General features: G+C 38.6%; 3 protein-coding genes and 1 long non-coding RNA gene across 10 annotated transcripts in view; 1 reads left to right on the top strand and 3 right to left on the bottom strand.

Annotated features, from left to right (window-relative positions):
- The window catches only part of cdca7a (cell division cycle associated 7a), a 4,306-nt gene extending 1,023 nt beyond the window's left edge, over positions 1-3,283 (bottom strand). The window contains exons 1-10 of the mRNA XM_067603575.1: positions 3,167-3,283; positions 2,121-2,261; positions 1,894-2,013; positions 1,590-1,790; positions 1,432-1,503; positions 1,137-1,328; positions 893-1,021; positions 642-791; positions 417-553; positions 1-310 (exon numbers count right to left, since the gene is read on the bottom strand). The exon at positions 1-310 is cut by the window's left edge and continues 1,023 nt beyond it. Of these exons, the coding sequence (XP_067459676.1) occupies positions 274-310; positions 417-553; positions 642-791; positions 893-1,021; positions 1,137-1,328; positions 1,432-1,503; positions 1,590-1,790; positions 1,894-2,013; positions 2,121-2,261; positions 3,167-3,187 (1,200 nt within the window). The 5' untranslated portion in view covers positions 3,188-3,283 and the 3' untranslated portion in view covers positions 1-273. The remainder of the gene's footprint in view (positions 311-416; positions 554-641; positions 792-892; positions 1,022-1,136; positions 1,329-1,431; positions 1,504-1,589; positions 1,791-1,893; positions 2,014-2,120; positions 2,262-3,166) is intronic.
- On the top strand, positions 2,191-15,710 carry LOC137192693 (uncharacterized). The gene is made up of 3 exons (XR_010930616.1): positions 2,191-2,277; positions 9,109-9,237; positions 15,223-15,710. It is a non-coding gene; the product is annotated as an uncharacterized lncRNA (long non-coding RNA).
- map3k20a (mitogen-activated protein kinase kinase kinase 20a) lies at positions 5,259-30,541 on the bottom strand. Of its 2 annotated transcripts, XM_067603571.1 has the most exons (20): positions 30,311-30,541; positions 27,935-28,124; positions 27,197-27,284; positions 21,524-21,625; positions 20,170-20,235; positions 20,026-20,054; positions 19,053-19,190; positions 16,721-16,807; positions 15,928-16,002; positions 15,719-15,825; positions 13,448-13,583; positions 9,776-9,820; positions 9,655-9,685; positions 9,401-9,540; positions 9,205-9,267; positions 9,025-9,114; positions 6,968-7,084; positions 6,704-6,778; positions 6,388-6,538; positions 5,259-6,199 (listed from the first exon to the last, which is right to left on the bottom strand). In XM_067603571.1, the coding sequence occupies exons 2-20, from the start codon at positions 28,091-28,093 to the stop codon at positions 5,487-5,489; spliced, it is 2,412 nt and encodes an 803-aa protein (XP_067459672.1). In that variant the 5' UTR covers positions 28,094-28,124; positions 30,311-30,541; the 3' UTR covers positions 5,259-5,486. The 2 variants fall into 2 exon arrangements, with proteins under 2 accessions (XP_067459672.1, XP_067459673.1); XM_067603572.1 differs by lacking the exons at positions 5,259-6,199; positions 6,388-6,538; positions 6,704-6,778; ... (4 more) ...; positions 9,655-9,685; positions 9,776-9,820 and adding an exon at positions 10,939-12,524 and having other exon boundaries at positions 30,311-30,525.
- Positions 30,542-31,567: 1,026 nt separating this feature from the next.
- rapgef4a (Rap guanine nucleotide exchange factor 4a) lies at positions 31,568-71,321 on the bottom strand. 6 transcript variants are annotated; one of them, XR_010930615.1, is made up of 32 exons: positions 71,205-71,321; positions 66,502-66,644; positions 66,325-66,413; positions 65,509-65,655; positions 52,318-52,390; positions 47,168-47,232; positions 45,971-46,021; positions 45,753-45,859; positions 43,997-44,118; positions 43,713-43,896; positions 43,534-43,618; positions 43,020-43,080; positions 42,774-42,850; positions 42,519-42,665; positions 40,866-40,981; positions 39,213-39,298; positions 38,759-38,837; positions 38,517-38,667; positions 37,494-37,582; positions 37,301-37,331; positions 37,126-37,204; positions 35,777-35,923; positions 34,125-34,222; positions 33,796-33,921; positions 33,489-33,667; positions 33,284-33,374; positions 33,150-33,200; positions 32,822-32,909; positions 32,616-32,680; positions 32,463-32,517; positions 32,122-32,314; positions 31,568-32,011 (listed from the first exon to the last, which is right to left on the bottom strand). XR_010930615.1 is itself a non-coding variant. In XM_067603570.1 (31 exons), the coding sequence occupies exons 1-31, from the start codon at positions 71,270-71,272 to the stop codon at positions 32,187-32,189; spliced, it is 3,078 nt and encodes a 1,025-aa protein (XP_067459671.1). In that variant the 5' UTR covers positions 71,273-71,319; the 3' UTR covers positions 31,568-32,186. The 6 variants fall into 6 exon arrangements, 5 of the variants coding, with proteins under 5 accessions (XP_067459671.1, XP_067459667.1, XP_067459666.1 ...); XM_067603570.1 differs by having other exon boundaries at positions 31,568-32,314; positions 71,205-71,319; XM_067603566.1 differs by lacking the exons at positions 65,509-65,655; positions 66,325-66,413; positions 66,502-66,644; positions 71,205-71,321 and adding an exon at positions 63,894-64,018 and having other exon boundaries at positions 31,568-32,314.
- Between the last annotated feature and the right edge of the window lie 768 nt (positions 71,322-72,089).

Raw genomic sequence — 72,089 nt, 5'->3', positions numbered from 1 at the left:
CGTGTCTTTATGTAAAGGCTCAGCGCTTGGGGGGGAAAAAAAGTAGGAAAAAATACCAGAGAACAAATGCAATGCAAGCTTTAAGTGTGTGCACATCTCCTCCAGATATGCATCAATGTTTAAAAAAATATGAAATTTCACAAACAAGAACATTAACCGTTGTGTTCTAATGGCTGTAAAACTATGAATATGTTGTCTGTGTGAATGTAAAAGTGGTCACAGAGCATGTCAGTCAGGTCCAGGGTCAGTTAGAGCAGCTTCTTCCGTCACACTTCACTTGTTACTCTCTTGTTCCATCTCCTTCTTCAAGCTGCAGAGAAGAAAAGAAGCTCAGTGTTAAAAACAGACACTGAGACTGGAAGAAGAAAAAAAAAAAAGGGGGGGGAATGTATCACAACTTAAAATGCTCCGGTCACCTTTTCAAGTAGGCGTGCACATTGTCAAAGCCGTGATATTTCGCCAGGTAAACCAACACTCCAGTAGCACAGCGGCCTTCTCGGGCCCGACAGAAGCTGCAGTTACAGATCCCTCTGCATGGCGGGCACTGCCACTCCTATCGGGGGACGAAAAGAAACGAAGTCAGACCAACCCGACGCATTCACATCCAAATGTGAGTAACAATATCATGTGTCGGTACTCACCGGATTCAGCAGAGCATCTCGGACCTCCTCTCCGTATCTGTTACGGAGACACGGGCCGCAGAACTGACCCCTCACCCCCACACACTCTGGATTACGACAGTTGGTTTTGGTGTCGATTGTTTTCTGACGGCACTGGTGGCACGTGCTTCCCTAAGAGAAAGAAAACATTTTCTTAAATCTTCAGCAACAGAGCTCTACAAACAAATGCAGCTGCTCAAATGTTCAGAGTTTCCGGTGAGTGTGGGACCTACAGTGGAGCTGTTGTAGACTTTCTCCCGCACGTTCTCGCAGATGTGCTGCAGCTCTGCCTCTGTGATGTCCTCCACAGGCCGCACTACATGAGGGATGGCCTTGGAACCGTTGAAGGAACGGCGACGGGGCTGTGGAAATAAATGCACTTAATTAGAATGTGATTCATGTCTGTGTTTCAAGAGAGTTTTTTCTCTGATGTGAAAGCAGATAAAAGTGCAGCAGACAAGACAAAATGTGACTCACTGGCTCATCCTCCTCTTCATAGTAGCGGCTTTTGCGAACCAGGTTGAACTTATCCTCAGGCTCCTCCTCTGGAGTCGGGCTGGGGGGTCCATCCACCAGCGTGCGGGACCGCGTGTGGGGTCGGGACTGACGCTCTGGGTTTCTCCTACAAGCTGCTGGAGTTCCCATGGACCGCCGAGGTGCTTGCCGGGGCTGAAGAGGTTCAAGTTGCACCAATTAATACATGGTACTGATAAACTGCCATGTGTCAGATGTGAGACAGCAAATCCAATAATTTACTTCAAAGTTAGATTACCGTAGTGGATGCTGACATTCGTCTCGGCAAGAGTCCAGATACTTTGTTCAGCTCTGCCATGAGCTTTGCAAGCTAAAATAAATAAAAGAGGAGTGAATTAACAAATACAATTTGGGCAGTTTTGACCACATGGTGCACAAATGTGAAAGATATTGTACCATTTCTTTGTTCTCCTTTATGTTCAGAGCTCTCTTGTTCATGAAGTTCTCCTCTTCCTCAGAGTCGGAGTCCATTGCTTGAGGTTGAGGGAGTGGTTCAGATGCGGGCCTCTTCTTGCCCATCTTCCTGCTGGGGAACGTCATGGCAACCTTCAGGACGTTAGACTTGCGGCCACGTCTCAGAGGTTGAGAGTTTACTTTCTGTAAGAAGATGCATTTTATCGTTAGAGGAAACCGCAACAGTGTCTGATGAAGGTCTGAAACATTGTCACACTTGTACTTGTATTGTCCCCTTTTAACTCACCATGGCTTTCATCTGACTGTTGATCACATTCTCAAACCCGCTGCATGTATCTTCCTCTGATGTGGCCTCAAACACCTTTGATTTCTCTCCCATCCTCCTCGTCTGTCTTAAACTGCTCCTCTAAAAAAAAAAAAAAAAAAGTTGCAGATGGTGCTGCAAAGAGCCTACACATTCACCACAATTTGATAGGATTTAATTTATGGAGAGACTTAGTATTGTATTGTTACCGTATTTGCAAAGCCTCCATCGGAGCCAAAGCTGTCGCAGCTGTCATCAGAGGAAGAGGAGGAAGTCTCCATGGGAACCAGCGGGACGCTGCGGAAGCTCCTCAAACTCATCCTGGTGGATGGAGGCTGGACTACTTGTTTCTATGAAGGATAAGAGGTACATTTAGAAGGGAGTGTCTGTTTTGTTTATTTAAAAAGGGTGTTAGAGGGCAAATTCATCAGATATAAAGCTCTGCAGCACCTTAAACCATGAGGGTTGTATACTTTACTTAACACTTTAACCTGGAACGAGGGCAGTTTAAACTATATGGTCAACCTGCCACCTGAGATATTAAATTAACCATTTTGTCCATTAAAAAAAAAAAAAATCTGAAAATTCAAACTGCTTGTTATCTCAAACAGTCCAAAAAACCCCAAAGAAATTCAGTGCACTTCATAAAAACTTTAAATCAGAAAATATGCATACTTGAGAAGCTGGAATCAATTAATTTCTGGCATTTTCTTACAAAATAACTTAATCAGGTCAAATATGTTTGTGCCAGCCAGCTTCTGTTTCATGTCGATTGACTTTAAACGAGTAAGGTTAATGTTTCAGCTCAAGTTAAAGAGGACACACCCTTGTAGACAAACCCAGACAATGAACAAGGTAACCAGGTCATGCACACTTCAGTTTACTCAAAATACTCATTACTATAATTAACATTAATTTCAGTCATGCAAACTCATTAGTTACCCTTTTTTCTTAGTTACCAAAGAAAGACTACACAACATTAACACAAATACATTTTCTCATTGATTTTGCTAGTTTGACACAAAATTACATTATAGTTTATATTAAAACTTCTCATGTCTGTTTTGTGAGTGACGCTGCTCGACATTTTGTGTTTCGAGCCTGTAAACTTTTAAACGTTGAATCAACGTCGGTCAAGCGTTTAAAGGGAAAGATTTAAAAGTCCAGTTAACTGTTAGAAAACATAACGATATAACAAAACAAGATAAAGCTAATAACGACTCAGATTAATACACTTTCATGCTGTTTTTCTTACCTGGGAGCGGGTGGATGGCATGTTTTTCTTTTTACAAACTGTCTTACACACAGGAAACCACAGTCACACATGCAGCACTTCTGCAGTGAACAATGCAGCTCCTGCAGCTGCAGCCAGTCCCAACTCATTCATTTCCCGCGCCACCGGAAAGTCCTCAAAGCTGCATAAAACACAGACAGACATGTAAACTAAATAATAAATATTCTGTACAACACTTCAAGCCAAACTCATGACTGTAACTCGTTGTTAACATTTTTAATTATGTCTCGCATTCCTCTGAATTATACAACTTCAGAAACTAATTAACTTCTGAGGTATTTATGAAATTAAAGCTGCGTGTCTTCCATGTACTTTTCCGTGGCGCGAATTTTTTTATTTCCACTTTGCATACAAGGCGCGTAAAATCTGGAGTACTCTCCAAGTTTTTCACAGACACTATGCCAAATATACACATTGATCACTTTATTAGGAACACGTGTGCAATCTAATGCAATCCAATACAACAGCTCTGCCATAAATTCTACTTTTACGAAGCTTATACATTTTCAGTTTTTGTTGACATTGTCAGAAGGGTGATAATTCAACTTTATGTTTATTATTGAGGTGGTAGTGGGTGCTCCTGGTGTATTGGGGTGCATTATATTGAATGGTGTTCCTAATATTTTGCCCTCCTCATGTATGTTAATGGTATGGACAAAATATTAGGAGCACTTCTCAATATAATGCACCCCAGTACATCACTACCACCTCAATAATAAACATGAAGAAGAATTATCACCTTTCTGACAATGTCAACAAAAGCTGAAAATGTAAAAGTAATAGTAGAATTTATGGCAGAGCTGTTGTATTGGATTGCATTAGATTGCACAGGTATATCTAATAAAGTGGTCGGTGAGTGCAGGTAAACATAATACAGGCAGATGTGGATATTGTAGAGTATGTTATGCTACACTGTCAGAAATATGAGGCAGAGAGAAGCCCTCTGATTCAAAACCTCCAAAAGATAATACTATCTTATAATCTTTGATATTCTACAAAGGAAATCAGGACATGAGCTATCGAATCCTATGTCAGTATCTTTGACTAGCTAATTTTATTGAGAGGATATGAGGTTTTGTTTTGTTTTATGAATATTGTCAATAAGATAAGATAAGACTTTATTGATCTCCCAAGGGGGGAAATTTGTGGTGTCACAGCAGCCAAAATAGACAGCAAGATAAAAGTAACCATAGCCATAAACAAGAAAAAGTGCATGGCAGTATAGTAATAAAAACTGTACAAAACAATAGACATCCTGTTTCACACTCCAGACCAGCTGGTGGCAGTAAAGCACCAATTTGTTGTTTGCCAACCACCAATAAACCTCAAAGAAGAAGAAGAAAATCTTTTTCACAGGTCAAAGTTCATTTTGTGCACAGACACATGTTTATATCTGCTTAGTCATTTTCATCTTGTTGTATATATGAAACTTTGTTCAGACTTCAAAATCCATATTTCAGCTACATTTATGTGGGCTCAAGTTCAATTGAAATTGGAGATTTTTTTTGGCAAATGAGGCATAAAACAGGAAGAGTCCATGGAAATTGCATTTAGTAAAGGTGAATAAAAGAGAAGAATGTTACAGACTGGCAACAAAATTTGGACTAGACAACAGCTTGACATCTTTATATAAACAGCATGAAGTGGACATGACCGAAGCATCAAAGCCAGGAACATAATAACAAGGTTGGGGCTGGGAAACACAAGACTGATTAAAACAACAAGCATCCATCTGGGTTATGTGACCATTGTCTAACAGCTGAACCAGGAGATAATGAAAGTCAGTGCTAAAAATACTGTGCAGAAAGAGATAGTGACACTTAGCAAATCAGCAAGTATGGATGGCAAGAAGGGAGTCTGGAAAATGTATTTAATGTCGGGTCTGAGCTATGATTATTATATTTTATGTTTTATTTATTTATACTTGAGGGAACTTGGCTGATAAACATATTCTTATTTTGAAGATGTTGATTTGCCATTAGATGGAAGAAAGAAGAAGAAACATAGTGAATATGAATTGTTCATTTTTATCATAATCCAAAAACAACAACTCTTTGAGCATTTGGTAACTTTAATAAATACACACAGAGCATTTAGGCTCATTTATATTAACTTGACAGCAGCAAGTTTATAAAAAACATAACCGTATATACATCATATGCATCTGTGGGAATCTCTTGCATCAAGCAGTTCATTTTTGAGCGTGTAAATAGTAGAAGTAATTCATGTGTAAAACCTTTTCAGTGCATACAAAAAGCTGTTAATTCATGTGTGGTCTACATTAACTTCTTCCACCACCAGCACCACGCCCTCCCCTGCCACCTCTCCTCAGTCGACCTCTGACTTGTTTATTGTCCTGACGTGGTAATCTTTTCTGACGCTCCACTTTGATCCACCCGCCATCACTGGCTTTGGTCTCCTCTTTTTCCTCACTGGGGCTTCCTGTCACAGACAATATACCTGGTATCATGGTTGGGCGGTTCTGCGGTGTGACACTGTAACTGTTGGACCGTGGCCTCCCTGGCTGGCGTGAAGTTCTGCTGGTTTTATTATGAATATAACTACCTCTAGTATTGCCCCTACCCTGCGCCCCTCCCACAGTTAACATGTTGCCAAAGTAACCGTATCTGCGGTGGTCGTGCACTGCCCCGGCACTGAGTGGACGCTCTCGCTCTCTCTCTGAGGCGCTCTCTGACGTAGTGCTGGAGGGACTGCTGCCCTTTGACCCCAGATGGAGCGTTGAGAGCTTGGCCGACAGGCCGGGAGTTGGCGAAGAGCTGCGTGAATCATTCCAGTGAGACCCATGGATGCGGTTTGGAGAGCGACGCACAGCTGCAGCATAAGAAAACTCCTGGCTTTCATGTACAAACAGGAACTGAGGGAGTGTGCGGGCATCAGAAGTAGTAAGGGCAGTCAGAGCAGCAGTTGACGGCAGTGATTTCTGGGTCATCATCTGCTTCTGCCTTACGTTGTGCATCCATTTGGGATCTATATCTAAAACAGAGCACATGCGTTGATAAAAAAAAAGTTAAATATATTGAATATACTGGTAAATATATTGATCATATCTTAAATTCATAGGGAATTCAACAGCAACCATCTTCATTTAACCAGCAGAGAAAAAACCTGATTGCAACTCTTCATGTCAACCAAGACAAGAATACTATAAACAAGACAATTACCAGAGTTAGACCTGCTCCTGGGGTTCCACTCAATGTCAGCTGGTGCTGTTTCGGTGACCAGCTCCACAGTCTTGATGTCATCTTGTCCACCACTGAGACTCCACGTCACGGAGCAACTGTGTCTAGTAGACTTTGGTGATTTGACGTCATTCTATATTATGAAGTCAAAAGAAAACAAGATATAAGGCTATTTAGCCAAGAAAAATGCTTATTCTCAATGCACAGGGTTTTGTGACTGAAATGGACATAAATTTAAAATGGGTGATGTGTAGATTTGCTTTGTGAGCTGCCTCCCACACCTGCTGAGATGACTCACCTCATAATTGACTGTATAGTCCACCCTCTGGTTCTGTTGTATTCCAACGATCCATTTGTCCATCACAAAAGGTGGCTGCATTGCAATAACATTGGTGCATTAAAAAATCAGACTATGGCAACCACAACAGAATAATCCTATAGTTAAAATGCACCCATTAAAGTCAGACAGTGTTTAGCGTTGATTAAAACATGAAGGAAGAGTACAAATAAAACAATAGGATGCTCTTTGTAGCTTATTCAGGAAACGTGTTTCTGACGACACCTTAGTCATCCGCAGGACTTCCACATCCTGTCGGTTGGCATTAAAGATGACATCTTTGATGTAGGTGACTGCAACGTCATCTCCATCAAGTTCCAAGTACATTTTCCATTTGCAGTCCTTCAAAAAAAAAAAAGTTAATTGTGAGACACTGTAGGTTTTCTGGTAAAAAAAAGTTAGTAATTGCTCTGTTCTGTGTGGAGAACTTGGTTACTTTTGTATATAAACCAACAGCACAACCTAGAGGTAGTTTAATGGCAGTGGCAGGTTAGTGGCCACAAAGCATCATATTGTGGGAAAGGACAGAAATTCTAACATATAAATAGATATAAAAATATGATAAAAATAAATTACAAGGGGTCAAAAAAGGAGTAATAATATCAAATACAATTTGTATACATTATACAAGCAAAGTAAATGCATTGTGAGACACCTTATTTAAAAACAGATCTTAATGGAAATTAATTCTCCTCCTTACTATACAAATGTCCCCTACAGTGCAGTGAGAACTGTGACATTTTATAAAAAATTTTAGCAGAGAGAAAGAAACAAATTGCAGCAATAGCAATTATTTTTAAGCAGACACTCTAAAATTCCTTGTCAAACGTTTGATGTTTTTATTCTTAGCTGAATCCAAGATTAATTTCTTGGAACAGGAGATTGGTTGATTTTAGATGACAAGGTTGAAAACCTTTTTTTTTTCCTCATGCGTTGCTGCACGCGGCACACATCAAATCCTCACTAGGAGGCACAAATCGGAACAATTCCCCAGCCCTCTTCTCCTGCATACTGAATGCTGACGAAGCAGTAATGATTCTGCCAATCCCCAAAAGCCGGCCACGAAGCCACAGGTCACTGCTTAACCACACAGGGTTCATGGCACAGGCCAATCCATTGTGTGGTGATCACAGAGAAAGACATCAGAGGAGTGGCACTAACACACTCGTCTGAGGAGCCTTCGCCCTCTCCTACATCGTCCCCAGGGGCTGGAAACAGCTCAAAAGGGAAGCTCCAGCAAGCCTCTGGCTCAGAAACACACCAGTGGCCCCGCGCTGGCCCTGTGTCGGCCCTGGACGGTCGCACCGGGGCTCCCAGGTCCATGCTAGTCTAATCACTCCAGCAGAAACAATGTCTGGTAATGATGCCTAGGACCCGAGTGCATCTAATGACAACTCATACATAATTCAGCACCTTTCACTTGGCTGCACGGTGATATCCTCATTAGTAGGGAACCCTCAGTGGCTGTCAGATGGTGGCCGCACAATCGCAGGCCCTCATTTTGTCTTTGAGAAGTGCAGCTGCTTCCATGACATCGCCAGCAAAGAGGGGCGAAGAAAAAAAAAATGCAGTGCGGGTTTGTTTTATTTAGTGCAAAAAACCTTCCAGTTTGTAAAAACAAGGCTGACACGGAACCTGACACCAGGCAGGGGAAAATAATTAGCTCTCATTTTCTCAGCCTCCTGTTTCCTTCTCCCTGCTGTGTTTTCTACCCACTAAACCACCACATGTCAGAAGAAATGGGAGGCAATTAGCAGGCTCGTTTCAGCCCTGCCGAACACACTGAAAGAGGACTATTTATGATGGGACAATGAACAGCTGAAAGATTAAATAACGTTTGCCTTTTAAAAAGAAAATGACTTCTGGCTAAATGGGCTATTTTTGATTAAATTCAAACAGCAAGTGAAGAGCCACCCTTTCTCCACAGTTTGAGACCCTAACAAAGGGCTGTGAGCAAGTCGAGGTGGATGTGATACATGGCTGAGAATGAAATGTTTATTTGTCTGCTTTTGTAAATGTCTAGTGATGCCTGCAATGGTCAGTATAACAGCAGTCATCATGAATCCGCAGTACAAACAGCTTTAGTGCGAGAAGCAAAAACATGATTCTGTGCATCTAGAAAGTAATGGTTATTACCAAACCCATTCAAAATGTTAACCATTTATAATCACCCTGATTAAAGTAGATGCATTTATTGAATGATGAGTTATATGAGGTGCTCACAGATGTAGAATATGTTGTTGGAGTCAGTGTCTGTGTGTGTTGTTCAAGTACAAACTTACAGACTCTCCAGTCCCTGGTTTCCAGTGGTACCCAAACACTAGTTCCAGATTTACAGTTTTACTCCCTTCAACCTCTGTTTCCAGCTCATCCTGAGAAGAAAAGGCCCAAATCTGCATTGAAAACCAGAAACAACTCTTCCAAAGGATATAAAGGAAAAAGAAACTTTATAAGCAGTCTACCTTCAACAGCGGTGGGAAGTGGACGAGCCCGAGGTAATCATTAGTTAGCTTTTCAATTTCACTCTGTGAAAGAGGAAATGTAAGACTGACTGTTATTCCAAACATCAATGAGCACAGATTTTATACTATTAATGACAAAGAATTTGTGGATTGTTTATAAGTTGACAGTTGTGGTTAATGGTTAACAAAGCCTTGCCTTAAGGTGCATGATGTGACCTTTAGACCTGACTCCCATTTCCCGCATGTCGTTCTCTGTGAGTAATAACAGAGTCTTTCCGGTGATGTGATTTTCTCTAAACAGGTCGGCATACAGCTGCATGCCACATGCACTCTCCCCTAAGACAGAAAAGGAGAACAACAACATCAGTTCACAAATAAAGAGTCTGAATCTGATAAAGTCTGATTATAGATGATCTTGCATTGTGCTGCCTATAAAGTGAATGAACAAACCTGCACCGAATATTTGCTGCATCCAGAAATACTGAAGGAATAAAACGGTCACATATTAGTTTTTAATAGCAATGTTATTAAAATATGAGTCACTAGGGGCAGTAAATACACTGATACTGACCACATGCTCCTCTGTCCAGGTATAGATGTCAAGAGTGGGCAGCAACTGTATAGACACAAAAGACAAATAGAAGTAGCAGCAATAGAATATGGATGGACACTGATAGCATGTGTGTGTGTGTTCATGACGGACAGATATTAAAGTAAAAAAATCACAAAACTTAAGTAAATGTTATTAAAATGGAAAATAGCCATGTTTTCCATGTTTTTTAAGCCATCACTTTCTTCCAGTTATTGTGCTGTGCGATTAAGACGCCTTGCCTCTAATGGTCTACATCAAACCAAAATGTCCATCTGACTGATCTAACGGGATCTATTTGAATGAAAAATCATTTATAGCTCATTAAATGTAATCAGGCAGAAAGTTATCAGCCAAAATAAAGATTTCATCATTGTGATCGTGAGACTGGTGTGTAATGACAGAAATAATGCCATGTAAAATTGGAGGAATGATGACTAACTGAATGAGTAATCCCTATTCACTGTCTTCTTCCCACGACATCTGATAACAGCTCAGATTATGAACTGAATGCTGGCTTCAATAGACAGTCGCTGCCATACATTTCAGTGCAGCCTCATAAAGCCACTCAGCCCCGCGGCGTTTTCCGCCTCCTCCGGTGCCGCTGTTTGGAAGTAAACAGATTCAGATGCCAAAGTCTCACTGAAGTGACTAAACATCACTCTTCAAGCTGCATATTCTATTTCACAAATTAACTGCTTGCTTCTTTTATTAAAATACATGGCATGGTGTTGACAAAAGGTACCTAAATCTCATATTTTAAAACGGGGGCTGTGTTTTTGTGTTTGTGTGTGTGCTCAAGAAAGAAGCAAGATTTTGAGTTGGGTTTAGTTCACACAATCCTGCCCCCATGTGGACTAAGTGGATGATGGGTAACCAGGCCATGGATACTGGGAGTCACAAAGTGGCAAGAAGTTAATATCACAAAAAGCGGCAAAACAAAATCCCTTGTGAAGAAATATATATTTTACAATTGCATAAAAAATTGTATCAGCCACTTTTTGCTCTGTGTCCTATCAAAAACAGTTTGGTAATAATAATAATAATAATAATACCATATAATTCTCATGAAACATTTGTCCTTTCATCAATATTTGTTCATGTATGGAAAGTAATAAAAACAGTCTAAGATAGACAGAGAAGCAGAGAGTTGAACGATTTATTGACAAACAGTGAAAGATGCAGAAAAATAAGTCACATCATGAAGCTGCTACTTGTATGATTTTTCGATGGAAGCTCATGGAGACAACTAACAAGTGTGGAAGTTGAATGTTTCAGAATGCCCAAAGGGGCTGGATTTTTCACACAGGGAAATGTAAGTGTTGGTAAGAGTCTGCGGTAATTGTTATGTCTAGTCAAGTACGTCTAGGGTGATGACACAAGAGTACAGGCAATGTTTGAATAGGAGTATTAGCTCATGGCAGGAAGCTAACAAGCAACAACACAGCAGTACAGAGGATTACATCCTCATGAGACTGACTAATGATAACAAGCGAAGGGGACAATTTAATGGGCTATGCTCAAGGAAGCATATCCTTCCCCCAGATGAAGCATAATACCTAACTGAACACTCATGCTAATACGATTTTCTCTACTATAAAGTGCAGATCCTGAGGCTAATATTGGTTAGGATTTAAAATGCTGTTTCTATACTGTCTATAGAAAGGAAGTATTTACATTGAAATCTGTATTGTGAATTACTTGGTTAAGCCATGTGCAATTAAAGCCGATTAAAGTGCGACTTCTGATGAAGGCCGCTCGTGCAGAAACATTATTATTAATTATTATAATTATTATTATTTTGGCCTCAGTATTAAGTATTTCTTTTTCAGTAAAAACAAAAAAAACATAAAATGAGGGAATGAAGCTGACAGTCACACAGCAAAGTCCCTCTCCTGCTGTTTTGAACTGGGGTCAGTCAGAGGAAAAAACATGTACTTTCTCATTTCAGTAAGAGACTGCGTTCAACAACTGCACTCCACCACATCCAGTACAAATTGGCCAATCTTAATGTCAGCAAAATGTCACTTCATCATAAAAGCCTGGCCTTCTCCAAGCAACTGGCTCACGTGGCTCTTTCTTCACAGCATGGCACTATACACCCAGTACATTAGGCATACAGTAAATTACATCCATAATATCCATAGGTGGGGGGGTTTCAAATATATTCTGTAATCGTGACAACGTTTCTGTGCCACGTTGAGCTTTTTTCTGAATGGACATCATGGATAAAACTTGTCCAAAGCAGAGGAGATAGTGTGCCAAGATGTTTTCCAGAGACAAAGTAATGAATATTGAAATGACAAAATAATCAACATAACTTAACAAGTAATTCATTAAGAGATAGTTCTTCCACAACACCAATCATGCATTAGTTGAGATCACAGTGATTGACAGATGCACTGAACAGCGGAGCGGCTTATTCACTGTCGTCAGACCAAGTGAGGCGTCCCGTCCCCAGAGTCATGTTGATTTTGTGTCCCTCTCTCACACAGCTGGACTTGGAAGAGTTCTGCTTGGCCTGCATGTTGACCTGCATGCCCGAGTGCAGGACTGGCCTCCCAGAGTCCGGGGAAAACATGTCCTCAAAGCCTTTCATAAAGGATCGCAGATTCACGTCCTCGTTACCGGAGGCTGAGATCTGACATGACATCTGTGAACTGTTTGACTCCTCCGTCTTAGACTGATAGAATGACTTAGCGCTTATCTTTTTTGTCACGGGTAAGAAGAGCTGAGAGGCAGAGACAGGTGGAGAGAGGGGAAAAGAGGGGTAAATATAAAAGAAGAAAGGATAGAAAAGCAATCAGTTTCAAACACCACAGAATAAAGTGTAAAATAAGAAAAGTGGATCATTTTGAACCCAACCCGAGATGTATTTAGAAAGCTAGATGGTAAAGAGAGCTACCAGAACAGAACAGCAGAGGAAAGAGGATAAGAGAAGAAGGAAAATACAGGAAACGATTTCAGTGTACTTGATTCAACGGTTTTGTTAGATTAAAGAAATGGTGCGATGCTGTGACAGCTTCTACAATATCTATACTGCATACCGCTGTGGCAATCGGTCACACGTAATTCAACAAAACGACTGCATATCATTCACAGAAACACATGTGAAAACAACGGACAAAAGAACATAGACTACGTAGCTGTGTGTGATGTCAGGGATGGTGTACACTGGTGGCGTACACACAACCTTCTGTGCATGCAGAAAATAAAATTGGGAGAATTCAGAGCCGTGAACTGCAGGTCAGAAACCGGACGCGCACAATTCAATATGAATTCTCGTGAGGAATGCAGCATTCACTGTGCATCATGATGCAAATGATTTTGGCAAGCATGTACTACACTGCACATGAAAGTAGTGCTGCCAATAATATTTACTACACATAATTTTCTCATAATGTGCTTCCCCTTTCCTTCTCATTCCACGCTTTTTATTTCTATTTCACTGCTTTCCCATTTCCACTTCACCCCAGAAAAGGATAAGGGAGAATTCTGTCTTTCTCTTAACGGGAGTGAAGAAGAAACACACATAACGTGAATTAAAAAAAAAAAAAAAGTGAGGTGCTGCTGTGACCACTTGACAGCGGGGTGGCTGTTGTGCCCCGAGGGTGAAGGTGAACCAAAGTGAAGAGGGGATGATGAGGAACTCACCGGGCTGTCAGACTGTTCAATGAGTTTGCGCTCCCACATCTTTAGACGCCGCTCTCTCTCCTTCAGCTCCTGCTCTTTAGTGCTCAGGTCTCTCTCCAGCTTCTTAAGTCTCTCGAGTGTCGCTTCAATCTCACACCTACACGGCGACAGAACAATGTCAACAAGTCACCAAATATCTCCACATTACTGGGATACAGTACATGAGATACTCTTGTGAAAAGACCAAAACCAACAATGTGTTAGTCCGTCTCTCAACACTTTCTGACTTCTCTACCCTGTTTGTAATACTCAGCACCGAGCCGAATGTTTCTATTGAAGATGTAAAACTTTAAAATCAAGTCAGAAATATATATTGCAAATCTACAATGTAAAAGTGTGGCTCTCTGTTGTGTTTTTTTCATTTTTGAGCAACAATGGAGGCACAGAGGAATAAACTAAATCAGACTACACAGACAATACTTTTTTAGCAAGACCAATTCATTGTCTCTTTCCTCCAGTTAAAAAAATAGAATATTATCAGACTTAAAAACAAGTGGCACAGCTAGAGTGCTGAGACAGTAACCACTGACACACAATACAGCATAAAAAACTCTTCTGTAAACAACCCAGTGATGCCCTGCAGTTAGAAGGTGATTAGATGCTTTGGATGCTCAGAACTGGACAATGTCTCGCGTTCATGCTGCGGAAGTTTGTTTTGCCCAGCAGGTGGGGCTGCACAGTGTGTCGAGGAAATCCACGCTGAGCTTCAGGCTCAACAAAAACTTTGTTCTCACACTCTCTTTTCACAAACCCACGTAATCCAGGCAGGAAAGCCCATTCTTACTGCTCCCAGTTCTCCCGGTTTCCTCCACCCTGACGCTTCCCACCTCAATACAATTTCCACTCTTGTTCCATTTCCCTAATAATTTGTTCTCTTGCTTCCCAGTTTCCTGACAGACTTTCTCGGCATTTCGTACCTCCCTGCCTCCTGCAACTTTTTCATACGTCAGACACGTTTATACTTCTGCAAACACACTCGAAATAAATAAACAAATTCTCTTTTTTTTCAACTCATCTTTCAAGGCTGTGTCTAAACTAATTCAGAGTGTAACACGAGACTTCTGTTTAGTTTTACAGATTTGATACTCATCTAATAGGACTCAATTTACATTTACCATCTTTACCAAGTAATTAACTGACATAAAACAAGATATTAACAAAGAGGCATTTTTGAGTATTGTTCAATGTAAAGAGACTGGATTTGACATGAAACTATGACTATGAGGTTAAAGTTGTGACTCTCAGCTTTTTTTTGAGGGTGTTTATCTACATCAGATGAACTACGTAGGAAGTTTCCTTTTCATACCGTACATACCACATAAGGGTAACAAGGGCTAACGATTGCTTCACTGCACACCCAATATGGATGTGAAAACTCTAACAAACATTCTTAAAACTTAACTTCCAACTCTTTAACCTCATAGTTACTGGCCAATTACCGGTGGCTCAAGGTAAGCCAAAATCATGAATAACAGTGTCCTAACACCTACTGCCTGCGCTGTATTCTGTATCTATTCCTGGGTAATGCACATCAGCTAACTGAGCAAAATAATAACAAGCACAACAAATCTCTCTGCTCCAGTCAACATAACACCTTGTTGCCCTTTCTGGTGCTCCAAGCACCCACAAGCCTCTCCTCTTTCCACCATCAGCCAACTAAGATGATAGCATCCAACCTCTTGGGATAAAACAAACGTGCCTATCTGTGTCACACATTCTCCGTTTCTGTTTTCCAGCACTGAGATTCACTCCAACCTGCTTCACCTGCAGATGGCTGCCTGGACATGATGCCACCAGCTCAACTTCTGAGGAAAAACCTCAGAGCACAGACAAGCCCCGCCGAGAGGCAGACAGAGAATAAAGTAGCAGCTGAGACTCAGGCTGTGCTGAACATCACCAAACCTCCAGCTGCTCATACAGCCCAATTAAACACTTCTACTTGAAAAAGATGGTGATTATTTTTAGGGCCTTATGGGTAAAGAGAGGAAGTATATCCAGATGGATGATTCTTTGGAGGTTTTTATGCCTTTATGTAGCTATCAGTGTAATTATTAAAGATCTATATGCACGATCTCAACTCCTTTTTTGTATTTCACAGCCCCCATCAGCAACATTTCCACATCATTCTTTGAAAACAGTTGCACATTTCCTTAGGCTGAGGCAGTATATTGGTGGAAAAAAAGAGAGTTATAAGTACATTTACTTGGCCTGTAGAATGGCTGATCACATTACCTCCATTCAGCCTTGTTATGAAGAAAAGAGTTGCACTGTTCAGGAAGTTGGGTGTCATTAGACATGGACTCCAAAGTGGAGAGGATCTGCTTGAACATTGGCCTTTCCTAAATTGGCAGAAAAAAAAACATTTGCTCTGTATCTGATTCCAGTGAAAACATACATATGTTGTTCAGTTGCATGCTAATGTAACTTAGTGGATCACTCACTTTTGGTTCGGTTGCCCAACACTTTTTCATGAGCTCAGCAAAGCTGGCAGGACAGCCACTGGGGATGGTCAACCTCTGAAACAAACACAGAATCAGTTGTCAGGATGAAGGAGTGCTGATTTAATGGAATAGTTCGACATTTTGACTACACTTATTGACTTTCTTGTTGAGCGTTAGATCAGAGGATCGATATGAAGCTACAGCCAGCAGCCACTTAGCTTAGCTTAGCATTAAGAGTGAAAACAGGTGGAAACAGCTAGCCTGGCTCTGTCCTGGTGTCTCAGGTGCTTGCCTTGAAGTCACTACGCCTGGCCAGGAAATAGTCCCACACATGACTGTCCATAGAGCTGTAACTTACCATTTTTATACTTCAGTTTTTGTACGACATCAACAAACAAGAAGTAACTTGTCAAATACTGACCTTTATAGGTGCTTGTGGGCGTATTGTTATTGTTGGCGTTTTTGTTGCGTTTGGACAGAGCTAAGCTAGCTGCTTACCTCTGTTTCCAGTCTTTATGCTAAGCTAAGCTAACAGGCTGCTTACTGTAGCTTCATATTTATCCCATAAAAATTAAAGTGTTTCTCCTCTGCAAGAAAGTGAATAAGTGTATTTCCCAAAGTGTTGAACTATTTCTTTAACTTTCAACAAGATAATTCACACCTATGACCCCAACAGGGACATAGACTTGAATCAAGTACTTTAAGGTAAATTGCACAGTTAGGAACTGTTCCTGACAGTATATACGTCAAGGGTCAATACTGTAAATATACATGTAATCACACCGTAGAATACCTCATTTTTCTCCACTACAAGCCAGGCCACTTGTAAGCCTTCAAGGCCTTTGAAGGGTATCTCACGGGTGAGCATTTCCCAAAGCACCTGTAACAGAAGTCATGAGCTATGGGTAGTAAACAAACAACATTGAAATACTGTGAAATGTTATGCATACATGTATATGTATGCACTGCCAGCACACAAAACAGCCAGTAATCGGTTGTTTTGCTCGACTGTGTGGTAGGCTTTCACATAAAAAAAGTAGAAATACATAAATACCACTGAGCAGGTAAGTATGTTTTACCTGTTTATACAGTATGTGTATCCATATAAACATTAAAAACACTTGTCTGTCTCTCCCAGAAACCAAATGCAACATAAAAAATAGAGGAAATGATTCATTTTAGATTTCTAACACCCATTAAAAGACTGAAATGACGTACAATAACAGTACCCCCTTGATAAATTACGTTCTTTTCATTTGGCATTCAGCAGTGTCAGAAATAACAACCTGCGTTTACATCTCAAAAATATGAGATCATGAAAAGGTGGAGGAGAGACATTTTTTAAACACGCTAGACTCCTGCAGTATATGTGAACCATCTCTTTGTGTTTCTTCACTTGCCAGCTGCTTCTCATTACATGTATACACTTTACTGTAGAAATCAACTCCCCAGAAATGTGTTCGAGGGGGAAACTGCACACTTAAAATTGCAATCATTTTGCAGTACACCTGACATAAAAAGCACTTATGATTGCAATAACTTATATTGTATTGATTGCAATAACTTGTTGACTTGTAAAATCCCAGATAGATCTGAGGAAACGTAATCCAAAGGATTTTGTTAATACCTTAGAATTTCACATCAATACTTGAACTCTTGAATAACAGGGGCTGCAACATTAAAGTAAGCTAAAGGGGAACTGAAAATGGTTTCCATTTTGAAACAAATCTTCCAAATGTCTTGAGACAGAAAAAGACAGTTTCTAAGAAGCTGTACTCCTGCAAAGATCAAAATTCCTACTACGGTCCACTTTAGCAGAGAAAGAAATGCAGAAATGAAATTATCAGTGGGACTGCCAGATGTTTTTTTTTTTAGCCATGAGTGACTTTAGTGCAATTTCTTTAAATATATTTGATTCAGTTAAAGAAGAGTTGAGTTTTAAGACTGAAATAAAAAGCATTCTTGTCTGTCAGATATTTTCTTTAAAAGCAGAAAAGCATTTTACAAATGGGTTCAAACTCGGTCAACTCAGGCTGTGAGTCTCATTGTTCTTTATTTAATGACACTATTTGTCGAACAATTGAAGATGAATTGACAGAAATCAACCAGCATGTATAAAACTTAGACTTAAGAATAAGAAAATTATCAGAAAAAGAACTTTGCTGCAAAGTCTGTGTGTGATTCTTAACTAACTCCTAACTGCAGCGACTTCTACTGTAAGTGTTTTGAAGGACTACAATTATGCCTACCCACAATACCCTCTTTCATGCACTAAATCAGCCAGTAGCAGGACTCCAGATGTTAGAGGTCAGGGCTGCATCACATCAGTCTTCACAACTTCATGCACACGTCATGATTAACCACTCATCATTCACTGTATCCAACATTTTAAATGCTTCAGTATATTGCGAGAAGGAAGCTTATAAAAGATATGACCCTATGATAATTTTATATATTGACAATATCAGATATGCTACTAGGAATATTATTCATATATGTAAACTCTTCAATGAGTTAAAGAAGAGTATATTAACCATTTGAAAGACAAACTTGCAGTGTTTTATTGCCTTCTCTCACAGAAAGTTTTCAGTCTGTTTCACCTCTGATCAGCTGTGGTTAGAAGTGGGCTCTATTGCACTTGTAACCACATCCAGCAGTGAGTGCTAACAACACCCTGGATTACACCTCTACATCACTGCAGCAAGGTGAGACTTTCACAACCAGAGGTCAGAATAAAACTATAATAACAGGGAGTGTTTAGTTGCTCTTTAAGTGATAACCAAATATGTAATTTCTAGGTTTGTTTCTCTTTAAAAGACTTCAGATTTCTTGCATTTCACAGCCCGGCCAGTGTAAGTATTTCACTTTTTATAATTTATATCTGTGTATGTTTAATGTGTACATTGGGAAAAACTGATTTATTTATGCTGAACCATATGAATTGGAGGTTATTGTGGCTATTTGGGACAGACCTTAGGGTCATTGTTGGAAAGTCTGTGTCCTCTGCCTCTGTTCATCTAATGCAGCTGAAGATGAACACTTAGGAATGTTTATGCATTGCTCTTAAATGAAAAAAACCTGCATCAGATTTGCAACTATCCCTTCTTTTCTTTCTTGACACTCACCACACCATAGGAGAAGGTGTCACAGGTCTCAGACACAGGCAAGCTCTGGATCACCTCCGGAGCCATCCAGGGAAATGTGCCCACCAAGGACATGTGTGTTGTGTGGGTTAGAAACTTGGATGCTCCGAAATCACAGATCTGAAGTGATAAAAAACAGGGATGAGACAAATGTTGCAACTAAATAAAAATCCATAGCCACCTGTGATTGATGGACTTACTTATTATTGTATGTAATACATAAAAAAACTATGGAAGCTTGGATAATTTGCAAGTGTGCATGTAAATGCTACAGATGTGGGTGTTTACTGTATTATAATCACATAATTTCCATTTTTTGAGTTTTTCACAGGTAAATTCAAGTTGGCACACTTTGCTCTTGATTCATTTCAGAAAATGTTACTCTCCAGTAGCCTACTGGTTAAGATTATACCACATGACTGCAACGTCCGTGGCTCAATTCCAGCTGTGGACCTTTGTTGCATATGTTGCCTGTCTCCCTGCACTTTCAAATTGTCAAATAAATTAAAAAAAAAAAAATCTAAAAAAATGATAAAACATGCACCCTAGAGTTTGGATGTTCCTGAAGGGACTTCAAAAATCCTGCTTGATGTTTGGAGATTCTAAGGAGTTTTCCATAATATACCTCCTCTTTTTTAAACCTTTGATGTTGATAGTCCCATTTTGTCATGAGTTTTTGTTAAATCTCCTCTCTCTTGGCCTCATCCACCATCTAAGACACACCAGTAATGCTGTCAGGGGATTCTTGTACATGCTAAGTTAGTCACTGCCCTCTTGTGTCTATATCCTGTAGGTAGATAACATACCAGTATATTTCATGCACATATTCTTTTAAAGTTCTGAGTTGAAATTTTCAGCTAACACAGCTTTTTCAGCAACATTTTCAGCTTCACAGATCTGGTTCATCGTGCAGCATTATGAATCTGAGATAAAACTCTACACATTAAAAACCTACCTTGAGAACTTTGTCTGCAGCTAAAACAACTGGAAGAGAAAATAGTATTTCAAATGTCAGTAAAAGTTGGCATTCTGTTCAGTAATATGTAGCATTCATATAAAAACTAATTCGTATGTATTTTGGAAACAGTAAATTTGTCACCATTTCTGGACTTCAGGTCTCTGTGGATCACCTTAACTGGGGCCTCTGAATGTAAGTAGTGCATTCCTGAAGGGGGAATAAAAAGAAGTTATTCCAGTGGAAACATACACACATTTCTTATCTGTTTCATACACTTCAAACACTCATTAGGTTTTTAAGGGCTCTGATTATTCACAAGATATCAATATTGTAGATCACAATATGTTATGAGTCTTACAGAAACTGTCTTTGACAAGACTGCTTGTGATTACTTTAGATATTATCTTCAAAACTGAAATTCTTAACATCAATACAGTCGTTCCTCAGAGTTCAATCTTACGTCTTGTCCTGTTTACGGTCTGCATTAATACCTAGGGTTATGTCAGCTAATCATTCTCAACATATGCATGCAGTTCATAATGTACAAATGCAGACATAATTTAACTTAACTAACTTAAATTTTAATTTAAAATATGGTAAATGTAATTTTCTGTTACAATTAGACCCTGTCTAATACATCAGCCGGGTTGATATTATCGGCTGATTAGATTGGCGGGTTATTAAAGATATATACAACAAGAACTTGCAGTACAGAAATACATTAAAAGATATGTTTGAGGTGATTTATAAAAGGTGTCATAATTACATAGTTTGTCCACCAGAGAGCTCTGACAAGTTTATTTTTTTAACCTGTAAAGTGTCCTGCTCAGCACACATCTGGGTCACACTTCTTTTCTAACTATTTTAAAGGATCCTTAGTTAGATGAAAAGATCAGCACCACTCTTGCATCGATTTACAATTCAAAGCTGAAGTCAGGATGCGATTAGTTTAGCTTAGCTTAGTAAGGCTGGAAGCAGGTGGAAACCGCTAGCCTGGCTCTGTTCAGAGATAACAGAATCTGCCTTCCGACATCTCTAAAGCTCACGACAAAAATGTCAACTTGTGGTTTTATGTGGGGTTTTCTTGGGTGTGAACAGTAACTTCCTGAAGTCTATTCTGGTCACCTGACAATTATTATGACTGTAATGACTCGTTTACTTAGTTAGTAAGCTTTAGAGGTGCTGGTAAGTGGATTTTTTTTTTAGATATAAGAGTGGTACAGATCTTCATCTAACTCTCAACAAGAAAGCAAAAAATCTCAAACTATTTCTTTAAAAGAACAAATATTGGTCTATACATCATCAGCCTCGACAATCCAGTATCAGTCAGGCTATACTGTAGTTGCAAAAATGTTTTATCTTTGAACCAACTGTTACCTGTTGTACCATAAAAAGGTGAGCTTGCTCTCAGTGACTTACCTTTATACAAACAATGTTAATTTGATAAGATCTCTTCACTAATATAATCAAAGAGATAAACTAATGTCAATTTTACCTCGAGCAATCTCCGCAGCCCAGGTCATAATCTGCCCCATGTCCATTTCCTCACTCTCATTGCTGGACAGGTAATCATACAGTGATCCACCGCTTGCATACTCTGTGGAGAAACATGATTAAGTTGAATGACACTAAAATATAAAAAAAAATTGTGACTGTAAACTGCCTTACAGTCACAAAACTGTTCTCCTGAGGGTGTTGCATGAAACACATGAGTGCAGTATGTGGGAGCATTACGTGAAAACAATTGAAGACTGAAATTGTGCCAGACGACTCCTGGAGGCCAGTTGACAGTGTCTTGTTTACAGATTGCTGCTGTCACTGACCTGTCACTGTGGATGAGCTCAATTTATCATAATGTAACTGTGAACACACTGAGGCCCCCACTACTCCCTCAGAAACCCAAAAGACAAGTTGTCAAATCCCGCTTTGTTTTAAAAAGTATAAACCTGACATTAGTGAACCTTATGGACCTTGACAATCATGTATCTTTTAGTAAAATCCCCATCACGAGACTACCAAGACATAGAGATAAAGCTTTGATAAAGCCTTTCTGAATGAAAGACATACAGAGTAGGCAAACATTTCTATGTGTAGACTATCCTATAAAGTTAAATGATCGGATAAAAATAAAGCAGCACCAGCTAAAACAGCAGGAAACATCTGTTTGTGCATAATTACCCAATCAGGGTAATGTAAACATGCACAGACACCAGGATAGGAGTTTAATTAACACACACATTAACACTGTTATGAATGAGTCTATACTTTGTTTTTTTCAAGCTTGTTTTGTAGATACAATAAAGTTCAGCTCACTTCACACGTATGAGCAAGCGAAGACCTGTCTGTTTCTGTACTTTGGACCTGAATACGTTCACCCACATTCCATAGATAATATGACTACTGGGCTGGTCTGATGTAAAACTGCACTTTCATTTTAGTCTCAGAGTGAATAACTTCTAAAGTCACACAGGAGTTTTAATTGTCTTGTGTGAAACAGCCTTGCAGGGTGTGTCAGAGTTTAATGTACTTTTGTTCCAAATTAATAACTAACCTTCATTCATTAGGTTTATGAGGCTGCTGAGTGACAGCAGTAATTGTTGAGCTCTTGCTGGTCAACAGACAAAAAAAAAGGTCTCTAAAATAAGATGTAGGTGTTGGCTGTTAGAAAGAGGCGACTGCCCAGCTTGATGCTGTACTGTATGTCAACAAACAGAAAATTTATAACAGAGTAGATGAATGTTGGACATTGTCAGGATGGCCATAAACACTGTCCTGTATGTTCTGCTGTGATAAATATAGACACCAATTGGTTCCTTGACAACAAAAGCTTTCTGTTTCACAGCAGCAAAATACTGCAGCGGCTGCTAGGTTGTCATGTATTGTATTTATTTTTATCGGGACAGTGTACAGTTTTTAACATAAATGATGCACTGCACCAGAGTTAGCTCAAAGCTAATTTACATCTGCAGTCCCCCACAATCAAAGAATACAAACAGCACAACAACAAACAGTACAAAGCAAAAAACACACAGAACACATTATACAAAATACAAAGCTACACACAATAGCACATTACATACACCCGCAATGGCAACTAGAAATTAATAATGTCAACTAATAATATTAAAAGCAATACTACCTGCGTTATTGAGAAGAACATAGAAGAGACATGCTTTTTGCACAGTGTTCAGGTGCACTTCTGCTAGTGCTGCTCTAAAACTGCAACACAAGTGCAGACACTGAGTGCAGATTTGATCTGACAGTTTAATACTCTCGGTGTCGGTCCAAACGAAGAGAGATCTGCTCCTGTTGTGTCAGCTGATTCACAGCTCGAGAATATGCAGAGGTGCAAAAGTTTTGACCATAACCAGTAAGAAGTCTCACATAGTCTCATAAAGTTGTGTGAAGGTAAGATGATGACAACTATACACACACTGACAGAGCTTCTATAAATAAATCACCCAATCATACCAAATTAACTCTCTCTCACTCTTATGTTGTTGCAACTATTGAGTTGTTGTTGAATCTGTTAGCGTGGTGCTTTAAACGATATCAGCAATTTTTCAGCTTTTCTTAAAACAACAGTCAGGTGCCCAAATGAACATTGAAACAGGGTTTTCTTGCTGTAATCATTCCTCCTGTTCATACTAACTATTAAAAGATGCCTCCCTAATATGCTTTGAATGTAAGAGACAGGGGCCAAAATCCACTCATTCTTCTGTGCAAAAAATGTGTTCAAACATTTTTCTGAAGCTAATATGAGGCTTCAGCTGTCTACATCTGTCAAATCAAGTAGATATCTTCCAGTTGCAGTCCACTCCAAGTTGCAGCCTTTTCTGTACCAATATCCCTCTTTTTGTTACTTTTCCTCCACTGCAGCTCAACACGGAAACACTGTCCAAGGAGAAAGAATTCTGCACTAAAAAGGCTTCAACTTTCAAAGATTACCACTTGATTCAACTAATTTGGACATCTGAAGCATCATGTAAGCTTCAAATAAACTTTTAAATACATGTTTGCACAAAATGAGGATTGTACATTTTGTCCCTCATCATTTACATTGAAGGCGCTTTAGGGAAGAGATCTTCTGATGATCCGTATGAGCAGGAAAAATGATTACAGCATGTATAACCAAATTTTCCATCACGGGAAAATAAAGATTAACCTGACTTGAATTGACCTGACATGTTTTCCACTGCTGTCTTATTTACTGTAAGCTAATAATTTGAGCACTCCATTTAACTTGTTTGGGATCCATCACAGTGAAGATTATGCCCACTGCGAGTTTTGTTAGTTATATAACTGTTGTGTAGTAATGTGGTGCAAAAATCAGGCTGTGCATTCAACTGCAATACCATACAATGACAGCTTAACTTGATAACTGAACATAATCGTAGACATCATGTTCACTGTGATGGCTTTTTTTAAATACACTTCATGGTTCTCTATTTACAGTCAACAGCCTTATCCTCACTTTAGCCCCTCCTTCTCCACCCCCAGTCCCTCCTACATGACCCTCCAGGGCTCCCAGATCACAGGAGTTTAAGATGAACTGAAGAAAAACATAAATCCAGGTAAAAGCAGATACATGCAAATAAGTATATCAACTACATATATGAGTAAATGGGGTTTTTTTCAATCAATTTATCTTTTAAATTCTGGGAGAATTTGTACTCTACAGTATATGAATGTATGTAACAGAACAAACCATGAGCTTCTGCATAAATGTTTCCCAAACATACTGATATAGTAATATAAATTCAGTTTATACCATATTCTCTCAATACAATTCTGAGATTTGATAGTGTTGTTTTACTTATGTACATTGAGAACTTTAAGCAGTTGTATCGTAGTACTTTACACACCTTTAGTTGTTTGTCTAAGAGAGATGCTCTTCCAATTTCTGATTACATACAGTTCTTGTTCCTGTAGAGTTTGAATGCACTTTTTGCAAAGTTCTTTAGACAAAAGCGTCTGCACATGAATGTTATGTAAAATGTTATGTTTTATTGTTCAAGGACATTGGGTCTGCACATTAGAAAAACAGCAACACCCCTGATTATGGCAAAGGAACAAATCGCAGTTTTTTTCTATATTAGGTTACAAGTCATAAACATTTGACTTACTGAGGACAGATGTGACCTTGTGAGGCTTATATTTATTGTTTTCAGTGACCAAAGGAACAAAGAAGATCTTGTCAGCTGCACTATGAGACGCTTTGTATTGTCTACATGATGAAAGGAGGTGATACTCCCCTTTCAGGATGTGAGTCTGGGCTGTTACATTTTTACTGACTGTTTTCCTTTAAGAGAAGGCAATCTTTGTAGCGATGTAGACAAGACATTAAAAATATATGACCTGGGGGTAGTCACTAGGTTTGTCAAACATGCAGTAATCAATGTCCAAGATGTTTAATAATGTCGCAGTCAAACAGAAACTGTATTTCTTCATATATGACAAGAGGCTCAGAAGTTCAGCCTCTGATGTAGAGTAAATATATTAAGAGCCTTTAACGCAGCTCCACATCTAAATGTAGCTTTTTGTACTAAACTGCTGCTCTAGGGCCGCCTCGTGGACATATAGCTGGTGATGCTCTGTTTGTTGTTTCAATATAAACTGCTTCTTTTGTTTGGCTTTTCAGCAAGACCGTTTTAAGTTGTACTACTGCAAATAAAGTCTCAACAGCAAATAGTGTTGAAACAGTTGGTCAATTTTTTGATTAGTTGATCAGCAGAAATTTTATTTTGATAACTGATTAAATGTTTAATTCATTTATCAAACAAAAATGTCAAACATTTGATGTTTCTAGCTTCTCAAATGTCTTTTTGCTTCATATCAGTGTAAACTGAATATATTTGGGTTTGGACTGTCGGGGACACCCAGTATCTTGAGTTCCACCATTTACAGACATCATGTAGACGAAACTATTAGCAGATTATAACAGATTTATCGATAAAGTAATTGTTAATATATACAATTAATCAATTAATGAATTAGTCAATTGACAGAAAATTTACCGATTTTATCGATAACCCCTTACTAACCCCTTCCAAGCATGTAGGAGAACCTACAGTGGCTGCAAAACTCATGAAAAATGTGAAAGGCCCTCTCTAGAGCCAGTGTTCGGTTTGTCCATTATGGGCTACTGTAGAAACATGGCGGTGCAACATGGCAGCCTCCATGGAAGGGCACCCGCTCCCTATGTAGATATAAAGGGCTCAGATATAAAGATATAAAGGGCTGAATCTTATTTTCAGGTGATTATACACTAATTAAAACATACTTATGAATATTATATTCCATTTCTGCCGAGTCCGTTCCGCTAGACGCCACTAAATTCTACAAACTGCACCTTTAAAATTATTTCTTAAAATTATTGTAAATTTAATAATTTGGAGGTTTTGGACTGTTTGTTGAATAAAACAAGACATTGGATGATGTTACTTAGAGCTCCAGGATATTGTGATCATCATTTTACATTGTTTTACGATGTTTGATACCAAATGAGGAATCTATTAATCGAAAACAATTGTTAGTTGCAGCCCTAGTTATCTGTGTAGTAACGTAGCAATAACTTGTGATTTGGAGTACCATCTGGACAGCAGACAGTATGTCGGTACAAATTAAGATAAGCGTCAACATTCCTTTACTTCCAACACTTCCCAGTTCATCAACAAAAGGAAACAAACAACAAACGAACAAACAAACATTTTGACCAAATAATCCGGTTGATAGTCTAAAATCCAAATGCAGATGTTTATCATTACAGTATATAGCAGAGATCAACACTATTACAATGAGAAACTCATATTAAATCTCCACAGGACGACCTCTACTCTCCTGCATGATGAAAGTTTATCCAGAGGCATCAAGGCCTTCTTGTTTTCTGAAGTTTACTGCTGCTTTAGAGGCTGCTTTGCTCCTCTCAGCTTCTAACCTAGACACAAAAAAACAGGGGCACACAACTACGTACTGCATCAATGTGTGCACTTCCTGAACCTTCTGTCATTCACTAATGCTTCCATAGAAACCTCTGAACCATTCAGTGTTGAGCAAACCGTGCAACTGGCGCAAACAGATTTCAGCTGCTGCGTTTTCCAACATGATGTGATCCAGTAGATCTGCTTTATGCTGTTTAATAATGAGATATAATTTTTAAAAAACTTACCAGTGACAATCCCATAGTTGGGAGCCTCAACAATGGCGCCATAAAACTGGATGATGTTACGGTGGCTGAGGACGCTGAGGATTTCAGCCTGAGCAAGAAGACAACATAAAAGGTTTCTATACAAAAGTCTGCGAATCAGTGTATAAAGAAAAAACAGAGTGTACAGTATGTAAAGTAATTAAAGTAAGTACTGGCCGAGAAAGATCATTGTGAAACCAGAAAGAACAGAAACCCGACAAAACCAATTCATTTAACTGTAGCCAAACACTATAATTAAATGAACAATTGCTTCAAGTGTGAAAGGATTACATTATTATTTTCAGTGAACAATCATCTCTCCAACACTTGAGTGAAATTGAATGGATATCTGTGATCTTTTAGACTTTCATAGAAGAAACGATGAATAATTTTCTGAACATCCCATCACAAGGCCAACAAATGTAATACAATTTCCCTGAAAACATTTCAAAGATAATTATTTTTTTGTCTTTAAGATAATGAGCCCGTGCTTTGAAAGAAGTTTCAAGAACAGTGTGTGTTGTAACTGGGCCAAATACATCCTCTCATTTGGCAATAATGTTTCTTTTGCAGCACAATCCTCAGAGTGGGGGAGTATAATGACCATGAGTGATGAGTACAGAAGTCACCACATCCTGTTAAATGGGGTAGCAATTAAAGTGATTACTATACTGACAATTAAAAAAGTATATGAAAAGCCCAAGCAATTATGACTCCTACCTCGTTCTCAATCTTGAGCAGTTTTTTCACCGCCACCTCTTTGTCCTGGGAGATCCACCTGGCTCGGTACACACTCCCAAAGCTACCGCCGCCGCAGTTCTCGTAGAAGAGGATGTCATCGAACTTGATTTGCACGAAGGAGGCGCTATGAGACGACATCTCATAATGACACTCAGCACCGACTCAGCTTCTGGAGGATCACAAGGGAGGGAAGAAGTCTGGTTTGCTCAACAAAGGTAAAAGAAACTCCTGTGGTGCGAGACACTTCAAAGATTGAGAGGTTAGACGGGACTCCAGCGTGACCCGAAAAGAAGCTGCTGTGCCATTAGCTGATTCTGCATGCGGTGTCAGTGTAATATGCCCGGTTTGACCGTCATCTGTCGCTTTGTCTACTCCACACACAGTCCTCATCATCAGTACCAGTAAGCAATGAGCTCAGGGTCCAGACTCTGCTTGTATAAGGACGATGGCATGCCTGGTATGCTGTGATCATGCAGCCAAAGTCACAGACTATTCCAGCACAGCCTACTGTGTTCAGTACAAGTAAGGCCACATGTAGAGAGAGAGAGAAGCACAAGTGTCATAGCAGAAAAAAGTGTGTGATGTTAACTGTCTGTTTTAAGACCAAAACCTGGAAAACCCCCTTCATATTATCTTTATCTGTCACCTTCAAAAGTGGCTCTTCCTATCTGCATAAAGGCCACATATGCAGTATTTATGTGAGCCAGGGTTAGAAATATAACGCTTCCACACAGATTGATTATGCCATCCTTTCTGTTTGTCCGTAACAGCATAAAAGCATCTTGTAAAGAAGTAATTCCATCATTACAGGAAATTGTAGCTCTGTTATTGTTCATTTACAGCTGAGCAATTACGGCTTTTAAAAGGCTGTTACCTGGGTCTTCATTGGGATTGCTATCCATCCCAGCGGGAAATGCCTCCATTGTCACAGAGGGGAGCCATTGCTTTCTGCTGATTTACTTGTATTCATGCTATACTTAGCCTCACACCAATCTGCTCAGTGGACCAGCCCCCACAGTATTGTCTGTCCACTCAAGACGCCAGGGTTACTGGGATATGGTAGCACTCCTCCCTGCCAGTTCTCGCTTAATAGCAAACACTGCAACAATAAGGGCCTGATAGCCATATGTCAAACCGCAGGTAGTTACTGTGATCAAAACTAAATGAAAAATTAATTACACAAAGCGGTGACCTGCCAGCTTCCATTTCACATCTTCACAGTCAGCAGCGTGGTAATATCCAAAAACAGGGCTATCACATGTTGATGCACAATCTTAAACACTAACCATTGAATTTACAGCGTATGAGAAATGTATTTTGAAATCTGGGTTGCTTAGATCAGTGGTTCTCATAGTGGGGTCTGGGGACCCCCAGGGGTCCTTGAGAGGGTTCCAGGGGGTCCTCAGTAAAAAGGGGAATAATTGATTATCATTATAATTCCATCCATGATAGGGCTGGGTGATATGGACAAAATAAAATATCACAATGTTTTTGAGCAACTACCTCAATATCGATATTGTGAGAATATCATAGGGATGATTATTTTGCTTTCACAAAACACAATGAGATTTCTGATAAATAATCATCAGTAATGTGGATATAATGACCAAGTAGGCAAAGGCAAATAATAGAACAGCTGGAACAGTCTGGTAAGTTCAGAAAATTACCTCACTTTACTGTAATAAAGCCTATAAAACCAGGAAAAGACAACACTCATGCCATATCACCATATTATGATATCCAAAATCTAAGACGATATCTAGTCTCATATCACAATATAGATATAATATCAATATATTGCCCAGCCCTAATCCATAAGTAACACAATGACGGAATGTATGACTATTTTGTCCATGGGTTTCACACATTTTCTGTAATAAAACATCTATAAGCAAAAATCTTATCAGGTGAGGACCCTTGGACATAATCTTATCAAATGGGGGTCTAATTTTTGTCAGTTTAGGGGTCCTTAAAAAAGCTTGAGGACCACTGTCTTATATAACTGGGGATATAATGCATTATGAACATTTAACAAGATTTTACCATGAAAAGGCATAAAGCAGAGTTCACTACAAGATTAGGGCTAAAAATATCATTAGATTATGTCTAAGCGACCCTTGAGAAATACACAGTTTTCTCTGTGTGATCGTAAGAAACCTTAAAACAACAGTAAACCAACAAACATCCTGTTTAGTCTGAACCAAATGCATCCTTGTAAAATCAACAGGAAGTGAGTATGACTATAAGAGAAACTTTTCATGCACCATAGACTATGTACGCTGTACATATGGATGCCACTAAAGCTACCAGCACGCACTTAACTTTGACTCTCAGTCACATTACCAACATACATACCGACATTAAATGTGAGGTTTCCGGCTTCAAAGCGGGCCGTGGGTGCAGGTTACACCGCGCAAGAGATAAACTTACAATGAGAAAAACTGATAAATTTTGAGTTCCGGAAAATCTCGTGATGTTTTCGATTTCTTCACTGAGTTCACGGTGGTTTTACTGGTTGCACAACTTGTTCTTACAGCCGCCTGAGTAGTTTTACCAGTGAACTGGCCTCTGTCCAGCCACGATCCTGATGACAACAGCTCCCCCCACTGGATTAAAGTCGACACACTCCATGGCTCTTTGCTGTTTATTCCACATGTCCTGGGACCGCGGTGTCAAGTGTCCAGTGGGTCTCTTAAAAGTCCTTTACTTGGCAACTTTGGGGAAAATCCTCTTGGTAGCCTTTAAGTTAACAGAACTCAATATAGCTTTTACTCTTGTCAGTTATTAGGCTCTGTTGTTTCATTGTATCTCATTTAAATTTATTTCCATTTTCAGTGTCTTTTAAGTATATTTGAGTGACTTTATGTGTGTAAATCACTTTGAATTGCCTTTATTTTATCGAAAGGTGCTGTACAAATGCGCGTATCTTAAGAAAGCCTAAATGTATCTAAAGTTTCTCCTACCAACAACCAACTGTAAGACACAACCATCATAGCCAATGTTAACTTACTTGTTCTCAGAACATTATTAATGTAATTGATATCATCTGAAAAAAAAGATTATTATTATTTTCGGAAAGTTGCAGTTAATTTTTTAATAAAAATGAAAATACATACTTTTCTTTAATACAAATTGCAGCTTTTATCCCAAATACAATTTTTCCACAAAGCCTTCAAAATGACTGACTGAGTTCCCTTTTATTACACTACACTAAGTCAACAATACAAATCATCCCAAGTGTTCTTGGAACTAAACTTGTCATCAGGATGTGATTTAACACGTTATTCAATAGATTAGGAGCCTGAACCAAGAGACCATGAGTCATAACTGACTTCTTCTGAGTTTTCCCTCCTCCTGCTGACCTAAGTATTGACATCAACCATCTCGTGTGAAGGTTCCCGGGAAAAAACCTAAATCAACATGGCAAATCACTCTGAGGAGGCCTGGACATGCCCTAATGACTAACAGACTAGTTCTTATTGCATAAGAAATCATAAACTCTTCCGAACTTCCCTGCAGACTACAGAAAGTATGCTATTTTAACATGCCATGATTGTAATTAACATATTAATGAAACAGCATAACAAAACATTAAAGACATTAAGGCAGAAATACATCTAAAATATTTAATATTTACAGCACACAAAAGGTTTTCAGACATTTACTGTATCTCAGACTTTAAAAGAGGAATGTGCTCAATGCTTAATAAAAAGTCAAACAATCAGAACCGTTTGCATGCTGATGACAAAATAAATATTTGTATACAATTTACAGCACGTAACAATCTCACAAACTTAAATATGTATAAATATTGTTTGATACAAAAGATAAGAAACAACTGAATATCAGGAATATCGAGACTTTGCATTTTTAAAGCTTCAGCATCACATAGTGTTTACATCTGAAATGTTACACAATAATCTGATGAAGAGATCCCCCAAAGATCTTTAATTTCTTCAATTGTTGCTCTTGTTTGACTTGGAGATGATGGTTATAACTGCAGCGCAGTAATATGAGAGGTGCTTCATCCGCCAACAATTACTGTTGTTAAAATTACTGTAATAAAAGGGTTAAGAAGTCAGGCAATGGCATCTGAAACAATATCTCATTATCTGATACGTCATTAGGTCCTCCAAGTGATTGCCTGTGTTGGAGTAAATTCATACCAGCGCAAGCACATGTCATGTAGTGAAGCAGCATCAGCGTTTAACGTTTCTGTCCCTGAGTGGTTTCAAGACCTGCGAGGCTCAAGTCCATGAGAGAGCTGGGTTAGCGTCCTTTGGTTGTCGATCACATTGAGCTGACGTACGTAGCTCCGCACTTCTGGGTGGTTCTTGCTGGCCAGAGGTGAATCTGGACCTGAGATGAGCAGTGTTGCAGAAAAATGTCACAAATTATGAGAAAAATGTCACAATGTAATCCCTAAAAATCAACAGAGAAAAACGGGGTGATTATTTTCTATTTCATCCCAGTTTTCATTGTTATGAAATGATCATTCTGGACTTACTGAATGGCTGACTCCGACAGTATCTCACTATCTTCACTGTATTCGCTATCATCCGCTGTGAGACAAAAAGCTATAATCAGCAGCAGATATCAGCAATTAATTGATCAGTTAAAAAGGACTGTCAGACGACAATCTGCACCTTCAGAGCCTCACCATTTTCTCAAAATTGACCAAATTGTCGATAACTGTCTTATTGCCCTCATGAGTGAATGTCATGTCTGGGGGGAAAAAAACACAAGAAAAATACAGGGAGTGATGTTAGAAGTTTGTTGTAGAAGCAGTTCAACAACAGAACAACTGTGACACACAGGTCAAAATAATGTTACATTAAAAATAAACGGTCACGCCGACACTCTGACCTTTGATCAGCAGTGGCATGAAAGGAATGATGGGAGGCTCCAGCTTGGCAACTGTCAGTCGGTACGCTCGGTGGTTTCTGGACGGGTCCTGTGGAAACAGTCACACTGTTCTGAGATCTACCGTCACTGTGTTAAAACAGATCCATCACAGTGTCAGCCAGAGATGTTGCTGCTAAACCCACATTCAATTCTAACAACCAGCTGACTCTGCTAGACTCCTGATTTTCTATTCAGCGTTTGCTCAGACATAAAACCTAAAAAAAATGGAGATGATTTGAAGTCAACAAAAAGTATGATTGGACATATAAAATGAGTTGTCTCAATTTACCATCAAGTTTTCAAATTCCACATAAAACTTCTTGAATTTGCTTGGAAGTTTCTGTAAAGACAGATGACAGTGGAGGTTAAAATGCTGTATTGATATGATTAATAAACAAGCATAGACTGTGGACAGATACCCACCTCCCAGGTCTGACTCAGTCGGCTCACTGCTGGGTTACTTAATCCCATAATGATAGCAAAGAAGGTGTTCAGATTCCTGTAGTCCTTACAGCTACGAAAGATATATGAAAAAGGTAAGAAAGAGTTGCAAGTAAACAAAACTACAAAGTGTGTCAAAGAAAACAAAGTGAGACAGAGAGCAGATGATGAAAAGAGGTCCACTTACTGAGCGGCAATCTTGATGAACTTCTTGAGAAGCTGCACTCGCTTGCTGAGCTGAGAACACAGACAGACCTCTGTGATCACCCAAAACTGAATTTCATTAAACCTCCTCAGGAACAGATCCAGGTTCACAGTGGTTTTCTTGACATTTTTCCTTCCAAATGTGTGGTAGATGAGTTCAAGCTGTTGGATACCAAAGAAAAACAGAACTGACCTTCATGTGAATAAAAATAGTGGATTAACTACTATATCGATCTTGCCAACTGATATTAAATCAGTTCTGTTAATGGCACCCGGTATCTGAGTCATACCTCATGTACACAGTGGAAAAGCTCCCAGTCATAGGAGGTCATGTGGTAAGCCACATCCTTAGAGCTCATCAACTCAAAGCCAGCCAGTGACCCTGAAGAGGGACCCTCCTGCTCAGGTAAAGGGGTCTAGAAAACAGGGGAAAAAACTATATTTTATATGTGATATTCATATAATCTATGATTTTGGGGTCAATTTTTGTACAAAGATCAGCAGAAAACATGTATGTAACGTGTAACAGCAACAGATTTTCACATACAACTTGGTGTGGAGTTCTACTTTTATATGATGAGAGAGTGTAAGAAGTGTTTTCTGGGAGAGATAAACACACCAAAGAATCCAACTGATCCCTCCGACAGGCAAACAGCCGACCATTGATGGTGAGTGTGGAGAACACTGAAACATCGTTGGGCTTGAAGACGACTTTCTCTGTACAACAAGAGCATAACACACAAGGGTGAAAAAAAGATTACATATTGTAATTGGCATTTTATGGAAAATGATGCACACAATCAATTCAATGTAACAAAAACACAAAAAATGGATCCTACACAAGAAATATTGAAGTGACTAAGTTAGTTAGCATCGCTAGCAGTGCAGTCTAAGGATGGTAATATATTTCAGTTCAGACTGAGAAATATCCAAACAACTATTGGATTGATTTCCATGACAGTTTGTAAAGACACTCATGGTTCCTGAAGCCCTCTGACTTTGATGATCCTCTGACTTTCCTCAAGCACCATCAGTAAGTCAACATTTCACATATCCTTTGAAATATTTCAGTGTCTGCTTAATGGATTAGCACACAATTTTGTATAGACATTAATGGTCCCCAGAGGACGTATCCTAATGACTTTGGTGATCCTCTAACTTTTCCTCTAGCACCATCACAAGGTTCACATTTGTTGAATGTCTTACTAATTTTAGATTGATTGTCATAAAATCATGTCCCTCTTGGTGGACCCCTAACTTTTCATCTTGTGCCATTATCAGGTCAAAACTTTAATTTGCTCGCCTGTCTAAATACCTGCAAAACTAATAACATCCCCATCTGCCTCATTTGTACTTTGCGTTTCGTGTTAATTAGCTAATGTTAGTATGCTAACACGCTAAACTAAGATAATGAATATGGTAAAAACGATACCTGCTAAACATCAGTAGGCTGGTATTGTCATCATTGTGAGCATGTTAGCATGCTAATGTTGGTATTCGGCCCAAAGTACAGCCTCACAGAGTTGCTTGCATGGCTATAGACTTGTGTGAATAAACGTTGTTTAAATATATATACTGTATGTCTTTATTTCTAAAAACTACTGTACAAGGTGGTTGCAAAGTCTCAGTTTCCTAACTGCCTTCTGAAAATCCAGAGTATACTGAACAGCCTTTGCACACTAATGACAATCTGAGAGACGATGATGGTATATGACACCATATATAGTACTATTATCATATGACACCATATACAGTACTATCATCATATCATACTATCTGTCCTTAAAAAGTAATTTTCTGCTTGGTTATAAACATACAAGCTGCAGCCTTGATTTTGTCTTGCTAAGCTAAAGTTAACTGATCTGAGATATGTGAGCTGTATGATAATAGTCTCCAGGCAAGAGAGCAGCCGCAGCTCTGTATTTGTTTACTTGCCAGTGGTGAAGAATGTCCAGATCAAACATGGACTAGTAAGAGCTGCAGTGGAGCTGTCTGGCAGAGACAGTGGAACAGCACTACAGTAGGGAGCAGTAAGTGTCAGCAGCAGCCTCGTGCTGAATGTAATGAGACAAACTGAGCTCCGGTTTTTCTCAAGATGCTATGAAGGCCATTCCTTAGCACCTAATGTAGCAGCCAGTCAAAGTCAGCAAACTCAAAGCCATTAATTTTCCACTTAATCAGTCAGGGATTAATTAGTATAACACCCTGCTCGGGCTGTCCCTTGCGGTGTTTCCAATCATTTGATTAACATGTAGCTGCCGCCACTCTCACCTCCTGCCGAACTGAGGTTGACCAGGAGCAGGTCCTCTGCTGACCCCAGCTTGTCAGCCACAGCACTGATGACCTCCCTGACTGAGGCAGCTACGGGGGAGCGGATTGTGGTGTAGGTGTGGTCACAGCAGAAGACTTTAAACAGAACTGGACATATGAATCAGAGCAAACACAGGACTGTCAGCACAAAGGAATAATGAAGACGTAAAGCAGTACTGGACAGTTAGTAATACTTTGATTAATGCACTTGTTCCCATCTTAGGAGAGAAGAAGAAAAAATATGAACACCTTACTTTATGTCCTCCTATTTAACATTAGACAGTAGCATTTAATAAATGGTTTATAACACACTATAATGTAGTTGTGAGCCGATTATAAGAGTTTATTAATGTATTTGACAACAACTGTAACTCCTCCTGTGGACACCAATAAATGGCAGCTGGTGTATGAATAGATAATAAATGACAATATAGTAAAGCACAGTTGTAATAATATAAAATATGTCTTCATAGGAGACGTTATAATTGTTGATAAATATTGTACAAAACATTTATTTTAGTTTATATACTGCTTATAGATGCTTAACTGTAAATGCTTTTTCTAATTTTTATCACTTTTACCCATTTAACCATATAAAAATATTCAAATAACACATCCTGGGAAGGAAAAATTACTCCTTGGTTAAACTTTTCACAACTCATAAACATTTGTAACCTGTGACGACAGGAGTTTGCCAACACACAGTCAGAGTTCAACGAGAACCAAGCAAGAACTGGCCTCAATCAAGCATATGCTAACAGAAATGTCCATGTGTGTGATTGTGCAGACAAAAGAAGAGATAAAAACGCACAAAAAATCTGCATCAACAGAATTGTGTTTGTATTGTATTACATTGTTATCAGTAGCATGTGCATGGCCTGAGTGACATAAATCTAAGACATATAAATCATTCTAAATCATTAAAAATGAATGTTTAAAAATCTGTATATCATCTGTAGACAGATTAGAGAGACAAGTTGAAGAATTAAAAACATTAATTCCATTTCAGTATAGAGTTTCTGAGTGAATTTAAAACTCTTAACTGTGAAACATCCATCCTTTACATAGCACTGACATTGTCTCCTACTGTTTCAAATTTAACAAAAACACTCTACTCCAACATGAAGTTACAGTATGTCTACTGAAGATCAGGTGAGGTCAAGTCAATGCTAAATAAAAGTTTCAAACAGTAGATCTAATATAACAGTGGCGGACAGTCGTCCTGGAGTAGCAACAACAGTATATGATCCTCAGGACAATCCTTGTATGATACACTGACTCAGGCTTGTGTAGATATGCCCTTTACTCACTTTCATCATTACTCTTGATGGGCTGACGTTTCTGAAGCTTCTCATCTCCCATACTGAACTGCCGCAGCAGAACTTTGTGCTGTGACAGAGTTTAAACAGGTTCAGTCATCACAACATTTACATAAAAACTATATAACATTATCTGCACATGAACTTTAATTTGAAAGTCTCATACCTTTTTCTGTGAGGATCTGGCATCTTCAGCACTAAAATGTGGGAAAAAAAGTAACAATCAAACAAATAAACATACTAAAGTTAGGTAGTTGCAGCTTTGATTTGGCAGTTTTGAGATTGGGGCTCTTTGCATCATGACAGTTTTTTCATCTTTCTCTCCAAAACATCTTAAAAAAAAAAAAAAGTGAACTTACTTGCGCTTTACGATTCTTTCCAACTCTGTCAGTTGATCCCTGAGGGGTGGAATCGCTTTTGCGTCATTAGATACCGCCATGAGAAACTCCTGCAACACACAACAACCTCTGAATAAGAAGAAGCTTCAGAAGAAGTAATAAGCGAATGAAAACGAGAGGTAATTTTGTAATTCGGTCGTCTGGCTGAGGTGGATTGCTGGAAAATATGGAAATAAGCTTTTAGCTTTATTGTGTTATCCATCTACCATATCTGTCTGTCTGTCTATCGCCTGAGTGACCAGTCTTCAAAATATATAAATCACTGATGTATCAGGCACCACAAATTAATTCAGTTTAACATCTGAAATCAGATTAGAGGCACAAATGGAAGAACAAACAGTCAATATCATATAATCAATATTCATCATCTGGCCTTTTTGTCAGGGAAAGCCCAAAAATAAAAACTAGATTAACAAGCAGTAAAACTGTGAATAAATTACATCATGTTGCAAATATCTAATAAGAGCGAGTCTTATCATGGATCTCTGAATCGACATGAAACCCACGTCTATGATAATCACACCTGTGGCTTTGCTTTTTGTTTTCAAGATTTGTTTTATACCACTGTCGCTGAGAATTCTCGGTTCTGATTGGATGACAGGTGTCCATTAATTTTTAGTAACTGGACACGTCAGTTCTACATGAACGCAGCAGTATTAAAATCAAGACAAGAACAGCAACAACGACATAAAGTCACATAAAGGACATCAAGAAAAAAATATGAAAAATTTAGTGACTTTTTTGTTGTCAGTCATGTATGTTGTATGTATGATGACTTTGGAGTACTTCATGTCTCTATTCTGACTTTGTATAATGTTACATGTTGTTAGGCTGCAGCATTGTGCACTGTCACTAAAATCTAAATTACAAAAACATTCTAATAGAAACACAGATTTACTTTACATTGATTATTAAAGTGTTGCTGTTGTTGATAATCTGGACCTATAAGAGTGGTTACAACAGCACTCATATCTACAGGCTGACCTCTAGGAAGGCTACTGAGACGTCCTCCTCCTGCAGGTGATCCCCGTGTACAGCGGCCCACTGCATCACCAGGCGGATCACCCTGCGCTTGTTGTTAAGTGTGTAATCCAGCTTCTCCTGCGCAGAGCCCTGCGAGGCCTGAGCATGGTAGGTGCACAGCAGTTAAAGATCAAAACATGTAAGAAGGAAGAGGGGGGGAGAACATTTAATTGGGAAACATGGTGCCGATGCCGAAAGGATATTGGGCCATCAACACCGGACATAGCTGAGTGTTTGGTATGAAGACACAGTGCAGGAGCACAAAGTCATCTAAAGCTGAATCTGTGGAGGAAAAAAAAAGAGAGGAGGTCATGTCAAACACCTGTGACGCCAGTGTAAGAGCAGATCAAAGGCTGTCCAGAGCCATCAGACCTTGATCTACACGGCCCTGTTTCTGTCACCTGTGAGAGCAAATGAAAACCATATGGATCCACACAAGCGAGAGTAATTAGATCAGCTCTGTGATGTGTGGCTAATTATAGAGCAGAACAAGCAGGTCAGTGCAGAGCAGTAGGCAGAGGACAGAAGAGAGAAACGCTGAGCCAGAGGGAGTAAATACACTGCACAGAAACCCTTCACAGTAAATGATCTTCATATTGATAGATTGTATTAGATGGCACTAATCTGGCACACTGGATGTTGCACGGTGAGCAGTACCTGACTCTGTGAATTGAGAATCCAATCGCATCATTTCAAGGAGGTGCTCCAAAATCTTCTCCGGCGTCCCCGACATTACCTTGTATCTGGAGCGACACAGAATAAAACACACACCCTCCACTAATCAAGAAACACTGGCTCTTAATGCTTAATGACACGGCTGTGGCCCTCCACTGATTTGTGTTACTCGAACATGTGCCTGTGATTGCTTCATTTGATAACAATCCTATTTACAATCACAGAGTTCTTGGCCGGCTGAAGATTTAAGGGCAGTCTGGGCTAAGTGCCGCGAGAGAGAAGGCTAAAAAAAAAAAAAAAAAATGTGGGGGCATCTTTACGTGAAGGAGAATCAACACGATCCAGCCTCGGTTGTTTTCATTACTTGACAACCGGATCATAAGAGGGAGTCGCACAAGCCACGTTGTGTCTTCCCCACTTACGGGGGGGAGAACACAGTCTTGACACTCTTATGTGTGAGGAGCAGAGTTGATTAGAGGGCGACCCCGAACAAGTAATTGTGACTTGCCAGGCCTTCTTTTTCCCCTAGGAGCTAGGCCATTATTACCATTAATGTGTCTCTCTATATTACAGCGACCACGGTGCAGTGACAGATGCCTCAATTAAGATAACACTTGTTGGCCGCAGAGCACAGGATCGCTCTTGTGCTCGTGCTGCCTGCGCACTCAGGAAGCTGCTCACACTGGCTGAGAGAGTCCAGTATTCACCAAGAACTTCCAGTGTTTTAAAGGATAGAGCTGGTGAGATTTTATATTTTTCATATTGCTACAAATCCCTTGAAAAGTGTTTTCTATGCAGTCAAAGCCTGATGCAGCTTATTCCTCTGTGCCATAGACCTCCATTGTCACCCAAAAAACTATTACAAACATTTTTTACAAACAAAGACAAGTAAAAGGGAGCACACTACACCCATAGTATCATCTTTACACTGGCTCCCTGTCTTTTTTCTGGTTTACAAGGCTATGAATAGTTTACCACCTCCGTTTTTAGTACGACAACAGTATCCCTCCCACGATATTGCTAGACGCTGCCTTAGGTCATAAAACACTACAGCACTAAATGTACCAACAGTTATGACAAAGAAATATGGAGAAGCAGCGCTTTCTCATTATGGATCAAAACTGTGGAACAATCTGTTCATAAATATCTGCCATGCAACTTTGTATTCTGTATTCCTGGCACTTACTGAATCTTATTGAAAGTTTTCTTAATTCTTTTTAAGAATTTTATTTGAAATTTTATTCCTATTATAACCTGCTTTCCTGTATTTTAATGCTCCATTTGCCCCCATCTAATTTATTTGTTTTTTTAAATGTTCTATTTTATTTATTTATTTTTTATTTAAAGCACCTTGAGTTTAAGTGTATGTATGAAGAAGCCCAAGATTATACCTTCAGCAGTCCAAAAACCCAAAGATATTCAGTTTACAATCATATATGACATTTTGAGAGGCTGAAACTAGAAAATGTTCACCATTTTTTCACTATTGTTGCTTGAAAAATTCATCAGTTCATCGAAAATAGTTGATTATTTTTCTGTCGTTAAACTAATTGATGAATCAATGAATCAACTAATCATTTCAGCTCTAAATAAGGTCAACAATAGATACACACAGGTGAGAGTTGGTGCATTTACTTGTAATGGGACGATGAGGCTCCCTGGACGGAGGTTCGGCTGCTGCTGAGACTCTTCTCTAACACCAGAACATCCTGACCATGCTCCTTCAGACGCACCGTGTTGGCCTCCACATCCTTCACAGTGAATACACATCAGTTAAGCATTTTACTATAAAAACAGATGACCTAAACAGAAGCTGATTGAGTTGGAATCCAAAACGGCCATGATCATGTTTACGATACACTGGAGGGTTGTATGTAGTTTTAGTGAGTATGAACAGACATTTCCACAACTGAGAATGGTATGTCATAAACTAAACACAGTGTTTACACCACCAGTCATCCTAAAATGGCAGACACGTTTGCTTTCTGAAGAACTAGTTGTCATTTTTCCTAATGCAGAGGCAGCGGTATGACACTGGGCTGTGTTACTGGGCTCTTCAGAAGACAGTCAGCACATAAGCTACAATAACTTTAGTGAGCAGGAGGTTTAAACCAAGTGCCTAATATGTTACAATGTCTTCTTGCAAACTGGAAAAGACCACAAAGGGAATAAACACACTTATGATTATTAGTTTGCTGTTGTAAATCTGACGAGAGGTATATCTTAATTTTAAAATTCAAAATTAATCAGACCTTTGATTGTTTTTCTGGTGTCAAGTGGTGATTGTTACATCAATAAAGGATATTGAAAGTAGGGATTGGACTACTTATTTAAGTAGAGTACTTATTTAATAAGTTCTAACTGTTCTTCCAAGAGAGTAGATTATTTCTCAGTATTATTGTTGGATGATCAATGGCAAACATACAGCATTACACCCCTTATAAGGTAGCAGCGATCATGATGGTGGTTCAGTCTTTACAAACTCAGTCTGTGCAGCCAAACATCACAGAGCTTTACCTTAAATTCTAGTGGAGATCCCAAAGCTTCCAAACATACCATATACAGTATACCAGGCTGAATATTTGCCAAATGTCTATAAAATCATGCACAAGAAATGCAGAATATGTCCTTTTGATGAAATGGTGCAGCCATGGAAAGATTTTGAATATTTGAATCTGTAAACATCATATAGCTTTGATGAAATGGAACAAGCTGATACAGAATACATGAATGTAATACTTTCACTCAGGGGGAATAAGTTGATAATAACAAACGTAAAGTAATGTAAGGACAAACAAAAGGTGAAACTGCATGTTAATAAATTGGTTATAAAAATATGTAATGTCATTAAGTTATCCAGCACTTCTACAGTAACAGATCTTTTTCACAACCATTTCATAACATTTACATATTTCAGGTATTATATTATTAGATTATAATATATTATGTCTCTGCTGCTGTATCTCAACTCAAGCAGGAATGTTTTGAACAGGAATTTATGTTGAGCACAGAGCTCACAGATGAAAGTTTTCCACACAAGTTTGCATCCACAGCTAATTAACCCCAAATATGCCATTTCTTTACAATTTAATTTAGCTTGAAGCAACAGTCATTATGTTCATGTTTCATATTTAGTAGGATCTTAAAGGGTGCAGAGGGCTGGTGTATTATCTCACGAGGGGACATTGCTGCATTACTGAGTTTCTGCCAACAGAGGGCAATAGTGCTTTTTTCACTGTTTCACTGTTACTGTAACACCATTAGGAGATGTGTTAAACAGAAACTCACCCTCAAAATCCGGTTGAAGTCCTCCTTGTCCACTCTCAGGAAGTGACAGTTGTCCTCTCTCAGGACAATGGAGGCAGCGCGGGGGGCATCGTTGACAAGAGCCAGCTTCCCAAAGTCATCTCCTTCATGAAGCGTGCAGACGACACCCTGCAGAGCACAGCAGACGCTAACTGATAAATCAATGTCATGGGCAGTGCAACATGATTAGCTTGATGCTTTAACAAACAGAATGATTTAATCTGGGGAAACACCTACTTTTCCATAGATGACGACATTGACTGAGCCCTTTAGAATAATGTACCATGATGTGCCTTCCTCCCCTTGACTGAACACTGACAGACAAAAGAAAGAAAGAAAAGAATTGGTAGTCTTATATAACCTAATCTGGGACTTTCTGGACTAATGCCAACTCTGTAATGCATTTATAAATTCATTTATTTAGAACCAACTACATGAAAAGTGTGGTCAGGGTTACATCAGTTATTTCATCACATTACTTACACACTGTTCCTGCCTTTGCATGGGACTCAAATATGAGCACTCCTGCCAGTTCTCTCTTTACCTGTGCAAGCAGAGGAGACAGATTTATAGCCCAGGAAGGTTAATATCAGCATTCATACTCTTTATTTATGGCTGTTGCAGCAGGGAGCCACTAAAAATGTGCAGCATTTTATCTGTGCAAAGTTGTATTTCCCTACTGGTACGGGGTGTATAATTGATTCAGAAAAAATTTAATTGGAGTTCATGGAAAGATATGCAGTGAGCAACAAATCCCACAAAGCAGCGACACAAATTGATGATTTTACTTGCAGAACATTTATAAATATTGTATGTGATGATTGGTGCTGAAATGAATACACACAAGCATGTGGTTGTGCAGTTTGCATGCTTGAATCTTTTCCTTTACTGTCAACACTTTGGTCTCAAATGTGATTAAAAAAAAGTAGCTAAGCATTGTTTTTATTGCTGCATTAAAAACACAGTGACAACAGGATTTATACAAAACTGTACTCACAGTGGTGGAGAGGTGAGATAAGGCCTTTATATGGAGCAGCTCTTCATAAATTATCTCCAAATCATCTGCTGCTCTTTCAGACGGACTACAAAACAGGAAATATGTAAATGAAATCACAACACCATCACACTGATTCATTTTATTTAATATTGTTTGAGATAACTGCTTCATAACCCTACTGTTTCCTGAGAATCATCCTCATGTGGGCGTCGGGCCCGATCTGCGAGAGAAGGAGCAGGGTGTCCTGCAGCTCCTCTAGGCTCTCCCTCCTCTCGTCCTCGCTGGGTAAAGGAGCGTCTTCCTGTTCATCATCCAGGAAACGGTAGAAAAGGTACTTGTCCTGGAAGCTCAGCTCCTGGTCCACTGCGTCACAACAACACAGCACAGACAGCAGGGTTTAAATTCAAAATCTCGGCTTTGCAGGTTACATGTGCGCAGACGCCGACATCACATGGAGTCTCACCATGGTTGAGGACACCTTCTTCCAACAGCACCTGCCACATGCCCACAGCTTGAATGCGAGAGTGGATGCATGAGCTCTGCTGCATTTGCCAGTCGACCAGCTCTGTCCCCACACAACACTGCCTAAGAAAGACACAAATCTATATAAGAACTTATATAAGGCTGTAACGTCATATGTCCCTAAACAGGGCGTTGCCATATAATAGCCTGAATGTTGAGAAACTATATAGCCTTGTATAAATAAAGGTTAAATCAAAAAAGAAATAAATAGATACGTGCAAAGGTGTCACATTCCCACGACAAACCAAATTGATTTATATTGTTTTTTTGGACAAAATAATGACAGATTTATTACAGTCATGTGGAAAAAATAAAAGATAATTAATGATGTGACAAGTAATTATAACACATTTTCTAAGTAACCCACCTACGCCTGCTCATGATCAAGAAACTGGTTTAAAAAAAAAAAACAAGACAAAACAGCAAGACATGTACTACAGTCAATGTCTATGTATGTACTGGATGACTAATTTCAACCTGCAGTTATACATTTTTTTAACAACCTGTCAACACAACACATATTATCACCTTATAAAGTTGATACAGCAAACGTCTAGTGTAGCAAACATTTGTCTGTTTACATCTCCAGCAGATCACATTATCATTCATTTGGAGACATGTTTGTGTCCATCCGATGTATATTAGTGCAATAATCACTCTGTTTTTATAGCTTTGTTGTTGGCCTCCATCAACTCCTGAGGGAAATATCAGGCTCTTTAGCTGCTGAATGTTCCACTTTCTTCACCAGTTAGATGCTAGATGCTTATCACATCATTACATTGATTACCAGAGAATTCACTTCAAAATATTATTGCTTGTTCATAAATCATTGAACGGTTTAGATCCTAGATATATGTCAGATCTCCTGACCCAATACAAACCCTGAAGACCTCTCAGGTCAGCTGGTTATGGATTACTGGTTATTCCCAGAGTCAAAACTAAACATGGTGAAGCTGCTTTTATCCTATGCTGCTCCAATGTGGAACAAATTGCCATGCTGACTACTTACAAATCCAAACTAAAGACTCACCTGTTTGCCATTGTTTTTGTGTAATTGTGTAATGCTCTGTATTTTGTGTGGTCCGATCTACAATTTTATATACATGCACAACTGATTACAATCCGACTTGCACTTTTTTATTATTGTCCTTATGATTTTTCTTTTCAAATGTATTTGTTTGTACGTTTTTATTATTTTTATTCTCTGTGCTGTTTTGTTTGCTTTTATTGTTTTTATCATTTGTTTTTAGGGCTTTTGCCTGTGTACTCTGTAAAGCACTTTGAGTTTCCTCTGGGTATGAAATGTGCTATATAAATAAAATTGCCTCGCCTTGCTACAGTTGGAAATGACACCGGTGAGAGTAAACAAAACAGTAAAGTTGTGGACTGTGAAACCAAAACAATGAGCTGAAAGACACTAAAACGCTTCATCGAGCTGAGGGTAATAATTTTCTGTGAGTTCATCACGAGGGACACATCTGATCCACTGTTGATATTAAAAACATTGATTGGTGCAGCTTTAAGTCAGTGCTGTCCAGACTGTTTTATTTTACCTGTTTGTTGCCTGTTCAGTTTTTCTTCTCTGTCTTTCAATGTTTACATGATCATCTTTGTAGTTTTTGATTGTGAATGAGTTGTTTGTGTGTCTTAGTGTGTTTCTTTCACACATTTCTATTAGTATTAAGACGCCAACTAACCTGTATGTTTTCAGATGGTACTTTCTGTCTCGGATCATGTGAGGCGCTCTAGAGAGGATGGCGTTACGGAGAATTTTCCCCGCCCGCAGGATCTTTTCAGAGGGCACCTGCAAATTAGAATTTAGATAAAATCTCAGCACAGTAGAGGCCTGCAGAATGCCTGCCACATAAACAGGCAATAATTGACTGTTGCATACAGAGGTTATTGTGTTTACTACCTGAGAAATGCATTTAGGGTGAGGTTTGGCTGGATTTTCAATGAATGAAGTCTGCAAAATGAAATGAAAACAAAAAAATAACAGGGATTGAAATAAATAACACATTACAGATGACAAAGAAACCGAGACTCTTCTGGTGATATAAGACTCAACATCACAGAAAATGGTGAAATGAAAGGTTTGTTGTTGCACATAGTAACTGACAATAAAAGACAACAGGAAAACAACATGTCAGACAAGTCACGATAAATAGCGGGTGTTTTTTACTCTTGCTGTGAAACACATGATGTCTTCCTCACTGCTGCTGTGTGACTCACAGTTGACATCATGTGTTTATTAGCTGCCAATTTTAATTGAAGTTATGGTTTTCTATATTGCCACTGAGCTAAAGTAATAGTCTGTTAGCAGAGTCTTGACTGATGGATTTAATTGCTTAAACAGGACACAGATATTCATGTAAGTGTTGGATTTGTTGATGTTTTTGTTTGTTTGAGTCCATGGGTTAGGCTGCTGGGCTGTGACATTTAAAATGCATTCTGCATGCTTCAGAGCACATCGTGACTCATGTATTTATGTGAGGGCCTTAAAGTATCATCACTTATTTACAAGTAAATTAGCCCATTCAGTAGCCAAAGAAGCTGTGCTTTCATGGTTATTATTTGTATATGTTCAAGTAAAATTATAGCTGTATTTGTTTGTTACATAACAGCAAAGCAAGCTATGGATTTCTCCTTTTTACATAACAGACTAATCTTGTCATCATGTTCTGGTTAAACTCTGTGTCAATCCCTCCACAGGAACAGAGCACAGGGCACAATAAATCTGCTGAAGTGCCACGTTATCAACCCAGTCAGAGGCCAGGAAACGACAACAGGAGAAAGGTGGGACAGGAAATGTTGTATGGAGACAAGAACTCCAGTCACCTTGTTTATATTTAGACTGACTTTAAATAAACTTCCCATTCTTATTTCTATCCTCTTCTGGAGAAGTGGGTGACCGTAAAGGGTGGTGTTACGTCAGGTGAAGTGGAAGTACAGAATGAGTTATAGTCTAGTAACATGAAGTCTTTGCTAGACAGGAACAAAGGTAATAAATGAGCATTGTCACAACAGCTTCTCTCTGTCACTAAATGATGTAAAATTAGTCTTGACTTAAATAAGTAATGTGTGTCAGCTTGTACAATGTCAGAGAAAGTACCTTATTCTGATGTTTGGAGACAGAAACAAATGAGTTGTTTCTTATGTTCTCTTTGTCCGGCATTCCTGGTCGGGAAAAATCAGAGTACTTAGTTAGAAAGTGCCTTTGGATCTGTGAAAAAGGTGGGAATAAATACTGAGATGAGTAAGAAGTGTCCTCTCACCAACCCCAGGAGAAATGCACAGTTTAATGTATTTAATAGTAGTTAATGTACTAGTTAGTGTAATTTACTTGAACATACAGTACCAAGAAACTCATACTATTATGTAAAGTTTCCTGTTGGAAAACATATAAACAAAAGGCTGCATGAAAGTTGCCAGAGAGAGAATCCATTTAACCCTGGATACAACAACAAAATCATTTTTACATAAAGTGTAGTGAGACTTTTGAATTTTGAAATGGATGCAAAATACATTAAATTAATTTGTATGAAATATGTACTGATATACATATATGGTACATATTGTGCATAATACTCAACATACATTGTCTAATTACACTAATTGTCTTCTTAATTGTTTATGCAGCTTTTATGCATTTTTTTACTTTAGAAATAGATTCTCTTTATTCATGAGATCAAATGAGAAACAATCCATTGTTGTAACCATTATGACCCAGAGAATGTGACCATCCATAATGTTAAACAGCTCCTATTTTTCATTTGCATAATTTTATTAACTGTAGAGACATAATGAACCATTTGGGCTTTCATGTGTTTATCTTTATATTCAGAAATCTAAACTGAACAGTCAAATAATGTCGGTAATGTTCTAATTTAGGTTTCTTTCATTAGTTAAACATACTATTAGACAGTGATTCACTACATGGGGTTGTGATTATTATTGTAAGGAGGTGGTGAAGTGATGTAAAAAATGAAAATCAATAAACAAATACTTTTTTCAGTCTTCTTATTCGACTTGACAGCCTCAGAGATGGTTTGTTTGAGGCTTGCAGTTATTTTTCAGTGTTAAGAGTTTAAAGCTTGACTGTTCCCCTTCAGGACAAACAGTATAATCAGTCATGGCTGCTCAGTCACAATTGTATCTGCAGGAAAAACTCTATTCTTAGACTTGATTCTCAGACTGCTGATACCATGAAAAAACGATATAGTATCTGTACAATACACAGAGAGAGAAGGAGACATGTAATATTACGCTTGTGGCTCAACATCCAGGAATAACAGAAAAGTGTCTGTATCTCTTTAAACCTGCAGTGTGGAACTTTTACATATAAATGAACGTCCATTACATTCAAACCCTGCCAAATGAGTTCACACAATGCAAATTAAGCCTATCACCGCCAGATAAATCTCTCTGTATTTCAAGTATACAGAATTTTTAAATCTCATGTCGGGCACGACATTCCCGTGCTTGCTGTTTCGCCGTTATTCGTGCAGCTCCTCTAGATTTTTCAAACGTTATCGGACCGAATGAATCAAATTCTGATAATGAGTCATTTCGCGGGGGTTGTGTGATGCTCAAAACAATTTATCCATTGTTTTACAGCTGCAACAGTAAGTTACGGCCAGTATGTACTGGGACGAATCCAAGTGGGCTGGTGGGTTGTCAAAACATATCCGTTTTTACTGTCCCTCTCTGTGTGCCTGTCATTCAGGGCGCATATGAGAGTGTGCTGCATGCCAAGCGCCCCCTTTACTCTCACAGCCAGAGGAGGGGGACAAAAGTCCCGCACTCCAGCTTTAACTTTGTTCATTGTGTTCTGTGTAATTCCTGGTTATTTTTGTAAATGTTCTTCTCTGTAAGATTTTTCTTTTGTTATCCTCGTGTTGCGTAATATGTGTTAGCATTTAGACCATCTGACTACTGGGCAAACAAGGTCCAACAGGGAAAATATTTCTGGAAAATCTGGAAAAAAATATAATCTGTCATCCAAATGTGTCACCTACATTCACTCCTAAACTGAGTGCCATATTTTTTTAGTACAGGGCTAAAATAGACGACAGTCTATTTATAGCCTTGGAAAGTGTCCAATTTTGACAGAAGAGAGAGTGGTGTCAAACAAATATCTTTTCCTAACCATAGTTTTAGAAGCCTAAACTTACTGTAACGAAACCTTAAATTTAGAGCTAGCAGATCAGAAAACGCTTATATTCTTCATTTTGGACCATCAAAGTACTGACAAATAGTGTCCTAACAATAGGGGCACCAGACCAGAAAACCCTTACATGTTTAATTCTGGAAAGCACCAACAAACAACCTACATATATAACCTGTATGTCAACTAGGCTGGAGGACTTGTGATATGTGAGGATATGGATATAGGATATGTGATTTTTAGTTGCTGGAATCATACACTTATTTTGGTGTCTTCCCTCTTCTTGCATGCCCTTGAACTGTATTTCTATTTATACGCTGCGTGTCTGTATAGAATCAGTGCTTGTTTGTTGTTGTATTGAGAAGTTAATACAGCTGTCCATCATTTTATTTGTGAAGCTGTCGTGCCGGTCCATGTGACATCATGCCACTCATTCAAGTGTCACATCAGTTCAATCACATCAGCAGGAATGAAGCATGAAAAATCTGAAAGTTATTATTTTGTCACAGTTGAAAGCAAAGCATTTCATTGCAATGGTGCATCGTTGCTTGGTACTTTAAAAGGTGCTCAGGTGGAGTAGTACTACTGAATGCATGAGTGGAGTGAATGACACAATGCTGACTTTAAAAGCTCCACCTGTTAACATTAAAGTGCTATAAAAGTGCAGTGTTGTTGTAAGTAAGAAAACGATTTAAAACATGTTTAATTTATGCGTCGATTTAGCCACTACAGTTAGAAAACCACTGAGCTGCTGTGGGTGTACAGGAGAGTGCATCAGCCTCCAGCTGCTTGATGCTTATGTGATTTCTGTCTTGGTGTATTCATGCGTGCATATTGTGAATTCCCTAAGTACTCTACTGTATATTGCAAAAATATTCAGAGCCCAGCTCTTACAGTAGTGCTCCAAAGCACATTAGAGTGATGAATACTAAAGCAGAAGCATCAAATTTTAAAAGCTACCCAAAAGGCTTGTTAATCTGTATTTTAGCATGAGTGAGGTTGAGATTGTAAGTCCTGAAAAAAGCCTGAAACATGAAATAGAGAAACATTTTCTTGAAAATGCATTCAACATTTAAGAAAAATAGGTCTCTGTAAGACCATACTTGTTTGTAACAAGGTGTAACAGTTTGTGGAAGTGTCCATTTAGGGACCTGACTGTTTTTACCTTTGCTTCTGAAGAGGTATAAAGTTGTCTGGTTTGTGTTCGCAATCTTTAGGGAAAGGGCTGGCTGAACAACATGCTTTCTCCCCAAAAACACAAGACAATTGTAGTTTTGTTTCATGTTTTTGTATTTGGACATTTCTATAATTGTTACTGATGGTGTAATGGATTGTACAGTGTCTACAACTGCTTCAACAAGTAACAACGTTTGATGCTTTCTTCATGTCTCTGTGTGATTCTTGAGCAACAATGAAAAAAATTTCAACAATAGAGGAAAGTGTTCCTCGGACAAGAAAATGTGCCTGTTTCAAATCTATTATTTATACAGATAGCTGACATTTACTTAAATTAATGAACAGTTTAATCTATCTACCTATCTATCTATCTATCTATCTATCTATCTATCTATCTATCTATCTATCTATCTATTTATCTATACATCCATCTATCTATCTATCTATCTATCTATCTATCTATCTATCTATCTATCTATCTATCTTTATAAAAAAAATAAATTGCAATATGCAGTACACCCACTGCCAGTAAGCCAGCAGACTGCACACTGCTGTTCATCATTTTTATGGTACATGACTTTGAAGCAACTTAAGTGCTCTGTTTGAGCAAAGCTAAGTCAATATTGAGTTAACTTGCAACAGAAAACCATAAATAAAAGTATCAGCCTTTATCACAATGCAAGAAGATAAGAAGAGGGTCGGGCATTAATGCAGTTAGTCAGACAAAAATATTGAACAAAATGAGAATCTATGTTATATTACACCAGTTTAAAAAATATAAAATCTCATTACACATACAAGTGGAGAATCAAAGGCTTGCTTTTGGGAATATTTATAAATTGAAAGTGAGGAAATACATTTCCTCAGTTTTATAATTTCATACTTTTTCTTATCTGTGCGATGCAGTAATATCTCAAGTAACTGATGTGAAAGCAGCTGAAAATGGTCCAAATGCACTGCTGTGCCTGTTTCTGACGAGGTACCGTCCCTGAACCCTTTTTTAAAACATCCAACCCAACCATGAGCACCAACTGACTGATGTGTTTGAACATTTGGCAACATCTGCACTGTGAAGTTTGAAGAATGCTTTCAGATCTAAAACAGCTGGCAACCAGCGATAACTGTGACAAAGTAATGAATAAAGGCTTCTTTAGACTGTACAACAACAACAATCATGTACATTTAATGCATGTCACATCATGCCAATAATAACATTGGAATTGCAACGATTAGTCGATTAATCAATCAGTTGCCAAATATTTAAATAATTGTTAACCTATTTAATAATTGATTAATCGTTTTGAATATTTTTTTAAGAAAAGAAGTCCAAATTCTCTGATTCCAGCTTCTCAAATGTGAATATTTTCTGGTTTCTTTAGTGCTCTATGAATGTAAACTGAATATCTTTGGGTTGTAGACTGTTTTGGACAAAACAAGACATTTGAGCAAATCTCACTGGGCTCTGGGAAACAGTGATGACATTTTTCATCATTTTCTGACATTTTATGGACCAAACAACTAATCAATTAATCAAGAAAATAACATTTCAAACACAAACAGTGTTTTTTGTTTCACTTTGCCATGGATGTATTAAGGAGAATGAGTGTCTTTTTACTTTTTTCAAAAACTGCATTTACAAAACATCATGCTAGTGTGTATTCTGTGTAATTTCATGTTGTAGTCTGATTGGTTTGTTTCATAGATGTGGGTCATCAGCAGTCACATTGTGAGAATTTGGTCAGACTTTTGCCTCAGTGTGTCTTTGGTCACCAAAGCTCCACATCAGTCATCAGCGGATGTGTCTCACAGTTCGATCTTGGATTCACGACCACAGCTTTCACCACATTTCATGATTAATATGTGTGATTGCTTGGTCTAAACCACTCAGAAATGATAAAAAATAATGCAGGGCTACTTACTGTCAGCACTACAACTACTTTCCATCACACCATAGGGTGGAGCGAGCAGTCCGGCCATACACTGATGATATTTCTGTAAAGATGAAGAAAATACAAGAACATAGCAGTTGACAGCTTTGTCATCATCATTTGTCATCTAAAAAACAACGAAATTACAAAAAATACTGTATCATCATCACATTATGTACCAATGATAAGTAAGTGAGATCTTTAAGATAGTAGCAGTGATAAAAGTGGATACAGTAAACTTTGTCCTTTTGTCTCATCACTTAATCAATTTAACCATAGGTGGGTTATATGTTGTAAATCAAACAGCTGATGTTCACAGCTGATATAAGTCCTACGATTCAGGATAATTTCTTGATCTAGACTTTCATACTTTCTCTACCAGCTCACACATGGCTAGTAAATGAAAATATACTCCTGATACTTCTGTTCAGTGGCCTTTGTTCACCTCAAGTGGGACTTCTAACTCCTCATTAGATCAGATTACTTGGACCAACTAGCAGTACATTATCTGGAAAAACAGCTAAATCTGCTTTGCTTAAAAGATGGAAATAAATGACAGGAGATTACACTGGTCATCAAAAATCAACCCTTCTGGGGTGTCTCGGTAGTCAAGTGGTCTGAGACAACATGCAAAGTCCCCTGTCTGATTCTGGCTTGGAAGCCTTGTTGCCAGTCATCCCTCTCTCTTTCTCTCCCCCCACATTTCCTGTCTCTTTCTAGCTCTCATTGATGTCCTGTCTTACTCATGCCCAGGCTGTGAGGACAAGAAGCAACTCAGCGACAGTTCAGAGTGTTTGTTGATATTTCATCCTCATTAGTCCTAACACACAAATGTAAAAACGGTTGAGTCGAGTGATAATCACAGTTTAAGTGAGGAGAAGACCAGATTATTTTGAAAATGTGAGGCTACTACAGCTTAGCGATTAAAAATGAAAGCATCTTTGATAATACTTTAAATATAACTTTAAATTCTTAATTTCAGTTTCTAGTCCTCTTTTTAAAAACCTATATATTAACATTACATATTTCTCTTTCTTTTTCCCTATTATGCACTTGTTAGTTTTAGTTATTTCTCAATTACTTATTCCTTAATGCTGTGCAAGATGCAGAGAGCCTCAGAGCCAACAGAGCATGAAAAAATGACTGTACGTGACTTATACCATCAGTGTGCCCTGCAGCATCACAGATATTATGTAATGAACATTATACTGAACCCATGCACTCTTGTAAATGCCATGTTTCTGTTCATGACACTGATGTACAAAGAGGTCAATCCAACCATAGACAATGAGCCATAAAAAATGCCACCTTATACAATGCATGCAAGCTAAAAAAAAAAAAAACCTCTGCCAAAATAGATCGATTTCCAACTTTAAAAAATGATTACTGGAATTTCAATGTCCTGATCATCACCTACATCTAAACATTTTTTTCCTTGAGACAAGTCCAAGAAATAGAGATTTTCAAACTCATTTATTAAACAATTTGTCAACTAAGCCGATGGTTCAAGATTAATTTGTGGTAAAAATAAATAAATAAATAAAGAAAAAGACAGGCAAAAACTGGTTATGTGCAAAAGGAACAACATTTTAGGTCAATAATAAGCTGATTGAGGATCACTTAGTGGTTGGTCAATTCTCTCTACCTTCCTATCTTCTAGTCAGAGGAGACTGAATGAAAGCTAGAAGTCTGAAGCCATTTGTTCATTTGGATGGTAATGTATTCTCAGAGGTCACGTTTTAAATTCAATTCCTCCCCCTGATGTCAGTTAATCACTTTAGCAGCTTCCCCCCTCAACTAGGAAGCCATTTAGAAATGTCTCACTGTTTTTAAAAGCATTACCACATATATACTCCAAATTGAGGACTGACTTGCTGCTCATTGAAATACTAAATGAAATAGAATAATGTCAGTACAATGCTCAAATTATGAAAATCTGTGGTTTGAGTCTACAAGGGGAATTGTGTACAGATTTAGTTATTCAAAGTTAATCAATGTACAGACGCTCATCTGTAATGAAGCCTTCAGTGTCACTTGGACAAGCCTAACTGACTTTGTTGACAATTAAAGGATTTAGGATTAGGGAGGAGCACTTAAACTGAGCAGCACATGAACAAATGAACTCAACCCTCTGAGCCAATAACGCTGCGCTCCCTAAGGGGTTGAATCCAGTAGGCAGGGTGGGGGTGTTGTTTTAGCAGAGGATTAGAGCCATAGTCAGGTGTGTAAAAAGCATTTAGTTTCTACTTTGTTAGTAATGACGTTATTGACTCACATAACACACAATGCATTTGTTTCCATAAGGAGCCATTTTGCAACCTCCAGCTCATTGTAAGATGCTGTCTTTTCAGGTGTGATTTGGTTTTACAATTTTTATGTATATTAGAGCATTTTAGAAGACATTTTATTATTTTTCTCTCTTGTCTGTCAATATTCTTGTCTTTGTTTGTGCTCTGTGATATATTTAACTGTTGTTATAAAAAGTGCCATACAAATAAAGATAAACAGGAGATATTTCCTACAATGATGCATGTTCTTATTTGAGTCTATTTCATCTATGACAGTGCAAATGATCATTTATAAAATTACGGTATATCTCTTAACATCTCATAGTGTTAGCATTAATGCTCTGGGAAGTGAGATGTGACCAAGATTTAAAGCATCTAGGTTTCCACCTTCATCATTACTCCGTCGTGCTGAATTAGGAGTCGTGTGGAAACCCTGTAAATAAAGTAATGTTGAGAATTTCATAACTATGAAGTGAAGAGTGGATAAATATACTTTTTGCTCTCTTGTTGAGGGTTAGAAGAAAATATTGATACCACTCTCATGTTTGTACACTAAATACGAACCTGGGGGACCATTAGCTTAGTTTAGCATAAAAACAGCGGGAAACAGCTACCCTGGCTCTGTCGATTTTACACTTTGGTTTTTGTACAGATAAAACAAACGAGATATAGTGAGGTGGATTTTGTTATCTTTGGACATGGTCAGGCTAGCTAGCTGTTTCCCCCTACTTCCTTTCTTTGTGTTAAGCTAAGCTAACTGGCTACTGTATGTAGCTTCATATTTAACATGAGATCAGAGTGGTGTTGATCTTCCCATCTAACTCTCAGCAAGAAAATTAGCAAATGAGCACATTATTCACATATTTACCTTTATCATTTTAATCCCAGGAGAATATTAGAGCATTAAATCATCTAACACGTCAACTACAGATACTACTTTAGAGATTACGTGCAGATATATTTGAATTGTGATGAAATGTGATGATAAATGCATAAAAGGCATGTCTGACATCCCAACATAAAAGATATATAAGCCTTATTCATAAAGACATCTAGAACTAAATGTGCTTGCCATGTTCCTTTGAAAGGTGGATTCAAATATTTATGACAGTCCTTTAACAACCATTGGGTCTGATTATGCAGCTACTTTATGTCCTAATCATCTATTATCTCCTGTCATGGGGATAAGATAGACCTGTACAAGCTTTTTAGGATCACTCTATATCACTGTAGTTATTACTGCAGATTACTGACAAATGGACAGTCAATAGTCATGAGACACAAACAAGCTCCACTGGGACTCACAGCAAGCTCTGCACAGAAGGTGCACTGGCGTTGCAAATGTTTTGGCAGACAGACCTTAAGGCATATTAGACTGGGTCAAATAATGCATCACGTTTGACGTCCAGACATTAAGCTCAATGTTTGCTTCTGATTCAATCCTGTCTCCTATGAATTATTGTGCTATTTTTATAAACTGATTCCATCCCATTAGGAGATTATGATCTGTTCCTTCATGTGGATTTACTCAGAATAGCTGAGAGGTGTTAAAAAAACACTTCAGGAATAAGACGTATGTTGTTTGAAGTGATATTAATCAGGTAGAGGTGTTTGAGTCTAAATCCCGTCATGACTTGACACTGGGAATAAACACTCACTTCCAACAGATCTTAGACTAATGGTGGCAGTGTCTGTGATTTTCAAAACCATAATGTATGGTTTTAAAAATATTACTAAGTGCACAAGCTTTTTCTTAAGTTGTCATTCAATGTTTTACAACATAGCAACGCTGTGGGACAGATTTCTACCACTGCATGTCCACATTGCAGCAGAAGTTTTAAGTTTTAATCTCAGTGTGATGTTTCAGATCACAGATTACAATATTTCAATTTACCACTTGTGTCTCCAAATCTTTCAGGTTTTTGACTAATTTGAATGCAGCATTTTCTGGATATTTAATTTTACTTGTGGCTATTTGGTAGTCAACAGTTTTGGGGTTTACTGACCAAAAAAGGATGATGAGGAATATTCAGGGCAGGCGTTTGAGTGTGGACTCATACAGAGATCTCACTGAAACAAGTTCTTTACACAAATAACCAGTTTTCACAGTATTTTAGCAGGTATAGGTATAGGTTTAGTGCTACATACAGTATTTCGACATATTTGCTAAGAGACAATGTTGTTTTCACTTTCAGTTTGATAAGGAAAATGGCTTTAAACAGGGTTCCCACCAGTCGCAGCAGGAAATGTCAATCAGAGCTGTAGCAAATTTAGAATCATTGCAATCAAGAACAAATTGCTGCATAGTAGCTGATAATAAATTCATCCAAAATTGACCCACAATCTGAGGGTGAATTGATTTAAATGGCTAAATGTATAAACAGGGTCCTACACAATCTCAAACCCACCATTAGTGGTGCTGGCAACTGCATTTTAATCTCAGTGAGTGGATGTTTCTCACTTTGCTCTTTTGGAGTCTTCTCTCCTTACATTATTAAGCCCACTGTCCATAAAAGAGACAGATTTTTTTTATTGCAGTTGCTCATCTCCAACTAATGATGATTCAACTGGAAAAATGTCATGCCCATCCAAAAAGTGCTCAAACTGCCGGAACTGTTAAGCGAGCTGGGAGCATGTAGCTGGGCAGTGTTGTGGCATTATAAAAATACACTAAATAGCCTTTGTAGTAACAGGTATAAAGCATTCAAACTTGGGTCAAATGAGAAGCATTTTATGGCCAACAAAATACTAAAATTCACAGACACTGAACATTTTGCCCCCATTAATACAGGACACATTTAAGATAAACATAACATTCACAATAGTCTAATGATGAAACAAATGATGATCATACAGTTCCAATGAATCCCAAATTGTCTATGATTCTGCATTCATCACCACACAGATCTTATCCTGACATAAAAAGAGGGAATGTCTGCAATAACAGATGTGCCGTTCTGTATCCAGTGAAGCTCGGTCAACTGTTGTGCTTATCTGCTCTGATACACTGACTTCACTGTTCACAGCAGCAGGAGAGCTCTCACATATCCCTTAACCCTGTCCTCTACTAATAATGTGAAATTTTAATTTTCCCCCTACACATGTAGAGATTCTCACCTTGGAGTGAAATACTGCCAAATATACAGCCTATATCTGTATCTAATGCACAAGGTTACTAAGCTTTGAGGAGTTCAGGGATAAGTTTATTTGTGTCATAACAAGAGATCAGTGAAGATATCAAATCTGTTATCTCAGTGCATTCTCAGTACAAGCCACTCCTCGGTCTTTCATGCTTGAGCACGTTATTGCATTGTGAGCATCAACGTGCATGAATGCACTCCTGTATTTTGAATAATTCACCCCAGATTACATAACCCACATGGTGCAAACTGTTCCTAAACCATTCTCTGTTTATTCTGAACTCTTACAGGCACATTTCAGGCCACTTGGGAGAACAATTGGGGGAAGACCCTCCCAAGAGTTCAATTTCATGTCTGCAGTTACGGTAAGAAATACTTATGACACTTGTACACTTCTATTACATGTTCATATTTATATTTGGAATGAAAAATGCTAAATTTTACTTTTGACATTTGGAAGACAATCCCTGCATTTGTATTGCTCCAAAATCTGCACAAATTTTATATCCAACTATTTCTCACGTTCCCCAAATCTCATACAATATTTCTCATGAATCAAATGCATTACATTGTTCAAAAGTTTAGCAAAGATTACCTAAAGACGCTATCAGCGTCCCACACATGTACTTAGCCTATTATTGTTGTTAATGACAGGAAGGTCCTCCACACCCTCTTAATCCACGTCCAGTACGTCCAAGAGTGCCACACTAGTCATGGGTCATATCGAGCATGGTCCAACATGATCCAAGCAGCTCCATCACAACAGCCTGCACACCACTCTGAGAGCAGAGCGAGCAGACTGTGTCAGCCTCAGAGCACAGCCGAGTGCAAGTCAGCTGCTGACTTCTTCTGAGCAGCAGTTGCTAGGTGATTACTCAACTCCAGTCACTGAGCACACATGCTCCATCTCTCTCTCTCACACACACACTCACACACACACATAAGTGGTCAGTTACACAGGATGTAAAGATCAGTAATCAGAAATATACAAATATATTGTAAAAATGTCACTGCTTTCTCCATTAAATCTTCAGTGAGACATGTCCAGCTGTGAATATAGCGGCAGAATTTAGTTAAACTTGAGAATCATCCTTTGAGCATCCAGTCCAACTCTAAAATGTACAGACAGTGCTATCCAGTATCCTGCTCCTATCAGTGAGCTCCTTCCTCTCAAGGACAGAGACCAGATGGTGTCTTATCTTTGACTTTGTTACTTATCAAGGCCAAAAGACAGCTGTATTGAATTCCCTGAGCATTTTCCAATCAAGAAATTCACCACATTATCAAAAACTTCCACTACGAATAACATCCCCTAAACATCCGTTTTTTAATTAAAAATATGTAAAGGAAATAAAAATGTCAGCAAAAAATCACGCTAATAATGTCAACCCTCTTATGAAGAATGGGCTACAATAATTCTCAGTTTGCTGCTTATGAATGCATCAATATACTGTATGTTTATATGGAGCCCCTTCACTGCCTGGCTATCTGTAACTTAGAGGTCAAAGATGTAACCAAAGATGTCAGTGTTTGTGTTCATTTGTGTGTGTGTGTATGTACATGTTTATTTCTGATAGGTCCCCCATTAACTGAAGTGATCCTTGTCTGTCTTTGTTACCTCATTCAAACTTTCCATTAATATGTTCATTATGAATTTCAAAAATCACACAAATCACATTTATAAATCACACAAGCATCTTCATCAACTCATTTCATTGCTGCTAATTTGTGAATTTGAATTTAATGACAGAAAAGAGTTGATAATTATTCATAAGATGCTCACTGACTTCGGGAGTGAATTTGATCAAAATTCGCACATTTTAAAGGGGTTTGTACATGGTTTTTGTACATGGTTGGTGATTTAACTTTTGATATATCTTGTGATCCTGCTGATTGTGAGAGAGGAAAAGAATCAAATGGATATGTGACTGAGAAACAGAGAGAATTGGGGGAGGGGTCAAAGACAGAGCAGGTGTAGATGTGTTTCACTGAATCACCATGTTAAATCTGTCACTTTACACTCCCTACTGACTTAACAGAACAGAACAAAACAGTTTAGCTACTACAGTATCAGGGAAATCAAGAGACTGGAAATCATGTCCTATTTTGGATTTGACATAGCTCGTCCTGATTTTGATGGGATAAAAGCTTGTATTAAACAGGCACCAATTTAAGACAAAGCTGATTTATAAAATGTATTTCGGTTGACTTTATGAGGGACTGAGGCAAACAGAAGCACCAGAGAGAAAACATGTTCCTTCTTTTCTCTTCATGTTAGTAACAATGAGGACTGTTTTCCTTTTGAATTCAATTTACTCTGCTCCTACATGCTGGGGTTTAACTTGGAGATACGGGTTCAACAAAGCACACACAGACAAAACATCTGTCACATGTGTAAATACACGAACACGCCTCATTTCAAGGCAATGATATGGAAGACTAAAACTAAGAGAAAGCTGGTTTGTTTGTTCCATTTTGATGATTTCACATCAGCACATTTCTATCCTGCACAATAGAAGGTTTGTTTTTGTGAGTTTACAGATGACTTTCATCCACATCTTTCTATTTCTTTCATCCATCTGGTTCATTTAAATCCTTCTGACTAAATTCTGAAATGAACCTAGTGGCTTTCCCAAAAAAAAAAAAGTGTCTCTTTGTGGGTTGTTTTATTTTATAGGTTAGAGTTCAGATTTCAGGCTTTTGATGATGTAACAACTCTGTGAGCAGAGATAAGGGAGTAATACAAAAATGTTTTGATACAATCTTCCCGCTCTTTCCATGCACATATCCGCTGGACACTTGGAGAGACTCTGGCCTGGGAAGTGACCTGCTACTTGGATACTGAACCCACAGAGGATCCATGTGGCCTCATTTTCCAACCCTCCACCCAAAATCCTCAGACACCAGAGGGCACGCTCTGTCCCTGCCACTTCCTTTTTCATCAGCTTTCTGCACTGACTGCCCACCAGGCTGCTTCTACGGACTGATGATAGTGACACGCATATCCCATCCACCCACTCACACAGCTCAGCACCCAACAGATACGCCCCAAGCATAAACACACGTGCAGACTACATACAACCGTAAGCATCTGTAACACTGTGTTACATGTTACATGCATGTGCAAAGCAGGCCTGTAAAACTGTCCTTCTATGATGTGTACTTTGCAACATCTAATCCAAAACAGCAAAGCTTCCTGGCTGTGAGGGAACTGCCTTACAACCCTAAAAACACAAATCACAATTGAGTTGTTTCAATCATCGAGGCCATCGGAAGCAGGAAACAAAGTGAAGAGCAAATTGATGATCAGGCCATCTGAGCTTCGGTCAGTGCGTGCACAGCTCGGCTCATCTCTGCTCTGTTAAACAAACAAGCACACGGTTGCCCGTTCCCAGTAACAGAATCCAGCCTCTGTCACGTGCCAAGCTGCATGAAAGCCATTATTGTAGCAACTGTGGCAGTCAGCAGCATGAGGAAAATAAATATTAATATTGTATGTATGAGTGGTAACCATGGACCACTCATACATGCAGGGACTTTGCCACATGTGGTTGTTCTACAGCCATATGCAAGAAATATTGAAAAAGACATATACATACCCTCACATTTACTGAACAGTTCCATAAAGATTTTAGGAGAAAGAGCAAAGATTGGAGAGAGATAGAGTACAAGTCAAACGTTTGGACACACCTTCCCATTCACTTGAATGAGAAAGTGTGTCCAAACTTTGGGCTGGTACTGTATATACTGAATAATTGACATGAACAGTCATGAATAAGAAATATTATCCATCAGTTCATCAGGGCAATACTGTGCTCACTCTGGCATAGTTTTTTGAGAGCGCTTGGCTACAGGCGTTCTGCAGGCGGACAGATCTGTGTGGGAGGAGGAGGAGGAGGCGTGTTTGTTTGTTTCAGGGCTTCCTCTTCAGCTTACAGTGGAGTAGGTAGTGCCTTTCCCTTTACGCTCCTTTGCCATCCCCCCATATCAGTTGGCATCAATCAGTGTTAGGGTGTACAGTATTTCTTTGTTCACCCTGGTTTTCAGGGCTCTAAGCAAAAACAATATGGACCTCACGCAGCTTAAAGGGGATTTGGGTAGCGATTTTCTATATTTTTCTTATTGTCAATCATGTGCAGAGACAAACCAACAATTAACTCATCCTACTTAGAAGTAGTGTGTGTGTATCCAAAGCCTGATATATCTTATGCTATATCTGATATATAAATTCCTCTGTGTTGTAGACTTCCATTGTTGTCCAAAAACTATTAAAAACACGTCAAAGATCCATACCTCATTCAGCTTAAAGGATTAGGCTTTCTATTTCTATTTCTATTTTTCTTATTGTCAACAAATCTCATGTGCAGAGCCAAACCAACAATGAACTCATCCTACTTACAAGTATTGTGCGTGTATCCAAAGCCTGATATATCGTGCCATAGACCTCCATTGTTGTCCAAAAACTAATAAAAACATGTCAGTGAGCCACACCGTTCCACTGAGTGACATGATCCTTCACCCTGAGGGCAATGGCTAAAATATCTTATTTAGAAACGGCTCCAAAGACTAATGACAGCGATAGCATTTTCATTCTCAGGAGAGAAGCTCCTTGTACGTAGTTCCATTTACAGAGCTTCGCTTGCTTGTTGCAATACATAACACAACCTCTTGACTTTGTGCTGCATCGTAAATTTCCCAAAAAACTTCACTACAAAGTCACAATGTGATATGTAGAGCGACAAGCTAGCAAAGCTCTGTAAATGGAACCATGTACAAGGAACTTCTCTCATGAGACTGAAAATGTGTTTGCTGTTGTTAGTCTTTGGAAACATTTCTAAACAAACTACAGTAGCCATGTCACCCAGTGCAACGGTGTGGCTCACTGACGTGTTTTTAATAGTTTTTGGACAACAATGGAGGTCTACGGCACATAGGATTGCGATTTATCAAGCTTTGGATACACGCACAATACTTGTAAGTAGGATGAGCTCATTGTTGGTTTGGCTCTGTACATGAGATTTGTTGACAATAAGAAAAATATAGAAACTCGCAAGCCTAATCCTTTAAGCTGCATGAGGTACGTATTCGTATTTCTTCCAGCCCTGAAAACCAGGGTGATCAGAGATCCTTTAATGTTTTTCATGAGCCGAAAATGTAATTCAAGCCTCTGTGAAGTAGCTGAACTTCATTTGCTAAAACAGCCGGGAAGCCACCTGGGGAAGTCTGAAGCAGTTTGTCGCCACAGTACATCAAAACTGGCACAATGAAATCTGAAGTCTGATGCCACCAGTAAAAAGATATTACATAAGCAATCTTTGTGCATTGCGGCAACACTGGCAGGAATAAATAAGCACCATAGCCAGCAGAATTATTTGGTGAAACTGTTATATGAGCAAATTGTAAAACATTGAAAAGCTAGTGTGATGATTATCTGTTAACAAGCTGATTATATGGATTTTGACTCAATAGCAGTTTAGTCACAGCTCGGCCAACTTGTCAGACACAGTCAAAACAGCACATCTAACAACAGAAGATTGATGTAGTGATGCAAATGCTGTAAATGGTTGTAATGGTTTTTGGCTGAAGTGCATCTGGAAACACTGTAAAACCCCACTGAGAGCAAAAAGAGTGAACATCTTATTGGCAAACCTGTAAATCAATCTGCATGAGGGATGAAACTGATGTGAATGTTTCAAAATGAAAAAAATGAATCTCCAATGAAGTCTTATTTGGTTCAATAAAGACATAAGCTTGGAAAGATGATACATGATGAGAGAAATATTTTACTCATTGCTGTCAGCCTAATTATTCAAACAGAAAATACTAGATTAAACCAAAAATATAATTTGAAATATGTTAAAATGTGTAAAAAAAAAAAAAAAAAAAAAAAAAGCCCCTTGCACTTGTTACAATGTCTGATATAAAGATGTTTTGCTCCTTCTAGACAACCAAAGTGTCAAAGTTGCAACCATGCCAGACATCTTCAAAAGAAAGCAGTCCAATATTATCTGTTAAACATTCTGTGCCAAACTACATCGTAAAACAGTCCCTCTACAGTGTGTCGTTACATCACAAAACAGTCCAAAGCTAGAAGGATGGAAGGAATATCAGACGCTGTAAAATCACATCTGAAACAAACCTTACTGAGGAGGTTGCCCCAGGGCAGAGGTGATATGTGTAGCCTAGTAGTACTTCCACGTGATCCTCCGCACTCATCCAGCCAGAGTTAAGCATCCAGTCACACTGCTGGCGAGTGCGCTAACACAGACACACAGCCCCTGATCTAACAGCCCCTATGCCCTTCGGTCCCAGAGGAAATGGGCTGTCACACTCAGGAAACCAACCCAGTGCAGCAGCTCCAGCAGAGGGGGAGCTGAGAGAGGAGAGGGGCCTCTAAACAGCATGACACCTACCAGACAACATGTAGTCTGAGGAGATTAGTAAATGAGCGTGAAAGCACAGAGGAACAACCTAACAATACTGTTAATCTTTAGTGTCTTGTCATATGCATTTTAAACTCTGAAGCCATCTCTTACAAGACTAAATGTAATGTTTGTGCTGACAATATATATAAATACATGAATGTCATGTGATGCTACGTTAACAGTGAGTCTGTGTTGTGTTTGGGTGACTGAAATAATGCATGCAATAAAGACATCAGTAAACAGACAGAACCAGAGCGAGTTTCTCAGCACTGTAGTTCCATCTAGTGGTCAAAAGGCATAAACCACCAGTGTCCTGGTGAAACCTGGTGGAAGCGTTTTCACACCTACATTGGAGCAGAAGGTTAACAGTGTCCTAAGTAGTTCAGCTCACGTTATTCAAACAATAAATGCATGATCCGACCTCCACTAATCAACAAGACACTTTATACACCACCTACACTGGCTTTCACTCAGCTCAATTTGACACAGTTTTCTCGTTCAACATTTCATTTCCAACTAGAACAGACTAGGACGGGTGGCTGTTGAGTAGCTTGAAGCAGCAGCCTGAGTAGATCAGAGAATTAAAGGATAAATGGACAGTGATGAGGGCTGTCTTTAAGTAACCCACTCCATTGTTAGGTATTTGTTTTGTTTCTGCAATCAATTACTTAACAATGTAAAAAGTACCTATTGTGGATCATTCTACACATACAATTCCTGTTTCATCATAGCTTCATAATCACGCTGATTTTGTTCCACTTCGTTGTTTGAATCATTGAAAAAAGAGGACTTGACAGAGATTCATTCCCCTTCCAAGCGTGGGCTCTCTAGAGCCAGTGTTTGGTTTGTCCGTTCTGGGCTACTGTAGAAACATGGCGGTGCAACATGGTGGCCTCTGTGGAAGAGGACCAGCTCGCTCCCTAGACATAGTGGGCTCATTCTAAGGTAACAAAAACACAACAATTCTTATTTTCCAGTGATTACACATTAATTAAAACATACTTATGAATATTATATCTCTGCCAAGTCCGTTCCACTAGATGCCACTAAATTCTACATACTGCACCTTTAAATGCGTCCTTGGCATTTTTGTTTTTAAGAACCATCTATTATTTATATCAGTGTACCTAATCTTAGTCCTATGACTAAAAGGAATCAAAAGAGACTAAAGAAAAGACTAACATTCAGTTTAGTTCACAATCTTTTCAGATCCTCAGATAACACCTCTTACCTTGAGTTAATATCTGAGATGTGTCACAGATTGCAACTGTAGTCGGAGAATTTCTGTAGGCTGATACAAGTACAGATGGAGCAAACCGAGGTACTCACCTCCCACAGAGACCTGAACTCCCTCTGTTCAATGCGTAGGAGCTCACTGAATTCCCGTGTGACAATGGTAGCATGCCGGGGAGTGTTATCCAGGATCGACTCCCCAAATGCTGTGCCTGTGCCCAGTGTGCATATAGTAACAGCATCCTAAAAGAGAAATAGACAAGGGATCACTCCTCCACTATCATAAGGAAAAGATGAAACATGTCAGTAAGACACAGTACAATGCTAATGTAACATCCTTATTCTGCTGAAAAAAAAAGGGCTTTTGTGCTCGGCACTTGAGGAGTAGTGCTCGGCACTGATCAGATCACTCTCGAAGGTTAGAGGCAATCACCTGAACACTTGTGACAGATAGATGAATAGACTCCAATCTGCAAAGAAATTACTCCAATCAGCACCCAGACAAACTGAGTTGCATGAAGCTGTAGGATTAAAAATATTCAGTAATGTAATAAGCAAAATGCTCTTTACAGCCCACACTTCACACAAGCTTGAGGTTAGATGTGGATTCTTTTGCATGTGTGATACATTTCAAGTGGGGCTTTGCACACAAAATCATTCAAATTGTCAAAGAACGATTGTAAAATCTAGGAGAAAGTGCAGATTTAGATGCAAATTGTGGGGATTGGAACACCAAACTATTTTAACATCTATTTAAAAAACAGATGTGAGCATGCCTGATATGCTGGTAAGTGATATATTAACAGGCTAGAAAGAAGAGAGCCATCCCCACCTGTAAGTCCCATTTGTTTTATTATCTTTCAGCTGAAACTGGTGTATCATATCATGCGTGGGAAATCATATCAGTCGTACCTGATAACTTGATGTCTCTGACACTTTTACATCCAGGGAACCAGAGAGGACGGCATACCAGCTGGTGCCTATGTCTCCTTGGCGATACACTGGAAAACACAGCACAGATTGCTCTTTAATGAACCATTTTGTCTTCAGATATGTGAAAGTTTCAGAGCAGAGTGTGTTTTGACCTACAGGTGATTCCTTTCTCCAAGCATTCATAAAAGCCACAGAGGCATATCTGCTGCAGCAGACCGGGGTGGAATCTCTCGAAGGCCTTAACGTTTTTCAGACGTGCCAAGATTATGTCAACATCTTCCCCAGAGCGTTCTGCCGGTCTGGAGGAATAAAAAGAAAAGGACAATGTACAGGTGACTGCCAAAATGAACGTACATAAAGTAGGCCTACCTAAATATGCTTCAGAGCCTGTGTCAGCCAAAGCAGCAAGAGTTCATGTTGGCCTAGATTCTGAAATTATCTGAAGCTCCGCAGGAGAAATGTGACACCAATTCATCTCTGAGGAACACTGTACTTTGGTTTTATGTTAAGCTCTTATAACATAAGTGGCATCTACACTTGCACAATAGCAGCATCCCAGACAGAAGGTCAGAAATTACAACTGTAGTCTATTGCACATTTGATGAAGTTAGACAACAAACAACTGTGTGCTGCAGATCACAGTTAAGAAACATGTGCAGAATAGTAAAAATATTGTTATTAATAATTCATTTTCATTATAAACAAACAAAAATCACACATTGCTGTTTGTGCAGCTCCACGGCTCTGTACAGTAAGCTTAGTGAAATCTGGAAGAGTATCTTTCATTCTTACTCTATTTAGATTTTTTTTTTCCAACTCAATGAGGCAAAGGGCTTCCACAATTTTCTCTTCAGCCAAAAATCATCAAAGACTCTTCACATATCTATTCAGTTTCTTCTATTGTGGGGACTCTGTTGACACCTTTGAAAAGAAATCTTAAGATGTGTTTTTTTAACATTGCTTTCTCCTAAAGTGTTTTTATGGCTATTTTATCTTGTCTTATCCTGCCTTTTTAATTTAACTTTATCATATTTTAGTACTTTTATCCTTGTTTTACAGTTTTAATATAAATGTTATGAATCTTTGCTTTAATGTTAAGCACATTATGTTGCATTTTATGCATGAATTGTTCTATAGAGGTGTATTATTATTAATATCATTATTATTATTATTATTATTATCATAATTATCATTATTATTATTATTGAGCACACTATGTCAAATAAATTAATTTCTTGAAGCCTCTTGAAGCCCATCTTCCAATCAATCCATATATCAGGATAGGCAATTCTGAAGGGTCTGAAGGTTGAAATAAAAATTTAATTTCAATTGCAAATTTGTTCAAAGTTACTATTTCATAATGAAAAATCACACAGAGCTTTGCAGCTGTGAAATATATCTCCTTTAGTCTTTTTATAAAGCAGTCTTGGCTCCTGTTCACCAAGCTGTTCACTGACCATTTGTTTCTGGTGGATCATCTAAAAAGAGACTATTTACATAAGGAAAGAGTTGCTTCAAGTTCAGTTTTAAGGCATCACAGAGAGAAATTCATCACAAGCTCTAAAAAAGTGAGTGACCTAAGCTGTGGCAGATAATGCCCATCACATTCACAAGATCACAGATGTGTCAGTGCGTGTCATATCCCTCCACTGTAACTTGTATTACACTGCCTGCCTCGCATTTGTTACACTGAAGGTTCTGATGTAACATGTGGGTGTTTATACTGTAGCTTACATCACCTTTGAATCTGCAGCCATCCTTTAAAATACATGAAACCAAACAGTATCAATAATTCAGAAAGAGAAACAAGCTCTGGTCTGGCTTTATGTAGCTCTAACAATTATCCATTGTACTGTATTATCTGGTCTATCATAATACAATAAACTTGCTTCAATGGAGCAACACCTTGCAAGCTTATGACTCTTCATAATGTGTTCCCTGGCAGCCTTTCAACTCACAGTAGTCACATTATGTCTATACTATGCACATACTTCCTGATTGGACTGTATAATCACACCTGCGGCCACATCTGAGAAACGTCTCCGTAATATTACTGAGGAAGAGGGCGAGTCTACCCTCCATTTTTACAACCTTGTGCACTTCATAACACACACTACAAAGTGAGGACAACAAGGCACTAAACAAAGACGTGAGAAACAGCGCAAAGTGTTGAATATGACACCAAGGAAACCTGTTTTAAAAAAGTGCTGCCTTTGGGTCCAAGGGAAGACATAATGTTTTAATTGTAAGAATAAAGCAGCTTGTTACAGTATCAAGTCAAGTTCATTTACTTATAGGTAAATCATCAATTTATCTTAGAGGCTTTACAATCTATACAACATACTACACTCTAAATCCTTACATCATTGATATCAAAATGGAAAATGTAAGGACAGACATGCAAATAGGAGCTGTATACACCATAGACGAGGGCAGCAGCAGTAGAATTACGCTATGGAGAAAAGAATGTCAATATTAATTAAATAAATCACACAACATAAGTATGATATGATAAATGTAGTGTTAGACTACAAAGTTTAATGTGATTTCATATTGTCAGATGCAGCATGTTACTCTATGTGTGGCTGCAGCTGAAGACTATTTTCATTATCAACTAAACTACAATCTACTTTTGATTGATCATTTAACTATTTAGACTCTACAGTGTCAAGAAATGTCCATCACAGTTTTCCAGAGTCCAAGTTTGATCTCTTCAAATGTCACGTTTTGTCTGACCAGCTGCCAAAACACAAAGATATTCAGGTAAAAAAGATATAAAATAAAAAAATTAGCAAATTCTGACATTAAAGATGCTGAAATTAATGATTTTTTGCTTCATACATGATGTAAGCAATTAATTTAATCGACTAACTGTTCTAATTGAAACAGTTTAAGTAATATACAGTTTAAAAAGGGACATCCATCCATTTTATAATGAAAACTGTGAAAAAGGCCAATGAAGTACACTTAACTTTGTTTTTAAATGGAGTGACATATGCATGGAAATATACATGTTCATCACCCAACGTGCATTTCGTTGTAAAAATTAACAGAACCAGGTGAAGGTGAAGCATGCACACTATTTGCTAGGAAGAGGTGAGTCATACAAGAACCATTTGATCTGAGCAACACAGGTGGCTCCTACGACTAACCGGAGGACATTACTGTGTAAACACGTCTGGCACACTGCGTCACTTGGCTGTTTATAGCTGATGTACTTTGGACCTTTCTTTGTGACGTGCCCCTCCCTCTCTCCCTCCCATTTACACCTGAGCTGTGTCCAATATCTCTGCCTGTTTGGCACCTATGGTAATTTTCCACCATTTTGTAACAGTGTGTGAATTCAAAGTGTTAAAATGATGCACTATGTGGTCATCTAAAAAACCAAAATGAAATGGATAAATTAGTGTGCTTTTCATGCAGCCTACGTTGTTTTTTTGGTCAAAATCCCACATGACGCAACATGATGATGATTCATAAATGTCATGTAATGCCCACTGTGGCGTACATGATATCAAATGTTGTTAGATCTTCACTTAACTTCACTCATGATGGGGTATTGTCTTGTTCGATCAGTTTTTAAAGCAGTCCTTTGCAGCTGCTTGATGGTTTGATACTTCTAACACAGTAATTGCACTTATTGATTAGGCATCAAGTGCTCAACTGTGAATTGGAGCAGAATTTAGCAGAGCTGCAACAATTAGTCAATTAATCAATTAGTCGATTGACAGAAAATTAATCAGCAACTACTTTGATATAATCGTTTTGAGTCATTTTTTAAGAAAAAACACTAATATTCTTTTGTTCCAGCTTTTTTTCTGGTTTCTTGGGGCCTCTGTGATAGTAAATTAAATATCTGTGGGTTGTTGACTGTTTTTGGGACAAAACAATACATTTGAGGTTGCACCTTGGGCTTTGGGAAACAGTGGTTGACATGTTTCATTTTATAGAACAAACTACTAATTGAGAAAATAGACAGGTTAACCTATAATGAAAATAATTCATGTGAACAAGCTCATGGTTGCAAAGCACAAAAAAAAAATTACAGTCCATAATGATCTGAGCGGTCCACATGGCATATTAAATGGGTTACTAGTTTTGTTCTCAAGTAAACCTGTGACCCACTGAAATACAGAAATCATACAGTTTGATTAAAGACAGAAAATCACCCTCATCATCCTCTCTGACACATAAACCTCAGAAAGATGGTGTTTAATTCAGGGCTGTTTGTATTAAAAACTGGCAACTCAAAGTATGGTCATCGTCCAAGAATCTATGTAGTTCTGCTTATTGCAGACAGAAGATTTTTATCATGTCTTTTTACAGATTTTCACCTCCATGTTCTTGTTTTAAGTGCAAAGCAGACTATTTCAACAGTTTCAAGAATGAACCCTCACAGCATTTGCCCTTGAAATCAATATCCACGCAGACAGTGATGAATGTAGTCAATGCACATGGTGCAAATAAACATTTTAACAGCATATAGCTTATCAAACGCCTCCAATATTTCCCTGGTCATTTCTGAGCTACAGTTGTATAGCCCACTGATTTATATCCTAGTAGTTGTCCAACAGTAAGGTAACACCGTTCAAGCCGGTAGGTAAGAACACGTGTCCTGATATGATATATGAGTGGTGTAATCTTACACATGGCGCTTTCGAAGATGATCTACATCAACTTCTGGAGCCTGAAGTCTTAAATCAAAGCAACAGAGCCGTTTTAATGCAGCTACTGAAACACAACGCCCAAGCTGCTCATGGTGTAAAATCAAAATCGCACTGATACCCCCTTATTCGTCACTCCTATAGTGATATCAAATGAGTCGGTATACACGCAGAGACATGATATAGATGTGTTACCTCTTATCCAGACAAATAATCCACTCGGCAGATTCCGACGAATGTGAAGAAGTGTGCGCTGCTACCATCTTGCGATTGTGCTGCTGCTGCTGCTGATGCTGATGCTGCGGCGGCGGCGGCGGGAGAGGAGGAGAGGGTTGGACCAAAATAACAGTCTCTGCTAACAGTCCACACCGTCCCTGCTGCTGCTCAGCTCACCTGTCCAGGAGCTGCATCAACAGGAAATACACGAGAGGTGTGTGTTGGGGGACGGGAGTGTGAAGCCAGTCCAACCATTGCTCATTTCTTTGAGGAAACGTGACTGCACAGCTCAGAAATGGCAACTTCTGTCAGCAGAGTTGAGATGAAGATCATAGTCACTTCAATTTAGTGATCACAGAAAACTTGGTGTGCAAAGACTCCTTTGAGATGGACAATTATAGACAAATGTGCAAGAGGCCATTTACTGAAGGTGATTTTCTGCCCATTTTTGCACAGTTGATGCAATTCAACATGATAACTACAACACACTTTGCCAGTTTATTAGGTACACCTTGCCAGGAATGCTGTAGAGTAATAATTCCCACCTTCATGTAAGAAATAATGATCAGCTTGTTCAATCTAATGATTTTGAGGTAATTTTGGAGGCTGTAGTTTGTGGTCCTGTTGACCTGTGTTGTGTTTTACTGAGATGTGTGTGTAATATTTTATCCACCCCATTTATAGTGAGGACAACTATTCAAACTTTAAAACATCATTTATTGTATAAGTGCAACCCAACAAACCTCCATCACGGTAAAATTTATTTTATTGCAGTTTTATCAGACTGCACTAATTTGATCTAAGTGTACCTAATGAACCGGCAGCTGTGTGTAACTGATTTTGTTTCAAGATTTTGGTTAAATT

The sequence above is a fragment of the Thunnus thynnus genome, chromosome 11 (assembly GCF_963924715.1).
Source record: "Thunnus thynnus chromosome 11, fThuThy2.1, whole genome shotgun sequence".
NCBI lineage: Eukaryota > Metazoa > Chordata > Actinopteri > Scombriformes > Scombridae > Thunnus > Thunnus thynnus.
This window is presented reverse-complemented; position numbering and strand designations above follow the sequence as displayed.

Excerpts from the sequence above, each read along its gene's own strand:
- map3k20a (XM_067603571.1), bottom strand. The coding sequence starts at position 28,093 with ATGTCGTCTCATAGCGCCTCCTTCGTGCAAATCAAGTTCGATGACATC. Across the intron at positions 21,626-27,196 it reads CAACTATGGGATTGTCACTG|AGTATGCAAGCGGTGGATCA; the intron begins GTAAGTTTTTTA and ends GTTTCTCCACAG. Across the intron at positions 6,200-6,387 it reads CAGGAGCAGGTCTAACTCTG|ATATAGATCCCAAATGGATG; the intron begins GTAATTGTCTTG and ends GCTCTGTTTTAG.
- rapgef4a (XM_067603570.1), bottom strand. The coding sequence starts at position 71,272 with ATGGTAGCAGCGCACACTTCTTCACATTCGTCGGAATCTGCCGAGTGG. Across the intron at positions 33,375-33,488 it reads TTCATCAAGATTGCCGCTCA|CTGTAAGGACTACAGGAATC; the intron begins GTAAGTGGACCT and ends TATCTTTCGTAG. Across the intron at positions 32,681-32,821 it reads CATGCCACTGCTGATCAAAG|ACATGACATTCACTCATGAG; the intron begins GTCAGAGTGTCG and ends TTTTCCCCCCAG.